General features: G+C 38.4%; 1 protein-coding gene across 1 annotated transcript; it reads right to left on the bottom strand.

Annotated features, from left to right (window-relative positions):
• Positions 1–2844: 2844 nt before the first annotated feature.
• On the bottom strand, positions 2845–52129 carry col2a1b (collagen, type II, alpha 1b). Its single transcript, XM_062415619.1, has 54 exons — positions 51744–52129; positions 48348–48557; positions 46850–46866; positions 46375–46407; positions 45640–45672; positions 45379–45432; positions 43703–43804; positions 42802–42879; positions 40533–40577; positions 39460–39513; positions 37851–37904; positions 36592–36645; positions 35802–35855; positions 35639–35692; positions 35437–35481; positions 35284–35337; positions 34918–34962; positions 34660–34713; positions 30009–30107; positions 29651–29695; positions 29367–29465; positions 29099–29152; positions 28615–28722; positions 28272–28325; positions 25783–25881; positions 25056–25109; positions 23810–23908; positions 23445–23498; positions 22890–22943; positions 22406–22459; positions 21993–22046; positions 21334–21378; positions 21145–21243; positions 19578–19685; positions 19428–19481; positions 19194–19247; positions 18901–18954; positions 18458–18511; positions 16642–16749; positions 16126–16179; positions 15908–15961; positions 14200–14361; positions 10594–10701; positions 9745–9852; positions 9426–9479; positions 9119–9226; positions 8044–8097; positions 7713–7820; positions 7473–7526; positions 7215–7322; positions 6123–6411; positions 5671–5858; positions 4689–4931; positions 2845–4427 (listed from the first exon to the last, which is right to left on the bottom strand). Exons 1-54 carry the CDS (start codon positions 51832–51834, stop codon positions 4281–4283), a joined length of 4473 nt encoding a protein of 1490 aa, XP_062271603.1. The 5' UTR covers positions 51835–52129; the 3' UTR covers positions 2845–4280.
• Between the last annotated feature and the right edge of the window lie 8819 nt (positions 52130–60948).

The raw sequence follows: 60948 nt of genomic DNA, 5'->3' as shown, positions 1-60948 counted from the left end.
GAAAAGCAAAGAGTAAATATTTTTTACCCATTCTATCATCTGGGACAAAAAAAAAAGAAAGGACACGTAAAAGCTAAAAAATGGCAGAAATATAAAGGGATGAAATAAGAAATGTGGAGACCTTTGTAGACCTCTCTGCTTTCATTTTCTCCTCCTACCGTGCCCCTTACTGTGGTCTTTTATCTTTCATTAAGCTCTAATTAGGAGTCTTTGACCAACTGACCCTTAATGAACAGTTGAAAGGCACTAATCAGGTGTAGTGTGTTTATCAAAAAGGAGTGTGTGCGAACTCAAAAGTGTGTCCTCACATAATTACTTGTATGTGTGTGTGTGAGTGTGTGTGTGTGTTTGAATGTGTTTGAAGCGTGTGTTCCTTTTTGTGCTTTGTTAAGGCACATTTTTGCTTTGATAACATTGCTTTTGCACGGATGATATCTGCTAACTAAGCCAGTTGTTTCGGGGCCAGTGGAGAACTGCTGATCTAAATTTACTCTCAGGAAGCCATTAGAGCTGGAGGTGAACAATTTTGTGTTCAAGCTGCATCAATCAGCTCTAAAATATCTGGACAGCTTTGTGTACAGCTGCCACGGGTACAGAGAAAATTCAAACTAGATTTAGAAATGGATCGACTATTAAGATGCTCATTGTTAAGGTTGTGGATGAGATTAGTGCAGCCATTTATCCTGAGAGAAGCTCTGTTAGTTTATCGTTAATTAATCTCTTGAGTCCTGCTTTTTTCAGTCCTCTCTGCACTGATTGTTGTGTACAAATTGTTCCGCCTCCCATTTTCCACATAGGCTGGATCATAATTGATTTTTTTTGCAAGCCACTGTGAACGTAAACTAAACACTTTTCTCATTTTCTCTGTTAGCACATTTTGACGTTTGGATTGCTATCATTTCTGACAAGCATCATGCACTGTAGGTGCACTGAATATCCAGCTCAGAGTACTACATAAACGCGATGAAACCTGACCGGATGAACAGTCGCCTATTTTTAATTTCATGGGTTCATCGTAATCATATTTACTGTGGCAATACCTGTGGAGCATTATTCCCTAAGGGGAGGTTGTAGTGTGTGGTTAATGTCATCCTTCACTGTTACAAATAGAAACTATAAAAGGCCTCACTCCGTTAGTAGTCAACTTCATTTAATGTGTGTTTAGGACAGTGGTTATCAACCTTGGGGTTGGGACCTCCACACAAGGGGTTGCAAATTCAATTTATGGCCCCCAGGTCACAAGATTATTGACAGGATATGAACTCTGAAAACATATTTCTGCTACACAAATTTATGATCATTTTTTAAAATTATGATTGTTTTTTTTCTTGTAAATTACAGGATAATATTAGCTGTCTGTAGCATTTTAAAGAATATTATTAAAACGAGATTTAAAAAATCCCTCTTTTTATGAGCAAAAATAGGCCATTAAGTTGATTTTGGGGGAGTCACAAGTAGCCTCACAGGTCAGAAAGGTTGGGAAACACTGTGTCTTGAATCCCTTAAGTGACTAATTAAAATGTACAGTTGTGATCCTCTAAGTGTTCATGGATGTATTGTACCCTAACAATTGGATCGATAATGTAAGATCTGAAGCTAAACTTTCTGTGTACTGTACCGTGCTATATGTGGCATGCATGCTTTGTTATAGTATACAGAGAAAGAATGGTTCAGTGTGTGTTGTTCAGGATGAAGACAATCTGTGAAGTAGAGCTAGAATCAGTGAAATTATGAGTAGAGCGATGTTCATATTGTTAGGATAACTGCTCCGTGTAAAACTTGGTTGGTAGACCACAGGTTAAAAGACTGGAATAAAAAAAGTTGGATATTGTCCTGTGACTTAGTATGAATGAACTTGTGACGCACTGTTGGTGTAACTTTACTTGCTCAGAATATTTCCTAAATGTTACCTTCGTGTCACAAATGTTGATGTGCCAGAATTTAATAACCCAAATGCATCATTCTCTAGCCTTATTGGCTTGTGAAGGTACCGTGGTGCTGACAACCCAAAACACAAGAACCAAGCATGTCCTCTGTGTTAGTCTTTTTCTGTAGGTATTTTTTTTATTGGTGATGTATTTCTGTCCCGGTGATTTGTTTTCTCTCCTGTTTGTATGCCAATAATTACTCAAACAAGGATAAAGTCATAGATTGGAAACCATTACATTAAATAATAAATGAACTATCAAAAAGTGATTTCAGGAAAAAAACAACAACAAAAAAAACATCAACAATGACAAATATAAAAAAAATAAAAGAAACATTGCTCTACTTTGTTCATAGAAATGCTTCTACCTTTTATTGCTACTGTAGGTTGAAAAAAGGCAAGAAGATGAATAGAAGTACAGGAAGACATTATCAGTTCACAGAATGAGCTGGTCATGGTTGGCAGTGTTTCCTATTTCTACTCTACCATGCGATTGAAAAACTATTTTACATATATATATTTTTTTAAAGTACATGATATGGACTTTCACCACCTCCTTCTTCAACTTGTTTCAGTTTTTTTCTTTCATTGTCAAGGCCCCCACATTCATCTGTCTCTCCACTGCCTTTTCTTAAAATCTGAGCTGTTTCTCCCCCCTAAAGAAAACACACAGTGGAAACAGGGCACAGCAAAATATTTGGGTGTGACTTTACTTTTTTTTTTTTTTTTTTAAAGGAATTTCCTCTGGGAAGAGTAAAAACCTTTGCCCCAGACATTTAATTTACATGTAATAAAACAGAATATAAATAAAAAGCAACTTCAGCCTGTTACTTGGTTTTGTCTTTTATTTCCAATTTACATTAATTAAAACGTAACAAAACAAGTCATGATCATAATAATAATATAATAATGCTATTATTATTAATAATAATACTATTATTAATAATAAAAAATATACACAACCTCACACAAATGAACCCTCTGCGCTGGCTGCAGAAACTGGAGCGACAAAATCAAACACACCTTAAATCTCTTCAACTGTTTGTGTGAGTGTGTGTACGCCAAGGCAGAGGGCACGCTCTGTGTGAGGGGACTGATGAGAGGAAGTAGAGAGGGATGGGGGGTTGGGGGGTGAGGGGTAAAGGTGCAAATGGGATGGGGGGGTTGCTGGGGGGGTAGGCAGCAGAGACTGGGCTTTCATGACCAAACTTCGCATCATATTGGTTGTATTTTTCTAAAATACTGGGTTTGTAAACAAAGATTCAGGGGTCGAAGGCCTTAGTTTGATTTGTAAAATTGTTTTTTTTGTGTGAGGTAGCTTTAAAATATCAAAACAAATATTGAGACAACTAAGAGGGAAATTAAACTCAGTATTTGCTCAAATTGGGCATGCCTTGTAAGCGTAAAAAAAATTAGTCATGGGCACGTTTGTTTCTGTGTGGGGGTTGAAGCAGGAGGGTGGGGAAAAGGCAGGGACATTTATCACCCTGAAATCCAAAATCCCGGGGTGAAATGCAATCTCTGAGAAACTGTATATATATGTATACACACATATACATATATATACATATATACAAGGCACTACATATGAGTATCTGGTTGTTAAAAAATACAGACTGTTTTACAACAATAGCACCATTGAGTTTATTATAATACACAGTAACTTTTGATACACACTGTGGTGGTAGAAATAGGAACACCTGCACTTTCTATGTAGCTAGATTTTTGGTTTCAAAGAGATACGTATGCTTTAGTGGAAATGGTACAGGTTTGAAAAGAGGAGGAAGTAAGAGGGAAAGTTGGTGGATAAGGTTTTTTTTATGTGTAAATGGGCTTTTTATTACTTAGCAACAAAGTCAGTTCTACCACACCTGGGACCCAAACCTAAACAATAAATAAATAACACCAACACATTATTCTCCCTCTAGTTCCCTGGTATGTTCCTGTCCTCTCCTCGTACTTCCTCCTTCTTGTTCATGAGGGGGTGAAAGGGGGGTCTGGAGGGGGCTGCTGTTCACCCAGGTGAAGTGGGGATTTTGGGGAACGCCAGGTGTCCTTAGGGGGTGGGATGGGGTCGGGGGGGGGGGGGGGGGGGGGGGGGGGGGGGGGCAAGTTGACTGGAGGCGATGCTGGATGAATCACAGATGACAGTTGCTGGTGCCATTCAGTGCAGATATCCTATGGAGTTCGACTTGGAAAAGCACTTTTTACTTAAAAAAGTCCCATTTTATAAAAGTGTCTTGATTTTTCTTTTTCTCTCTTTCTCTCCTCTTTTATCCGAAGTGTGCTCCTCTTTCATTTTTATTGATTTTTTTCAAATTTCCCACTTCTTTCTCTTGCTATCCCTCGTTCTTTACAAGAAGCAGACTGGCCCAACATCAACTCCGAACTCCTGGTCCGATCCACCGATATCCATGGGGGCAAGGTCCACAATGGGCAGACGAGAGGTCTTCTGTGATCTGTATTCAATCACTGTCTTGCCCCACTGTCCCGTGTGTTTCTGTGTGGGGAAAAAAAACACAGCGGCTGTTAAATGATCTGTGACTTCTCCAAAATAGCAGAGTATGAGATTGGTTTGGTGAGTCTGAGTGAGCACCAGAGAGTAAGAGAGCGAGAGAGTGCCTGATGTTTGCCAAGAAAATGTATATGAGCTTTAGTATTTTGTGAATAAAATCCTCCCTTTGTTTTAGTATATAATATACTGTATATTTACATGAAAAAGCATGTACTGTGCGTGTGTGTTGAATCTGTCTAGTCTTACTGTGCAACCATCCTCCATCACGCTGTATGTGAAGCGGCTGTTGCCCTCGGCTCTGATCTCCACATCGTTGGAGCCCTGCAGCAGCACGGCCTTCTTCAGGTTGCCCGTTGAGGCATCCATGTAGGCCACGCTGTTTTTACAGTGGTAGGTGAGGTTCTGAGACGCCTCGGTGGACAGCAGTCTCAGGAAAGTCATCTGGATGGCAGCAGTATTGGGTGCCAGGCTTTCATCACCGTAGCTGAACTGCAGGAGGCCACAGCAAAGGAGGAAGTGAGACACACAGTTATTAACTTATAGAACCAATGCTAACTGTTATTGTCTTTAACCACTTTGTACAGCGAAATGTTGAGATTTTTCTGCATGTAGAATTTGTATGTGATTATGTTATTGTTAAAATAATTTTTCAAATATCAATGAACCGTTCTCGTGGGGGGAATAGTGACTGTCATACACAGTGTCTTGATACAACCACTAGGAGTCATCAGCAAGGACCAGAACACTTAAAACTGATTTTAACCCAGATTTTATGTTCATGCGCATCCAAAAGTTATAGTATAGCTTACTGCAAGAAGAAAATGATGACCACAGTTTACAAAAAGTAAAGTCCTCTTGTAATAATAATAATTTTGCTTCTTGTATTAGAATAGTATACAAGCTGCTGATTGTCCCCACAATAACAGGAAAAAAAGCTACACTGTTCATGTTGACATTTTTTTTAAAATGAGATGTGCACCCATATTTCTGGATTTTCACATAAAAAAACCCCAAAACAGTAATTAAATCCATCCAACCATTATAATCTATATTCACTTATCATGTGCTGGGTTGCACATGGGTGAGACCCAAATGATCACAATTACAGTTAATGAAATCACTGATTAATTTTTGAGGAAAACAAAACTAACAAAAATCAAACTATGATTACAATAAAATGACTATATTAGCTTGTGTGATTGCACAGAAAATTGAAAGTAGGACTTACGTGGAATCCTCCATTCATTGTCTCTCCGAACCAGATGTGTTTGTGCTCCTTGCTCTTGCTGGACCACCAGTTCTTACGAGGGATGGTGGAAGGCTTGGAATGGACGCAGGACTCCCCTGTCTCCATGTTGCAGAAGACCTTGATTGCATCAACGGTGCAGCCCTGATTTGGATCAATCCAGTAGTCTCCTACATGCAGCAATAGAGAGAGAGAGAGAGGACAAAAAATCAGCTGCTATGATCCTTTTTCCTCACATTATACACCCTTCTTGTAAAAAAAAAAGTTGCATTAAAAGCTGATAAACTCATGATACACTGTGCAAGAGTCAGACTCAGAGTCAGACACACCTAATCCAAATCTTAACTTTAGCTGCCAATATGAAATGTCACATAGCTTCTGTCTTCTTCTTCATCTCATCCCTATTTTAACCAATTCCCCTTGGTGTCACTCACCGCTCTTCCAGTCAGGATGGCAGAGCTTCAGGTCTCTGCAGGTGCGAGCGGGGTTCTTCCTGGATCCCTCGGGGCTGCGGATGTTCTCAATCTGGTTGTTGAGGGATTTGAGCGTGGCGTCTACCTCAACATCATGCTGGCGGAGGTTTCCAGAGGCCTGGTCGGCTCTCATGTACCTGAGAGGATCAGGGGACTTCTCAGTCTGACCCAGGCCAGCGAAGGCAGACATGTCAATGCCAGGGCCAGGGGGACCAGGAGGACCAGGGGGTCCGGCGTTTCCAGGAGGACCCTGAGAGGCAAAGGAGAATAGGGAGAAAGAAGGGTTATATTTAGCTCTACACACCTTTGTCTTGTCATCAGTCCACATATAATCTCATCTCTTGCAGACAAATGTTTATGATTGTCTTCCTTCTCCAGTCAGACCAGACAATTCCCTGCTCATCTCCCGTAATGGGTTCAGAAAATGCGGCCATCTGTTCTGCAATCTGTTCTCTCGTCTCATTTCCGTTTTCCTGTCTAAGACTTCACTCTACTTTCAACAATTCACACTTCACAAACAAGCTCAGGTGATGCCAACAAGAGCTCTGGCTGCATCTTTTCTGGCTGCTTTTAAATTCAATTTTAAAAGAAGTTTTTCTTTCTTTCATGTTTTTTAGTTTCCATTTAAATGTCACTTAACTAATTGCTTTATTTGCTTTAGAACTTCATCATTTATTGGTGGAGAAAGTCTTTTAGAGATCCCTTTTAAATGTCCACTCTAGTATTGAATCATATGTTACAAAAGCTTTAGAATTAACGCTAAATTATCACCTCAGCACTGTTGTCAAAGTTTTATGTTATAGCATAACATGTCAATATACAGCAACCATGATATTATTACAACTCATGAGGTCTGAGAAACTGACTCTAAAGATTAGAGCAGTCTTGTAAGCCTGTAGCAATATGGCATCATGTAACATTAAAACAATTCAGAAATTATTATTATTTTGATGGCCTAACTGTGAAAGAGTTTCTAATATAACACATTTTCATGTTATATCTTTCAGAAGAAGATCAATTTGACAGACAAAGAAGGTTCTAGTAGGTACTCACAGCAGGACCAGTCTCTCCACCGCGACCACGAGGTCCAGGGGGTCCAATGGGTCCTGGCAGACCGTTTGAACCGTCCTTTCCAGCAGGGCCAACAGGTCCAGGTGGTCCCTATATACACAGATGGTGGGATGCGTTTGATGTTAAGCTCTAAAGACACTGCATGGGAATAAACTCATTTCATTCATTTTAGAGTTAATGATATTCCAGTTTTCTCATTTTGTAATTACAAATAAGTATCTTGGTAATGTTTGAACTCACTCTTTGTCCAGAAGGTCCAGCAGGTCCAGTAGCACCCTGGTCTCCAGATTGACCCTAAAACAGATCACTATATTTATGCATACTCTTAAACTAATTAAAGCAATGAAATAAAATACTATCAGTTATGAAAAGAATAAATAAAGGAATATGCTGTAACCGTAGCAGGGATCATATTAACTCATTAGACCACTGTACAAAGGTCTGGATGCAAATAGATTCACATTCAGTCTGGATGCTTACCGGAGGTCCGGGCAGACCCTGCAGACCAGTGAAGCCTCTGTGTCCCTTCTGTCCTCTCTCACCAGACTCTCCAGCTTCACCCTTGTCCCCGCGAGGTCCTTGGGGTCCCTGAGAACAAGTAGACAACATTCTAATTATAAAAAAACTCACAGTATTTTCACTTATCTTTTATGTTTTTATGTTGTATTTGTAGCCATAATGTAATTCAGAACTTCACACTTGTTTTGTGACTGCCAAGACATCATTTTACCTTTGCAATAGGTACACTATTTGTGTCTTCATTTTGTTAGTACATGGCATGTATATGTGTTCAGAAATAAACTGTACATACAGGCATTCCTCTGGCTCCAGCAGGTCCTGGGGGTCCAGAAGGTCCTTGTGCACCCTGAAAAAGGAGAACAAAAGAAGGAAGTGTTGTTACAATGAAAACACAGTGCCATTTGAACTGACAGATACTATTGATGGTTATGGTATCTTTTTATTATTTGTTAAAATGTAGAGTAAATGTTATATTTCAGTGTTGGTTGTTATCATCTTCCTACTTTTATCTTTGCTTTAGATATTGTTCAACAACAGATCTGTTCCCATATTGACCTGTATTTAGGTCATTAGTTCATCTGAAGACAAGAGTGCAATTTTCCAAACACTCTGGTATAAAATATGTCCTCTGGAATAAGATATTTTATAGTTTCACATTTTAGGAGCAGATAGAGTAAGAATGAAAAACTGAAAAATGAAACTCTACTGAAATGCAATGAATAAATAGCATGTAAATGAGAAAAGTGGGCACAGAGTTGATCTTTTTCACTTTAAGAACAGGTCATTCAGACAGGGATGATGAAACACTTGAAACATCATCCTCTGTACTCAAGAGCTATCAGACAATATGCTAATTTCCAGCAGGTGAAACATTAACCTTTTATAAACCTCTTTACTTAACAGTAGAGCCTGACTGATAGTGGACTGTAGTGATAGTGGGCCGGTGTCAATACTGATATAAAGGAGTAAAAAAATGATGATATCGTTATGTCAGCCAATAATCTTACATATACAGAATATAAACATAATCTCACATTTTTGCAATGATCCCTCAAATGTGATTATCAAATAAAATGGAGGCATGATATTTTACAGTTTAACTATATACTAACTAACTATAAACTTTATTGTACAAAATGACATCAGTGAACTGAAACAGTAAACTTCACTGGGAATTCATTTATAATTTACTATAAATAAAAAAAGACAGGAAGAAAAAAAAAATCTGTGATACTGATATACTTTAGGCCATCAGGCTTTACTTAACAGTACTCAACAAACATCACTACTTAGCTTTAGGTTTTCTAGAAACACCAAATTGTATAAGGAAAACATTATGTTTTTTTGACAGTTCCACTTGTACTCACAGACTCTCCTCTGTCTCCCTGTTTGCCGGTGGGGCCAACTGGACCAGAAGCACCATGGGCGCCTGGAGCACCAGGAGCACCAACAGGACCAGTGTTACCACGATCACCCTGCAGCACAGAGAGCACAAGCAGTCATGACAGGGAAGCTATGAACACAGGAACATTGACTGAACTAGTAAAATGTACACATATTGTGTAAAATGTAATTATCTGCTAGGTGCAAACATATATGACTGCACATATTTAATTAAAATGCAACATCATAAAAATCCCTGTTTTTGTTGTAGCATGATTATGTTGTTCTCACCTTGATTCCAGTAGCACCATCTCTACCAGGAGGTCCATCAGATCCGGGGTTGCCCTGCCAGACAGAAATATTTGAAGTGTTAATAGCATCCATCATCAAGACAGATGTCCTATTGAATACTAATCAGCTTTATAATAAAACAAAAACAAAATGCATTAATAATTATGTGTAAATACAATACAAATGTATAAATTATGAAAATAGCAGTGCCTGGCCTCCAGACCATAAATCTGTCATTTCAATAATTGGATATAAACAGGACTAAATAAAAGGTGGCAGATGTGCACAAAAATATGCTGTGTGTTGGGCATTTTCTGACCTCTCTGCCAGGCTCTCCTGCTGGTCCAGTGAGTCCAGGTGGTCCAACAGGTCCAGGGGGTCCGCGGTCTCCGGGGCCACCAGAAGCTCCTTGCTTTCCGGGCTCACCCTGAGAGGAAAGGACTCATTACTACAAAAGTGATATCATGAATTACCTTGACATACAACTCATCATGTGATTCACTCTCTTGTGCGATTAGTCACACCTCTATAATTATATATTACGGTTTTACTATTATATCACAGTGAATCGTTGTTTTTGGAAACATCCCAGTGAACACAAGAAGACTGTGAGTACAAACTATTGCTAGGCAGTCAGGCTGATAATAACCTCTAAATTTGTATACAGAAAAGTTGTCAAATGGAAATGAGGACTTTATCTGATTATCATTTATTGAACAAGCTTCTTTGGTAGCATTCTGTCAAATCAGCAGTGAAACGTTTTTAATCTTGCCCTCAAGACCTGCTAACAGAACTGTATTAACAACAGAACAACATAGAAATCTGATGATGGTGGACATCTATTTCAGAGGTTTTCCCCACGATGACAACCATGAATTTAATTCTAAAACTAAAATTTTAAAAGCTCAGCTGCAAAATTAAAGTCTAAAAACAAACACTTTGTAATTGAATTTGACCACATACTCTAGGTACTGGATCAATCAGAAAATGTCCAGATATATAGCAGCATTAAATGCAACCACCTTTGACTATTTTCTGACATTTCTTAAATTAAATAATTAATAAAAAAAACCACAACAACAAATTCATCAATGGTGAAAATAATTGTTAGTTGCAGCCCTAATTTGTACATAAAAGTATTTGATTTGGTCAAGATTTAGATACTTACAGAAGGTCCAGGCAGACCAGGGAAACCTCTCTCACCACGCTGTCCAGGTAGACCCACAATACCACGTGTGCCACCCAAACCCTGAGGACCTGAAGGACCTAGGGGACCCTGAGAGGAGAAAAAAAAGAGGCTGAAAACAAAAATAATGTGTGCTAAATATACCAATTATCAAGATTTGGTAGTACTTCATAATTGTGTTTTTAAATTGTTTTAATTAATGAAATAATCTATTGCTTGTAGACACAATATATGACAAAAGTAACTCACATAGCCTGCATTACCAGAACCAAAAATATGAAACCAAATAGTGAATTAAAGTTAAATAAATGAATAAATCTGAAGAATTAAAGTGTTTTTTGGAACCTGAAAAATGCAGATTTTTATCTTGTGATAATTTGGGAAACATGCCTGTCAAGTAACCAATAATACCACAACATGTTGTTTTGAGACTTTGGTTTTTGTACAATAAATTAGATACAGAATGTTAATTAATGAGCTTTAAAAGTGCTATTAGGTATTTGGACAGAGCGAGGCTGTTTTCCCTTGTTTCCAGTCTTTATGATAAGCTAAGCTAATCAGCTACTAGGTCCAATTTACTGTAGAGACTTGAGAGAAATATTATCTTCTCGTTTAACTTTTAGCAGGAAAGGAAATACATGTATTTAAACCATTCCTTTAAACAGTACTTATATAGTACATCAGCACAGTCAATAATACAAAAAGGAAACCACTTTTTTGGTCAGAAGTGTTATTGTTTGCTTAATACATGCTTAATACAACATAATATAGAGCTAGCCATCTTTATAGTTGTGTTTCAGTAGGTTTATTTTGTGTTTTGTTCTTTATTTTGTGCTATTCTGTTTCAGTCATTCTCTTTCTTTACTTTCACAAAGACTTCTGATTTATATCGTTTGTCATTTAGCTCCACCTGGGATTTTACAGCTCCAAATTGCAGCAACACAGATGAAAATCGATCTCTCCATCACCTCCCTCTGGTTTACTTCATCTACACCTCCACAGCCCACTCTGCCACAAGGTGAAAGCTCCCTTAACCCATGCTCACAATAAATGCCTGACTCTAAATGATACCTGAGACACACAGTTGAGCTGACACAGACTTTGATGTGTTGATGCATGGTTCAAGATTTCATATATGTAATCTATGGGTGAGAAAGGGTTCACCTCAACATTGCAGCTACTTTCATAATTGAGTATGCAATTGTCAGTGATATGTCATTATCTTGACAGGGCTTATCATGATCTGATAGTTGATTAACAGCCAATATACCAGTAATTATAAACTACAGGCCCTACAACCCTCCCTCCTACAGATCTGCCAATCACAAAGTTCTAACTCATATTCAATGTCAGTCCAACTTAGCACCTTTCTCTCCACCTCTGAGCATCAACTTCAGCTTCTTTAATGTACAGTCATTTGGAAACAAACTTTTACTTGCAATTACTTTACTACTTCCTATAATGTTGACTTTTTTATGGTTACTGAGTCGTGGTTGGCAATAGATGACACTGCCACTGGTTGAAACGTCACCTCCTGGCTACTTTTATTTAAACACGCCTAGAGCCTAACCCCAGATTCTTCCTCAACATTGGAAGTCATAAAGTCCTCACCCTGTTATTATATAACCATCCATTGACAAATGTGAACAGTTTCCATCTTTTTTTTTCTTACAAAATCAAAAACATCAGGAATAATATTTAATTTGTTGCCCTGTCACTGAACCCTCTCCAACTGTACTTTAACTTAATTTGATAAACTAACTATTTAAAATGTAACTGAGGCCACAGCCAAAATGAAGAACTCCACCTGCTGTCTTGATTTCTGTGTTGAAATTGGGAATCATCAATCAGCTTCAGTACAGCTAAAATACGGAGTTCCACAGGGATCCATTATTGGGCCCTAACTATTTTCCATTTACACGCTACCACTTGGTCATATTATTAAAAAACACAATATCAGTTACAATTTCTATGCCGATCATATACACTTATATCTCTCCATGTGACACTAATGAGACCTGTCAGTTAAACAACCGCCACATGTGCACTGCAAATATCAATATCTGGATGGTGTCAAACTGATATTATTATTGAGACTATTATCATAGGTCCACACTCATCGTAGGACTAGATTCCCTCCCATCTTGGTTCCCTCTCAAACATTATCCAACCCTTGTCGAAACCTCTCTGTTATCTTTGATAACAACTTTGACTAACATATTAATTATGTTGTCCAATCATGTTGTCCAACTACTAAACTAAGGACATTTTCAAAATTCCGGTTATTTTTTATCTGCAAAGAACTAAGAAACATTAATTCAGGCATTCATTTCATCCCCGTTAGATTACTGAAATGCACTCTTATCATATCTCACACAACAAAATCTCAATTAACTTCAGCTGATTCAAAATGCCTTAGCCAGGACCAGGTCCAACAGAAGAGAACACATCACATCGGTTATAAAATCCCTTCTTTGCAGTCCATATTACAGTGGATTTTTAAATGATGATGACTTGATAGCTCATAGATGGTTATATATAATAATATATAGCTGACCCCCTATGTGCATGAATGCAACCTGAGATCTTCTAGTAGGTCACACCTGGCCATTCCTCGGTCAAACCTTAAAACTAAAGGTGGGTCTTTAGCCTTTTCTGTTTTCCACTCAGCTGTGGAATGACCTGATGAAAGAGATCAAGGAAGCTAACACACTGTCTTCTTTTAAGTCTCTTTTTAAAACTCACTCTTTAAGACATATCTTTTAATTAGTTTTATTCATTTTTACTGTTTGTTTTATTATCTATCATTGAACATTTGTCTTTTTAAATTGTATGTAACATGTTTTGAAAAGCGCTATATAAAGGTATTTTTACTATTATCATTATTATTCTTTGTTTATGACGGGTGTGTGTATAGTGCTGAGTGCAGGCTAGATAAAAGCTTGGGGTCCTGTCATCAGTCTGTCACTGGGCTTGTGCTGCCCTGTGCTGTCATATGTCTGGGTCTGCTATTACGGTCAGTGATGGATACTGACAGCTCTGTGTATTAATGGAGTGTGTGCTGTCCATTACTGATGAAATTGGCTCTTTGGGCTGACAGAGCTACGTAAAAGTCGTCAGAAACGTAGAAAACTAACACATTTAATCATTTTCTTCTCTCTATAATGAACACCTGTGTTCACCTTGACGGTGTTCAAGGAGATATGTGCAGTCTGAAGAGAAAAAGATGAAGAAAGAAGAAGAAGGAGATGAAGAAGTACTTTATTGATCCTTGAGGGGAAATTGATCTTGTGCATTTGACCCATCCTATATACACACACTAGGAGCAGTGGGCAGCCGCAGGGGGGCCAAATCCAGCTCTTTTGACAATGGTTTGGTCAAGGGCAATGACTGGAGTATTAACCGTTATTTATATATATATATAGAAATAGAGAAGAAAGAAAGAGAGTGGCTGAGTATGTGTGTGTGTGGATGCTCGTGACTGGCCTGGTATTTCAGAACCACAAGGTTAAGAGGTCACAGATCTTGTAGAAACCCAGCAGTGTCTTGAGTATATGAAGGGATATGATAAAAGGATGACAAACTCACAGGGGGACCATCCTCTCCAGCATCTCCCTTCTCTCCTGAAGGCCCAGCGGGACCACGAAGCCCAGCGTCACCCTGTCTGCCTGGGGGTCCACCGTCTCCTCTCACACCCTTAGGTCCATCTTTACCAGGAGGGCCGGAAGGACCAGCAGGTCCAGGATTACCCTAGGACACACAAAGACGATTGCATTGCATACATTAAATGAAATCACATTCATAGAATAACATTACACCACATCTAATTTCTGCCATATACAAGAACCCATATTTAAATATATTCACACATCATGATAGCATTCACTGGGTTTACTGAAACAACATTTTTATTTTGTTGATTATTTTGAGAATGTGCATGTTATATAATAATTGTCAGCAACACATATCTCATACTTACACTCTTACAGTATCAGACTTTTTCTGACAATATGAATGTCCTCTTAGCAAGTCTGTAAAAATATTCTAAACAAACTACAAGAACTCCTACTGTGTCAGACATAGACTACTGCTTTGGGAGTGTGTAGGTGCTGCAACAGAAACAGCAAGTGTTTTACAGGTGCAAATTAAAAAGGCCTCAGGTTACATTTAGAAAAAACATTCTTGTATCCATTCTGCTGCACCTGCTACTTACTTGTAACATACTGTAAAAACCGATGTATAAGACGCACCTTTAACGCAATATTTTTTCATTGAAAAGTGGGGTGCGTCTTATACACTGGTGTGTCCTATACAGCAGTAAAATGCAGAGAGAGGTTGGATCTGAATGTGATTATAGGTATTTAAAAGGCCGTCCAAACTAAGAACGATAACTACAAGCACGTGCTGCGCGCTCCAGTTGTTTCGGCAGCTAATGAAAATAGATATTGATGAGGAATGAAGTTCATGCTGTATGTTGTACAGGAAAATGATTGTATGTTGATCAGAAGTATTTCGGGACACTGGTTGCTGTGACGTTTCAGTATTTACAGACCAAACTGATGTTGAAGCGCAATGTGCAAAAGTTCGACTTGGGTGCAGTAGTTGATTTGCACACAGGGACAGCTCTGATGAAGAGTGTTGGGACTCGAGTAAGCATGCGAACACTGTAATAAATATGTAAAGTTGCTGTGTTCTTATAAAAGGTTTAATTGAAACTCATAGCCTGACCTGAACCTGGTCTGACTTAATAAACCGGCCCAGTTCATTTAGCAAATCATTATCAGACCATTAACCATTAACCTGACACACTGTTTCAGGGGTAATATGTGTGTTTTGATTGTGTTTCAAATAAAAGTAAATTGAGAAAGTTTTGGAGTATAAACATATGTGTTTATAAATGAATAACTAGTGCATTCAAATAAAGTCTTTAATAGAAAAGTGTTTTTCCAAGCATGACACCCCCCAAAATAGGCTGCGACTTATACACCGGTGCGACTTATACACTGTTTTTTACAGTAAATGAATTTTCGTCCTCCATCCATCTACCCAATCACATAATCAGTGACTTAGACAATAAATCTAACTGGAGCTTCATGTTTCATCTTTCTAATATTACCTGAAATTATTTAGCAGTTAATGTAACCATAGAGTAGATTCCAAGCATACCTGAACATGAAAATAACTATATCAATATTATACATCTGTTTTTTGTTAATAACACTACATGTTTGTTTTACATATGCATAAGAACTCAGTGTGATGAATGAAGGTTGAGATATAAGGGGAATTAACTTACATTGGGACCAGGGGGTCCGACGCGGCCAGCAGCTCCAGGGAAACCAGTGGCACCCTGAGAGAGAGTGGGTAGATTAAGTTAGACAATGCAAAAAATGGTCAACAAAATGTGGTTTTCTACATGTGCTACTGTACTGTAAAGAGTAAAATAACAAAATATTTTAAATGAATTGAGAGACACTTTGCAAAGGAAAAATATGTTTTCAAAAGGTCACTTACAGGAGGTCCCTGAGCACCACGAGCACCTTTAGGTCCAGAAACACCTGTAGGACCCTGCAACAGAAAACATAATGTACCTCACTGTCTGATAGCTGTGATATATTATACGGAAAATAATATAACCTTATTTAAAACACTGAGTTGCTTTGAAAAGATGATCAAATCTGTTAGCTTCAGTGAGGGGTTATCTGCCTCAGTCAGTGTTAATTCTGCCTGGTTGGGCAATCAGTGATAAGGAGCGCTTTCACTTGACTGACCTGATGTTAATCCTACAACAAACATTTAACAAGGCAGAATTTAGTGCTGATTTGTGCATTTAGACATTTTGTGTCTCATAAGAACTGCTGAGTGTCAGTGTCAGTGTCTGTCATACTGTTATGTAATGTTCAGAACTTTAATAGGCTGCAAACATCCACGGTTTTGGCATAAACCGTCATTTTTTAGGTTTTACACAAAGCTAGAGAAAATAACAGTTTGATTCAGCAGCAGACTAAAAGAGTCTAGAGAGACACTCACGGCAGGTCCAGGGGCACCAGATGGTCCTTGGGGTCCAGGGGCACCAGCGTCACCCTTCTGTCCAGATTCTCCCTGCTCTCCCTTGGCTCCAGGCTGACCATCAGAACCCTGGTGGGAAAAAAAACAGAAAAAATTATGAAATATGTCGGCCATAAACAACAAACAAATTAAGTTTAGCGAAAGTGAAATAAGGGAGATATTTTCTCAGTTTTGATTTATCCTTCTATAAGTGAAATTCTGCAATTTCTTCACTTTTTTAATCCTCTTTGTCATTTCTACTTTCCCATTCTGTCAAAGTTCCCACATTCACAACTCTTAAGTCATTTTGTCTCGTTAATCTGCCCTCAAACAGACTCAGCCTTTACTTGGTCTGGTTTGACCATTAACTTATGGGGGCTAATGTGAGCAAAATCAAATGAAGATAAATGACATTGCTGAGTCAGTGCACTAACTTTGTGACTCTTCTTTATAAGTGATACTGTTGTGCTATATGTTAGCATTTAGCATTATCATGTCACTTCTTGCCAGAGTGGCTGCTGTTCACCAAAAGTGTGACTGAAGATTTGCTTAATAGTAGTAGCAAGTGGTATTTGCTCTAGATGGAATTTACATAAACACTTTCCTCTTTCCTTTCCCCTCTCTTCCTTAACTGGGATTGTTATTGCTTCAGTAACAATTAAACGTTTGGAGGTTTGAACTTGGATTTCAATATATCAAATAAGAGCTCCTAATGTTTTATGTAGCCTCTATTCTTAGTATCTGTGGTGATAAGCTGTGATGTTACAGTCTGTGAACTGTGAAGCAAAACATATTTCGACACCCTGTAGTGTTATTCATTCTGATATAAATTCAATAATTAATCACAGTGCAACCTTGAAAAAAACTCATTAAACTGTAGTCACAAAAAAAACTGATGAAAATCAATTTGGAAGGATGGCGCTTATTGAACACATTTATTTATTTGTTGTCCGCCTGGAGCCTCTGGGAGGAAATAGATGAATAAGTAATAAGAAGACTTCCTTCTGTCTGCACACTAATCTCTCCCCACAGAAACATAGGTCAAGATAAAAAAAGTCTCACTCAGGCCTAAAATAGAGGTATAGGCAATTAGATATCCAAGTGTTTGCAGATAGTAGTTACAGAAAAGGGGTCTGACATGGGAAAAGTTGTATCAGGTTGACGTCTGTCATCTCATAGCTTGTCTTTTTTTGATAAAGAGGAATATGTCTGTTAAAGCTGAAGTCTCATTTTCTGGGTAGCTAAACACGCGGTGAGGTTTTTTTCTATTTCATCTTGAAAATAAAGAAGGCACAAAGCTGTTTAACTGGCAATTCTATTATCAAAGTGTTGCAGTTGGTTATACTGGTATATTGTATACCTATCTGTGCTATAATCCAATAAACAAATTTTTCTTACATTGTCAGAATTAGAGGAGTAACTAATTGCTGTGTTTATCATTTCACTAATCAGCTTTGTATTGCTACTATAAAGTTTAGATTTAGTGTTTCAATGTACAATGAACATTATATTCCATTTGAATTTGATTAACATTAAACATACATATCTCCTTTAAATAATCCATTAAAACTTCACTTACAGTAGAAAACCCACAAAGAGAACTAAAGTATAACTTGATATTTAAATAAATATTTCAATATATACAGTATGTATCAGTCACTATATCAATATATAAATGTCAGGACATTCTATTGTCCTGTTCAATATTCTATGTTCAATATTCTATTGCCTTGGAGTCATGTTATTCAGACTTCTGCAGAGATAAGAACTGGTCAATGTTGTTTTTTTTTTTACTTACAGGTGGTCCAGCAAATCCAGCAGGTCCAGGTGGTCCAGTCTCACCCCTGTCACCCTGAAAGAGGAAGGAACAGAGGCAAGAATGAATTCTGGTGATAGTTTTAGGTTTGTTTACTGATTAAAAGTAAAAGCAGTGGGTAATCTGTTGAAAAACGAAGAGCTCCTGAATTCTAGCAACAGCATAGCATAACTTCTATTTTAAAACTATCATCTCCAAATCTTACAAAACAACAGTCTCTTAAGCAAAGACTGCTACTGAATAGAGTTGAATTATTGGATATCTTAAGGAATCCTCTCTCAAATTAACACGTTGCAGTACAAGTATTAAATCACTTTTTGCACTACAAGGTGTTGTATGTGCATTAAATAATCTGAACTTTTTTACACAGATAATGGCATCACATTTTCAGGGTGAATCAATCTTGGTTAAACAGTGACACTTACAGGAGCACCACGGGTACCAGGAGCACCAGAAGGACCAGCAGGTCCAGATTCACCCTATAAGAAAAGACAGCAGCTGCAATTAGCAACGCACACCAAGCTATCACTTCAGATTCACAGAGTTAATGACATTATTAACAGGTTCCAAACATGAAATGCAAGGCCAAAGCAAGACATTCAAACACAGGATCATGATAACTTCTACTTAAGATGTTAAATAAAAATACCAACAAAAAACATTTCTGTGACAATGTGCCAATAGTTAAAAGATTTGTAAAAAATGATATAATGCTCACCTTCTCACCATTGGGACCACCAGGGCCAGGAGGACCGATGGGACCAGTGAGACCCTGTAACACAAAATGACTTTTAAGACTAAAAACGATGAACACTCACTTTAATAAGAACAAAATGATCTGATTTGTTTGAGGTTTAAAGGTTTGAACATTTGTGATGCACTGAATTTGCATGACACTGACAGCACTGACAATCAACTGTCATGAAAAATAAAATGGAAGACAATCACTCACTCTGGCACCATCTTTGCCGGAAGCACCTTCAGGTCCTTTCTCTCCAATGTCACCCTATGGGGATTGACAAGAGTTTAAGCATACAACTTGATATGTAGTACATAAAATTCTACATATTAAATGTATTCAGTCATTAACACTGTGGCTTACTCTGTCTCCTTTGGGTCCAGGAATGCCAGCACCTCCTCTCTCTCCAGGCATACCCTGCAGGCCGGGGGGTCCCTGAGCTCCTGCAGAACCAGAAGGTCCAATGGCTCCCTGTTATGGAGCAGAAGTAAATGTAGAGAGGTTAGCGCAATGACAGCAGTGGATTGAGATACAGACAGAAAACCTACTTCAGGTAACTGCATATTGAATAAAAGTATGTAATCACCTGTTACAGATGTGAGAGGGTGCCATATGTTTACTGGTGCAGTTGAGGTTTTAGGCCACAGCAAAGTAGTTCTTTTGTTGCCACATTTGAGATTGCTTTTGCTAAGACTTTGGGTTTATTTAGATATAAATCAGAAACACAAAATGGTGCTGCATCTACTGATTCAACAACAGAGACTTAAACACATCTTGTCTGTGCATGCCCTGTTCAAGGTTATCACATGATTGAAAAAACTGGAAGAACAGTGTGAAAAAAGGCTCAGTTACAACATTGTGGATCACCTGAACAGGTTATTCACTTTCTGGATTAAAATACTTTTACCAACTTTCCTGAAAAAAATTTAATTTACAAAAGTGTAAAAACTAAAAATGAGAAAACAGTCAACTAATTAGTCTATCAGTGTTAGACAGAAAAATTATCTCAAATTACACATGTTCCTTTTTGATGGTTGGTCTACCTTAGATTCTTTAAAGTTTTATCATAACACAATCTCAGTTCCAAATATCAAAGCAGAGAAAATGGAAGCAAATTCAGATTAAGATTTTCTCAAAGTGACTCCACCAGGCCCACTCCTAGTTAAAAGATGACAGGCTTATCAGCAGTGCTTTCTGCTACAGCCTCAGACTGGAGGCCAGACACACAAACACCAACTCTCCAGTCATTAAGCTGCAACCACAGGGCTCAGACAGCCTTGTAGCTGCTTGTGAATATATTAAAATTGTATTTTTACTTAAGGGGGCAAAGGTACAATTTGTTTCTTGCAGCAAAACATTCTGCATCTTTCTCAGAATCATGCTTCACCCTCCACAACTGTCTCCTCATCCATCCTCCATCCCCATCACACTCAGTCAGGTCTATAATCCTCATCCTCTCTATCCGCTCCTGTCTGACCTCAGGGGAGGAAAACCTATGAACTGGGATTAAAATCCGTCCAGATAACAAACCAAGAGTGGGAAATGCAGCCGCTTTGAGCTCTTCCTCAACTCACAATACAGTTGTAAAAGGGAGCAAAGGTGATATTTCTTATAGCAAATGTCAGATATTTAGCAAGTGTAGGTATTATTTAGGCTGTCATTTACTAATTTAATTGATAAGATTAGATGTGTCAAGATCTCAGAAACCCTGAATCTACACAGTCTCTCTCACTCACAAACACTTAAGATAATCATTGCCCAGTTAAATGCTCAAGAATTGCTGTGTTGGTGCTGCTGTATGCCATAAGAATATATTAAGAAACTGGTGGTATAGCCAGAGAAGCATAACTGCCAGTGGCATAAATATACCTCCAGGAGTAATGTTTAAAATGTGAGTCTTTATGGTTTTAAGATCAAAAACTGGACTCACCTTGGGTCCATCTGTTCCAGGAGTTCCAGGCAGACCTCGTGGTCCCTGAAGACCCTGAGGACCTGCAGCTCCTCTCTCTCCTGGGAAACCACGCTCTCCCTGCACAGTGACACAGCAACAATCAGCTTCATGTCTGACAATCAGTCATTTAAAGATGTAGTGATGTTTAAAAATAGGCTATCAGCTTACCCTGGGTCCAGTAGCACCAGCACCTCCAGCCTCCCCAGGAACACCCTGGAAGTAGAAAAAGAAGGAGGAGTTAGGAGAAAAGATATGCAGAATCTGCATTTGATTAATCAAGTCTGCTTTTTTGTAAAAGAAGAACTCTGTAATCATACTACCACTATAAATAGATTAGTTACACTTAATTGGGTTACAGTAGTGACCCAGCTAACTAATACAAAAAATAGGGAGAGCCAGATATTTATAGGATGGCTGTTTCAATATATTTGGAGAACATGGATTCTGCATTTTTCCATCCACATGATCTGGATGGCAGGATGAATGAGAAAATAAGTAGCAGCAATGCAATAGTAAGGTGGTTATGAAGGAACAACCTGGGTAGTGTCAGAGTTCCTTATTTCATTTATTTTAGGATGCAGGTCTGAATTTAAATGTACTGTATCAGTGAAATAGTGGAGCAGAACATGAACACTGTCAGGGTAGGGAATAAAGTAGCTGGAGGGTCAGTTGCTGTAATCTGAATAATAATAATGTTCTTCTAATAACATAGGCCAACAACCTTTTGGACTAAACATTTCCTCCTCAAGCATATATCAGCACAATACTAGAATTTCCTCCAAGTGAGTTAAACTTTATAAGCCTTGTTTCGTCAAACGTGCACCCACCTGGTCTCCGGGCTTGCCTCCCTCACCAGGTGGGCCAGGTGGTCCAGGCAGACCCTGTGTGTAGGAAATACAGAAAACATAATTGAATCAGAAATGAATGAAAACAACACAAATTCATGTACAACAATAAATCAACACAAGCTACTTATTTATGTGGTAATAAAGAGGGTAAGGGTAATCCTTAAAAACATGTAGCTGTAACATTCAGCTGAATTTTAAATCAGGTCAGTATGTCAGGGATTTATTTGCAAAACTGAGTGCAATACCAGGGAGACACTGAGTGGTTTTTGTGTGAGGTGACATTGAAAAAATCTGCTATACAATTACTGCTACACAGAAAGCATTAGAGTTACAGTTTTATATTCATGAATAAACTTTAACATGTAAATGAAGGTTGAAGCAGACAGACTCACCTGGAAGCCTGAGGGACCAGGCTGTCCTTGCTCTCCTCTCTCTCCAGCAGGGCCCTAAACAAATAATCCATAATAACAATTAACTTCTGTCATAAACTAAATGTCAGGAATTTCAAATATGACTTTGATGTTGATGATGGAGGGAAAATATTACCATAATATGCCATTCATGAATATCTCATATCTGTAAACATTTCATGTAATTGATCTTTTACATTTAATAGTGTTAATATGGGTTACACAGGTTAAATAAATACGCTGAAACACAATCTTCAAAACAAGCTGAAAGTCTTTGAGTCAGTGATGCCATCTCACAATGTCTAGACATTTGTGTCAAGGACTATTTTTTTCAGTCAGAGCTATCGTCAAGGAAGTCTGTGAAATGGAGATACTGAAGTCTTCTTAGTGCAGACTGAGAAAAGGGAAAGATAATATCAGTGTTAAAGCTATATGGAGTGGGATGGGGGTAGATAGATATACGTACAGCAGGGCCGGGGGGTCCAGCAGAGCCAGTTTCTCCATCTTTGCCAGGCAAACCCTGAGGAGAGGAAGGAAAAGAAGGAAGTAGGGGGGGACAAATAGATGAATATCAAGAGTTAAGCCAAAGGTGATGCTATTAACTAGATAGACATCTAATACTGTAGCTACAATTGAGCTTATCAACATGCTTCTCATGTGGAAGCTGAACTACAGAAATAACAGTAGATCGGTGGTGAGTCACAGTAGACATACTCTATACCCTGCATAACCGAAAAAGTCCATTTAATCTTAATTTAATCTGTTTAATAAATAAAACACTTCATTAATAATCATGAATATCCAGAGTCTGAAAACAGTCTGCTCTACTTTAACATGTCTGCAATTATCTGGTTTCTAAAGAGAATTTTCTTTTTATTGTATATTCCAGAGCAGCTGTTTCATTTATGCTACTGATTAATTCATGCTATAGACATGTTTGTGTTTTGGAATTACAGGAGCTGTAAAATACATTTGGATGTTATCAGTGGGCTACTGGAAGCAGAAGAGGTGAATAACTTACTCTCAGACCAGGAGCTCCAGACAGACCTTTCTCACCAGACTTGCCAGGCTCACCCTAATCACAACAGAAACAAAAAGCAGCAGTTAGTCACAGGACCTCTGCTGATTTGCTTAGCACCTATTTAGAGAACAGAGAGGGTACACGTGATGGTGAAAATCAAATGGCATAAACTTGTTTAGCAGTATTCCAGGTTTGGCTGAATAGGTAATCCAAGGACGTTAGATTAGAAACGACAAACAAGACAGGAAAACAATTTCTATTGGCCCAAAAACAGGTTAACAAGTTTTTACTATAATGGTAATACCTTTAGCTTTCTTACTCATTCATATTTTTGTATTCATTATTTGTTTGGCATAATTTCTTACAGTTGCTCCCTTGGGTCCAGGGAATCCCATGACACCAGGCTGTCCACGGGCTCCCTGTGGGCCAGGGGGTCCTGGGCGACCATCCTCGCCAGAGGATCCCTAATTGAGGAGAGTCTATTTTGTTAAAGAGCACTCAAAATACACAATCTTAGCAAATAAATAACAGAATATATTCAATCATTCATAACATCTTTAAGGAGTCAAAAGTAGTTGTCAAAAGATGGATCTGAAGGAGACGGATAAACTGTTACTAAGACTGGAGATGACAACGGAAAATGCTTAATGATACTTTGCATCTGACTGGAGATGTGGAATACAGAGTAATTGCCTTGATTTTTATAAGGTTAGGAGGTAGAGTAGGAACTAGCAGGTATAGCCTGAAGGTATACAACTGCTACTTAATTAGGTGAAAATTTTACTTCCTCCCTTGCTCCAAAATAAATGAAAAAATAAATAAACAAACCCCAGAGGGAAAAACAGGAAAGAACTTAGATTGATTTGGGTTGACTTGCGGACTTGGATTGAATAGCTTAATTGCTCAATCATAGTCAGTCTGTCCATATGCCAGTCCTTCAGTCAGTCAAAAAAAAAGAAACAACTGCTTAATCACTGTCAGTAAACCACAGTGATTTAATGAAATACAGCCCCACAGCAGCACACTTGTTGTATGTTAGAAAATGCAAAACATAATGTTGTTTTAAAGTTCTCTTTTTCATATGAAAGTGTTTAAAATACACATGTTGCTGTTCTTTTTGATAGTGTATTACAGATTAGTTAAATGGCCAACTTGGAGACCATGTGAAAGAGATGCCAAGAAATTACTTGAATTTTTCAGTAAAGAGTTTTGGTGTTTGGTATGTATATATATATATATATATATATATATATATATATATATATATATATATATATATCATGTTTTTCACAGAGTTCAAGTGTTGAAGCAAGCAATGTCAGACTTTATCAACCTGCAGTTGAGCTCATTTGAGACACTAACACCACTGGGGATAGGGCTGGTACAGCGGATACAGCCAGATAAATCAATATAATTTGCAATTCAGTTTGATGAACCACTTACGAATTATTATGTGTTGATAGCACTATTGCTAAAATTACAAGTCTCTCGCTGGTTCTGTAAAACGAAATATCCCTAATGTTGCATGAGGATACATGATGTGTGATTATGTCTAATAGTTTACAATCCCACAACAACCACATTATAACTGTTACAAACGAATGCACTCACAGAAGGTCCAACTTTGCCTTGAGGACCAGCATCACCAGGACGTCCGGTAAGACCCTGTCAGAGAACAGAAACACAGCCGAAATCCAGATAAGTCAGACATCAGACATCTCCATACAGTCACATTCTGAACAAAGGTGAGAACATATGGCATTGTAGTACTGAATTTACACCTCTGATTGGGCCTGTGTGGAGCAAGCAACAGCTCCAACACCTACTGATAGAAATGACTAAGAAATGAAATATGAACGAGAGAGATTATTTAAGGTGACGGATGTTACTGGGATTGGTTTACGTCCCCCCATAGTGTCTATTCAGTAATATCAAGAATCACTTGTGTTGCTCTTGGGAAATTAAATCTCTCCAGGAGCAAGCTAAACACATATGAGGAAAAAAAAACCCAATTATTGTAACAAAACAGTTATATGTTGTCAGTTGAGAAATGTACCATAAAAACAAATTAGCGCCCAAATGGCTAGATAATAATTGATGAACTTCACCATAAAGTTTCTATCTTAAAGTATAGTGTGAATTATTGATGACATCTGACATCGTTTCTTACCTGTTTAGCAAGTTAGGATAACCGGTAACGAAACTAAATTGCTTATTTTAAATGTAATAATACACAGGTATCAATCTGACAATCAATTCATTTTTCCTTATTTGTACATGTCTTCCGGCACATTTCTGTGGTAAAACAGATGAAACATGTCCCTAGTAAAGATCTTACTCTGGCACCAGGCAGACCAGGTTCTCCAGGACGGCCAGGGTCACCGTTAGCACCCTTAGGACCACTGGCACCAGAGGGTCCACGCTCACCAGGGGCTCCCTGTGTTAGGAGAGAGAGATTAAAAAAGAGGGGGTTGGTCACTCAGTCAAATTAGTAAGGAGGCGACACTTCAATTTCAAACCCCAGAGGAAATGAGTTTTCCTTTTAATAGTCTGAAGAAGTTTCATTGACCCGCTGGAGATGAAAAGATTAAATTCTGGAAGATTCATTTTTGGTATAAATGAAATTGTGTGGGGGAAGATAATATAAAATGAGAATTTGGCGATATGGGACATGTAGGTCACTGGTGCATCATGGGCTTCAGGGCTATGCTGCCATCTTATGGTGACATGGTGGAGTTACATGTATCACTGCTGCCTGCACAGTGAGCTTTCTGTTAAGTGAACAAACAGGAGCGCAGAAGAATTTTAGTCTTTGCTTTACACTGAAAAAAAGGATCTATTATAGACTTCATTATTCATCAGTAAAGCTGCTAATATGGTTTATTTGTGAACCTAGAAGTGGTACTTCCCTTATTACACATCTCATCGAGCACATAATTTAAAAACTGCATATCATTTTGTGCAATTTAGCTCGATTTGAGAATTATTACGAGTTAATGAGGTGAGAAGTTATCTTCCAGAGATGTCATCTGGGACCAGAGAGGCAATAAAATGCTCGGTGAAATCTTTTACTAAAATTATGTTATGTAATGTTTAATCCATGTATTTTGTATTTATCTCAACCACAGCAATGTTAATGCAATAAGGTTAATGCACCAACCAAGAGCAGCACTCCTAATTTTGTCGTTGTTACAATACAATTATACAATTACCTTCTATTCTATTCTATAAATAAGACGAATGACAAAAGTTATTTCAAAATCCTCAGTTCTTGATAGTTCATTCCCAAGTATTACATATATATCCAAATTAGTTATGTGCTTTTAAGAAATATCTGTGTAAGAGAAGTTATAGCTATAAAGAAAAATCTGCAACGTCTATTTTTGTCTTCATTTCTTGCAGAGAAACCTCAACAATACATCAGTGACACATACTGGTAAAAGCAATGTTATGAGGATTTTTTTTTCTTTTAATTGTTCATGAAAATTTACAGTTTTGTAGAGCTCATTCTTTTTAAATCATAGAATACATTAAATTATATAGCAATATCTGGCAAAAATAAAAAGTTATACATTTATCTGTCTTTGAGAAATGTCTTGATATCTTGTATACACAGTTTTATGAGGTTTTCTCAAATTGCCATGACATCAGGAACTCCATCTCTGTATTCACACATGTTTAATCCAAACACACTATTAAATATGTCTGCTTCTCTTCTACAAAGTATGATATTGTCTATTTTTTTTTTATATACTACTACTATACTATTTTTATATATATACTTTTATACTATCTCACTGCCAGATTACAGTTAAACTGAAAGCTTCAAGGATGGCAGTACAATACAAGTCATTTTTGTCCAAAGCAAGACTGAAAGACCTGAACAAAATTATAATACATCAGCTTATGACCAGTATAATCAGGGTGCAATCTTTATTAGATAAAACAGAATTTGCATTAAAATTAATAATCCATCTGAAAAAAGAGCACCCTGCTCCAGTTTGTAATAATCCAGAAGAGATGACGGACAAAATGTTGTCTCTAAATTATATAAAATCAACAACCTAAATGTTCAGAGTTGGTCAGACAATGACGAAACTAGATGAATCAAAGTTTCAACATGAGCTTGGAGTAGTGGACTTAAAAATGGAAATCTCTTTTGGGGCATTTTTTCTCATTCTGTATTAAACTGGTGGGTTGGTGGTGACATGCATCCCTTGAGCCTTTAAGTTGTGTGAAGGCTGATTAATTTTCTGGAAGAATCTATAAAAGCCTGTGTGAAATCTCAGGAGGGCTGACTCTCAAAACCCCCCAAAAAGTCATTTCATTTCTGAAATTCTGCAAAAACCTACAATCTACAAAGACAGAGTTGTAAGTTCTGACTGTATAGCACCAGAAATGTAACAGCATTATTTTATTTAAGGTTGGATTTGAAGGTTATGGTGTCACATTGAATGAAATTTAATTGCAATCCATGGCAATATGATTTTTACCCAATATGAGTCCTTCAATATGTGACGACATTATGATAAGGTGATTCAGAAATGTAATTTTGTCACTGCAACAGTCAAAGACAAATAGTAAGCCAACAAGAATATTGGACCGAATGCAATATGCAGCAGATGGAATACATTAATTGCCAGTTTTGCAGGTTTACACCCGTGACTACAGACACTTCTGCTGCATGTGTTTCCTTATCTCTTCCTGCCTCTGCCATACTGTATCTGTATGTTATTAATGCAGCCCTGTTCATTTTCTCTTTCAGAGCAGATTTTCTATTTCCACAAACCTCTTCTAAGAAATGAGTGTAACTGTGACAACACTCACCTTGGGACCAGCAAGACCATCTTGTCCAGGGAAACCACGGTTACCTGGGGATCCCTACACAGAAAACACCAAACCAGAGTCAGAGTCATGGTTACAACAATGATATTTTAGTCACTGAATCTCATAGTGCACCTTGAAGAGGTAACATGCAAAACAAGGAATAATTTTGTTCCATTAAAACTCAATTTACTTATACTTATTTGCACTACAAATTGTATTACTAAACCACATGTTTTATTTTCACCAATATAATCTTAGGCAGCAGTGCTATAATAGACTGTCACCAAACATAATATATTAAGCTCTAAAATAACCTGATTTAGACAAATTTGATGGCACTTACTCTCTCTCCGGGAGGTCCAAGTGGTCCAGCAGCACCGGGCTCACCCCTGGGTCCTCTCTTGCCTTCTTCTCCTTGTGGGCCTGTTGCTCCCTGAAGACCAGCTGGTCCCTGGAAAACACATCCACATCAGACTATGTTCCATATAGGACAATAGAAAGACTTCAAGGACTTTTAAGAAATGAAAAATTCTTTATTGGAGATGAAAAAGTGAATATGAGAAAACTTATATCAGCAAGAGTAAAATATGCTAATTATTTTTAGCTGATATGTTCTGCAGTTCTCAGACTACACGAGAAACCTCCAAAAGCATGAGGTCATTTGTTATTTAAAGTATTTAAAATCTGCTGATTTCAAATGCACTTGATCTTAATGTGATTGTTATTGATATTCATTGTATGGCTAAATAGTATGTCTAGATTTAATGGAATATTGTGAAAAATCAGGAAATACAAGGAAAAGTAAAACAAGACAAAACAAAACTCACAATTTCTCCTTTGGGTCCAGCCTCTCCCTTGAACCCTGGAATACCTGGGTCTCCCTAAACAGCAACGGATAAATAGACAGACAGACAGACAGACAAAGAGAGAGAGAAAGCAGCAGGTTGTGATTATTATTTTTTTAGTGCCATGTTATTATTTGGAGCATGAAATGAGCAGCTGATATCAATTGTGAACTGGGAATAAACCTAGACCCAACACAACTCCAATGAAAGGAGCTATCTCTGTATCATGAATTATTCAGTGAGTACATACAGATGTTCCTTTTGGCCCGAGAGGTCCAGTTGCTCCCTGAGGCCCAGGAGGCCCACGAGGTCCGGGGAAACCAGGCGCACCAGCGATACCAGGAGCACCCTGGAGAGAGAGACAGACAGACACAATGTTTTGTTCTGTTCAGTCAGAGTGTAGTTTGTACATTAATGCTCTGTAGATGTGTGAGGAAAACATTTTGTACCCTTCTACTTAAAATAGCTAAAGACAAAAATACACATCAAGGGGGTGGCAGTTCAAAAACAGACAAATTAGGATGTTATACTTACAGCTGATCCTTTAGATCCAGGGATACCATCAGTACCGGGGTTTCCCTGTAGAGAAAAGAAATAAATAAAGACATTGAACACACTGTAATAATCATTACAGGTCCTTATTAAGTTACTATTCTGGGACTGATCTAATCTACAATGTTAAAATATGTTGTAGTTTACAGATTTTCTACAACTTGGTTCCCACAGTGCTTTAAATAAGTATCAATATAATGAAAACATCAACCATTAAGTGGGATATATTAAAACAAAATTGTTACTAACAAAAAAATATTTAATTTTAAAGGTATTTCTTTTACTATTAAAAGTATTTCCTATTAATTGAAGTCTTTTTTCCTAATACATGTACACTTACAGAAGCGCCAGAAGGTCCGGGTGATCCAGGTGTGCCAGACTCTCCACGGGGTCCCTGAGCACCCTCAGGTCCACGAGCACCAGTAGGACCGGCCTCTCCCTGAACAGCAACACAAGGGAAAGAAGAGCGATGAAATTAAATCAATGTCGAAAGAATTTGAAGAGAAAATGTATGTATAGTAATTAACAATTAGCTTAAATAAAATAATGACAGAAAAAAGCAACAAAAAGACTCATAATATCTGTTATACTTTGCTCATCAACTGAGATAAGGCATGACAATAAACCATTTTTTTTATAAAATAGAAAAGAAGGGGAGTTGAGATTCAGCTGAACTTGAACTGAATTGTGATAGAGCTGTATATGTGTCTATTAAGCCTAACAACAGGCGCACTCTACAGCATGTCATTACCAATGCTTCTGTATTTACAGCAATAAATATATACATTTACTTTAAAACAAAACCACCTAATAATACTTTGAAAAAGAACCACTATGGAAAAAATGTGTAGAATATAACAGGAGAAAAAATTTAACATGACAGAATAGAGCTGAGCGATATGATTTGGTTGAAATCAATATCACACAATATTAATAAGAATGTTTTATATAATATGTAATCATACTATGACAAATGTATGCAAAATCAAAAATAAATAAAAAATACTATAATTTGAACGTTTATGTTAAGGATAAAATGCTGTCATCATATAATCCTGATACAATTTAACTGACAGTTGAAAAACAGTTGTATCAAAGTATTGCCAAGATATATGACAGAAGAAAAAATGAGTGAAAGTGAATGTAACATGAGAGCTTGGTCAAAATTTAAGATTAATATTTAATCATATTCTTTTACTCAACAAAGTGAGACTTTATTAACAAAGTGAGAATTTAAGGTGAAAATGTTTAAACTGTTACTAGACATAAAAAGAGCAGGTCAGACAACCTTAACTTCCAGCAGACAGATGTGTAGGCATACTTGGTTTTGACTACAAACTCCATCTGAGTTAAAAAATTACAGCATTAGACCCATCCTGTAACTCAGTACATGGCCATCATGAGAAATGTTTTCAGTATTGGGAGATGAATCATACACATCATTTAATTAGAAAACAATGGTGAGAGTCAAGCCTGTGAGTCAGTTCAGATGTTAATCTCACATCAGCTGTCCATATCAATTTCCACTTCAGGTAGGCGTTACCTGAGTTTTCCTGTTTGTGTTGGCAGTGTGAAGCTGTTGCCTGCCGGTTATATTTTAGGCTAATATAATCTATTTACAGTGGTGGGAAATAACTACGTACATTTACTCAAGTGCTGTGCTTAAGTGCAATTTTGACGTACTTGTATTTAACCTCCATTACATTACATTTAAGAGGCGAATATTGTACTTTCTACTCCACTACATTTATTTGACAGCTTTAGTTAGTTTTCTGATGAAGATTTGACACAATGAATAATATAACAGGTATTTAAAATACAATATAATGTTAAAGATGAAATCAGTGGTTTTCAGTCTTTGATGTCTTACAAAAAGTAGTTGGGGTCACATATCAGATGTCTGAGTTGTTAACAGCTTCACCAAATAGTGATCTTTCCCTTTTAAACTTCTCACATGGTTTCAATTCAATAAATGTTTAAATGATACAATGTTTCACCAAGATTTTCAAGATTAGAGAAAAAGTCCAAAAACTGAAAACAGTTTTGTGTATCAGAACTTAGTTTTTTCTTTTTTCCTTTCCCATTAATCATCTCACGACCCCTCAAATTTATCTGGTGACCCTTTAAAGGGGCCTGACCCCAAGGTCGGAAACCACTGGACTGAACTAGCTAACTGTATAAGAAGGTGCAGCTAGCTCCACCTTAAGTACTTTGACTTTAATACTGTTGTCTCTCTGTAAACCAGGTCTCTGTGAGTGTGTAAAATTCAATATTGGTGCAGCCTGTTCATTCATCAATGTTTTTTTTGTAATATTGGCTTCATGGACAACTCAACAAGATTCTTGTCAAGCACAAGTACAGTAGGTAGTCATGTTCACATTGTCATGCTCACACTTCCAATTCAGCTACTTATTAGTAAATTATTTAAACTCCCATTAATGTGACAGCTTGCTTTACACCTTGACTATTGGGATCTGTTGTGCATGCATGCCCCTGCCCCATGCTTGCAATGGCTGGATACAGTGTATCACAGCGCTCTGAGGTTTGTCACGGGCTGCAAAGCTCTCATTCACCATTGCACTCTATATGACAGAGTTCACTGGCCTCCACTGGTCTTGTGCAGACTCACTGACTGGTGCATATTTATTTATAAGTCCATCCTTGGTCTGTTCCCCTCTTACCTTTGAGGGTATATCTGACTTAAAACTATAATCATTGTTTGTACTCAAATGTCACCCTCTTACTGTCCATCTCTAAGGTTTGCACTGAATTTGGCAGACAGGCTTTTATATTCTCTGCCCCTGCAGCCTGGAGCAGCTTGCAGACAGATTTGCAGCTAGATGAGCTGATCCCAACTAGGGCATTTAAAAATGGCGTGAAGGGTTTAGAGGCAAATTCAATTGGAATTTGTAATTGCTTCATTAGCTAGATCAGTTTCCTCCTGTCTGTCTTTTAAAGCATATAATCCTGTGAGCTCCTACTGTATATTTATATTTATATATTTTTAATGTTTGCTTGTATGTTGTTTGAAACACTATTGCTGCCATTTTGGCCAGGGCTCCCATTTCAATGGAACTCGCCTGGTTAAATAAAGGTTTAATTAAAAAAAAACCTTCTTCACAGCATAATTTCATGTGTACTTTTACTATGGTTTACACTGTTGCACTTATTACCAACCATAGGTTTATACTATGTATTGTCGTGTGCTGCTAATCAACACTACACAACATTTCATAATGAGATTGCCTGCCTAAATAATTCTGGTTAAGTAAGTGATTCATTATCTGTTGCCACATATCAACTCCATAAATTGAGTTAACAATATTATCGTACACTGTTTGGCTTAATGTGATAAAAGAAACAAACAACTGTTCAGAAAAACATCTTTGTGAAGGAAAAACTTTTAGAGTTGGCTGCTTATAAAGTAGTAGCATCAGAATGAACAAAATAATCACTATGCTGTCTTTTCAGTGTTTCTCATAAGTGTGCTATCCAAAGCCAAGTGCTTAATGTTTTGAAGACCTTCTGGTTCAGTATAAAAATAAGACATGGGCTCCTATTTAAAGAAACTTAGGTCAATATTGTGGGCCCCCCACCCCCCACCCCCTTCCACCTGGACACCAGCCAGAGATTTTACTGCACTGGTAGTTTTGCAGTTTTTTAGCATGCTGGTGAATGGAATTCCTTTACGATTGCTGCAGCATTTTAAGAGTCAATAGTATGACATAACAGAGTTTAAAAAGTATTTGCAAAAATGGTGATGTTGGCTTGAATTTTTTCTGCTCCCAAAGCTCACTAGCAAGGCCAGCATTTTAGTGGCTCGGTAACAACATTGAATACTGGGACAAAAGCAAGATCGTGTGCCAGTATTTTTTTTTTTAAATATGGAAAAAAAATGTCAGCACTTTAGAGGCAGTAGCTTGGCTGCTGCTAAATAATACAATTGAACGATTTATTTGGAGCTTGGTAAAAACTGTGAGTTTTCAGTCCTGGAGAATGGTTTAGTCAGTTGGGGTTCAAATGGTTTTGTTTCTGTTTTGCTAGATTTTTACTGTGTTAGTTTTGGATGCTTTTAACTGCAAAGCCTTGCTCATAAGGTACAGAAAGGAAAAAAAAATAAAAATAAGGCTGCATTTCACAAGCTCCCAGGGAGTTAACAGGCAGGCCTGATTTGAATAGACAGTAAATGGGCTCCTTAAGGTACAGCTTTACTAAGGTAATATGAGATTTTTAACGTTCCTCACCATGGGACACTTCATAGAAAGTCACACAAAAGCACGTATTCACACAGAGGAGTGCAGACTCTGCTGCAGACAAATGTAAAACTACATATAAGAAAAGAATGTTTATGGATGTAAGTTGATACAATGCATAAGCACACACAGGCACACGTTTTCATATCTTCAGCCCAGTTTTCCTTGATTACTTCAAGGGAAACTGAAAAACCTCCTAACTATCAAGGGGCTTGAAAAAGAAAGCAAACCACCGGGTACTGAGTTGAGCCTGCCTGCCATACAGGAGGAATAAATAAAGCAAAGAGGGAGAAAAGAAGAAAAAGACAGTGTGAGGGAGGGAGAATAACACTTAAAAAACCCTCCTGCCTAATTTTCCATACAGATGGAGATTTAAAGTACTTTTTAATACAGTGCCGCCTTCTCTGATTTCACTAAAGCATTTCAACTTGTCCCCACAGAGTCCTCCCTCAGCTGTGTGTTTTCATTTTCTGACAAAGTAACTTTTTTCATTTGATTTAAGAAAGTCTTATTCTAAATATATATAGCCTACTTCTCAAAACTTAGGTTTCTGTCCCTGTTATTCTATTTTGTAAAGAAGTAGTTAGAAGTTTAGTTGTAGGCTGACAAGTTTTCTCATATACCAGAAAGGGACAGACAGAGACACAGTTACTTTCTCATTTACTGCATAAACTCAACAAAGGTGATGATGAAAAGGAAAGTCGGGGTACTATAATACTGAGGTAACTAGTGACTTACCTTTGTACCAGGAGAGCCAGGGAAGCCTGGAGCTCCAACAGGACCAACAGGGCCCTACAGACAGGAAAAGACAGGCTGTGAGCTCAACTATTAATAACAGGGACATCCAGGTGTAAAGGTATGGAGACGATCATATTGCAGAGGGGTGTGTGGAGAAGTGAGCGTTGGAAAAAACTGGGATGGATGTTCTTGTATTTCTTACTAAATCTGAAAGGAAATTATGAAAATGAATTACATGAGACTCAAAATGATACTTACTGGGGGACCAGCAGGACCGGGCAAGCCATCATTTCCACGTGCTCCCTGAAAATTGTAAACAATTATCAGCACATGGCAGAAAAGCAACCTATCCCAGTATTTCTTAATAATGAAACATAAGTAGTTTTACACAAATTAGTAAAATCAGAAAACTGGTACAGAGGAACAAAAAGTTAACTCCTGACACAATAAAGTTAACTTCTGTGTTTGGTGCTTTAAAGAGAAAATCTCTGAGTTAGACTTTAAGCGTATCCTCCTCAATTCAGACACTAAGAAAGCAAAGTGAAGCATCTAACCCATCTGTTATGAATCAGAAGTTAAGTTTTGTGTCCAGCAACAGTTTTTAAATAGTAAAGCGACACTCACAGCAGCTCCACTGGGTCCGGGACGACCTCTCTCACCGGGCAAACCACGGGGTCCCTAATGTAGGCAAAGGGAGAGGTAAGGAAAACTTTTCAGTATATTATTAAATTTGGCATTGGATATCTTTTCTGTTGTGATGTCCAGAAATATACACACCATTGGTCCAGGAGCGCCATTCTCTCCAGAAGCACCAGACTCACCCTGTGGAGAGGAATGAAGACAGTCTGATGTTTTTGTTGCATTATCCTGCACTTAGTTCCTTTTGTGTCACCATCAGCACAGAAAGATACTGACACAGTAAAGGAAGTGATGCATTAATGAATCAGGAAACAGTGGCTACACACAGAGTAAACCCTACCTTAGAACCAACAGCTCCGGTCTCTCCCTTTGCACCATCAAGACCTGGGTAACCCTGAAAGAGAGAAAAGGGAGAATATGCACTGTTAGGCAACCAAGAATAAGAATTTTAAAAAGCAGTTAATTGTTTTGGAAATTATTAATAGACCAAAAAAAGCACTTACTCTGTGTCCCTTGATGCCAGGCAGGCCAGGAGTTCCTGGGAAACCACGAGCTCCCTGTGATACAAGATGAGAGTAGATGAAGCAGGTCCATATAAGGGATAAATAGATAAAGTATGGAACAATGTTGCTATTAATATGTGGATTTCCTTCACTGGAGAAGAGCCAGTGAGAAAGAATTATGTCGCAGCAGATTTTTACAACACATATGAAGATTCCTCTTTGAAAAAAAGGAAACATATTTAAACAGAATTATTTTCATCAAAGTGGAATTATCTAATGAAATGTACTTTGTCCAGTTTTGGCTACTACTGATTCTGACCACTAAACCTCAGACCAATAAAGGCTCTGAGATGATAATACATAATAAAGGCTCTGAGATGACAATAAACAATAAATTAGAAAATGTACTTGAACTCTCAATTCAAAGTCTAGAAAATGTGCCCTTTCATTCCTGTCAATTATAGAGTTAAGCAGCCAGCTGCTTTATTGTAAATCTGTATGAAGTGATCTGAGACAGTACAATTTTCACTGTTAACAATGCTATAAAGTATACATTTTGCTAGAAAAGTAAAGAAAAGCATATATTGTTCCCAAAGATCAGTCAAATATTTTAATTAAAATAATTTGTGTGTTGGCATTTGAAGCTCATTTCTTGAGAGCTTTTTACTCAGCTGGTTCTGCTCACCAGAAATAATCACACAACCTAACAGTATAGCAAGGAGGTTCCTTTACTAAACTGCTCAATATTTATGCAGTCAGAATTAATCAGAATCAGCCTGAGAAAACACACCTGAGGTCCAGTAGGTCCACGCTCCCCTGATTTTCCAGGTTTGCCAGCTTCACCCTAGAACACAAACAGAGAGGGACAATGATGTAACAAAAAATCCTGAAAATGCGTGAATTTTGTGTGAGTGTTCTTTTTAAAATGTGTAAACACTGTCAATAGTCTTTGATAGTTTCTGAGAGTGAGCACTCCTTGTGGACACAATGTGACATAACATGTCTGCTGCCATCCAGTGGCTAAAGGTAGGAGTGGCATTTTGACATCTTTGACGCCTGCATGAATAAGCTATAACAATGTAAATTTGTTTGATTAAAGAACATGAAAAGCAACATGTGATATTTGAACATGTTCAATTCCATATAATTCAAAAGACTGGATGAATAATGAGAAGCCCTAACAAGTAAAATAGCAAAAATAGTAAAAAGTAAAATAAAAAATTGTATGTGAGCTTCAAGAAAGAAATTAAAGATGCCATGTTGTGAATATCCATTTACAAGCACATAATGAGTGCATTTGGTCACAACAACAAAAGACTGCCCTACCAGTTTAGTACAAAGCTTCTGTGTCCAACTGATGCAAAATGCAACATGTTGTGGAGCAACTGTAGACTGGTAAACAGTATATTATTTAATGAATACATTAAAGATGTTTGACAGTAATGGCACACATATTATGTCTCAGGTGCAGATGCTGTCATAGTTACTGTGTTGCAGTCTAATCCAGAATAGCAAAGTTCATGGACTGTTAATTTCTCACTAAAACAGTATAAACTATACAATCTAAAATACAAATGTAAAACTTTACTTCAAATAAGGTATTTCTGTGGTTGTATAGGAGTAACAATAAAAACCTGATATGAACAGACACATTACGTCTTTAACAGATCAGAATATTTTCAAATACTACTGGAGAGATATTGTGATACTTACTTAACAACATTATACAAATAAAAAATCAATAAAAAATGAAATCAACAGACTGTGCATAATATTTGATGTAAAGAACACATGTAGCATTTCTGTGTTTTTATGTAAACATGTGTCAAAACACAATTAACGTATGATAATCATGATGGTGACAGTATTTCTGCCAGAAACACCCACATAAGAAATTTGTTTCTGTCACTGCTGTTTCTGATCATATTTGGGGAAATGTGGGTCATTCTGTGATGACAGTACTTATCTTTACCAATTGTCTGAATTATCAGAGTTTCTACTAGCTGGATTAATTTTTCAGTTTAATAAAGTTGTGACAGACACACTTACATCATCTCCAGGTTTTCCAGAAGATCCAGAGGGACCACGGGGACCCATGGGACCCTGTTAGTAAAGAGAAAACAAGGTAAAGTGAGATGCCAATAACCAACAGATGGCAACACAGTTACACAGTTTAAACTTTGGATAATAATTTATGACGTGGTGACAACTCTTTACAATCAGCACACAGAAAACACTCTAAGAGGAGATGCCAAATGCAATAAAAAGAGACTGTACTACATATGAGATCAATTGTTATTTGACGGTTACACTTGCTGCCATTTAGCAGCAGGATTTAGAGGCTAGATTACTTCAAAAAGATGGAACAAATACTTCAATATCCTCATCCAAAATCCTTCAAGTTAATACGTTTCCGTCTCTCTCATTCTGTCTGCATGTTTATTTCATAGCTTTTTCTCCTAGTGTGTGTTGATATGTCGAAAATTTTCCACTGTAAGCACTTTTCTCTCTCTGCCACTCTGTCTGGGCTCAGCAGGTTGAACCAAAGGAAAAACACAAAACACAGACCAGTAACAATATTATCGAAGAGATTTTTTAACAGCAACAATATATTTCCCAATAATTAACTGATGACATTAAGGGCATGTTGTTGGTCATTTTCCGGAAAAAAACAGCATGTCTGGCCTTCCACAACTGACAAGTTATTTTCTGGTAGGAAGCTTGATTTTAATCACACATAATGATGTACTGGCACGCTTTTAAAAGAAAAGTTTTCTGTCTGCTTATCTGAACTCCACAGGAGCAGCTTAGCACAGCAGTGGGGAGACCCTTCATAGTCTACCTGCTGAGGGAACGGGAAGGACAGGGGAGGGTAGTCTAGTTTCTGGACACTTAAGGAGGGGTAGGTTTTAAGGTCGAGAGGGTGTGAAAGCTGGGGCAGCAAGGAGAGGAAGGAAACTAAGAGGAACTATAAGGACAGAAAATCTAAAGGGTAATATCTACTGTTTAGTTAGTTAAGCAGTAGGGACTTATCTGGGGAGGCATACAAATGAACAGGAGAGGTAAAACAAACATAGGAAGTTGTCAGTGAGACATAAAATGAGAAAATGTAGGATAAACTCTCCTCTCTTTAAAGATATTGGCATACTCTGGTGCCAGCCAATAGCAGATCGTCAGTTTTTCACAGTTTTTCATTTTGTTGTCAGGCTTCACACAGATGTGGGTTTAAGACATGAGCACTCAAACTACTGACTGAAGACGGTTGTAAATGTTGAAATTTAAGGAGCTGGCAGGTCAAATAGAAGAGGTTATAAAAGTTAGTGGTGAGCAATGAAAGGTTAGAATATGTTAATAGTAATGTAGTTTATCTGCAGTCAGGTAGAGTGTCCATATGAAGACATGAAAAGGAATAGGTCAGTTTGATTTAGCTTTACTGATGTTCATGATTTTTTCACAATATTTATTTCCCTTTTAAGGTAACCCATTGCAGTCATTTAAGACTGAATTATCCACGTACAAAGGTAAACAGATAAAACAAGGTATAAGAAGAAGAAGACGAAGAGAGGTTTATAGAAGGCTGGAGGGGAGGTTTTGAGAAAGGCTATAGAGGAGGTATTCATAATAAACCATGTAATGTAAGCCAGGGAAGGATACTTACAGATTGTCCGGGCTCTCCAGCTTCTCCTGGGTTACCTTGGAAACCTTGTGGGCCCTGGGATGTAGAAAGAAGAGAGATAGAGATGGTGAAGTGATATTGTAACTGGTGTAAAGGTAGATTAAAGTAAGAGGATGCTACATTTCTAAATTTGACTGTGGATTTCTAAGTTGATCTTACTCGACTATTGATTATGAAGTGGCTCTATTACAGACAGGTTATGCAGTAAATCAGTGTAGGTTGTGGCAGATAATTCACTAATAATCTAGTTGCAAATCTTAGTTTATGGCATTTTTAAATTACAAAAAACTTTTTTTTGCAATATTATCATATACATGTTGTCATTAAAAACAACAAAGTGCTTATTTCCCTGTAAATACTTCAGCTACGATATCACACCACTTTAACACACAAGTCATTATCTTTTCCTGGGAAGTTTTCCCTGTATGAATTTTCAAAGCAGTCAAAGGTGGCCAAGGAGGAAAAAGTGCCTCTCTAAATGTGGACTGAGTGATTAAAACATCAAGTTGAGGCAAGTCAGCTGGCATTGCCTACAACTTAATAGCTTTACTCTGGAGGCTGTGAGGTCCCAAAGGGTTGAAAGTAACATTTGGTTGTGGGCAAAAAGCAGAAAAAAGTGGAGGAGTGTGTGTGTGTGTTTGGGGGGCGGGGTTCTGTGTGGGTGGGGGGGGGACTCTTTGGATGGTAAATTGTCAGGTGTTCTACAGTATGTCTGGGTTGAGGCATTGGAAAAAGCCCCGGAGCCTGCAGCTGGGAGAAGAAAGTATTCTCCATCTGCCACCCTCCTCCGGAAAGCAGCACTTAAAACAGGGCTGTGTGTAAACATTTATCTGTCAGTATGCAAAGTGATTCCAAGTCACTGGTCATTTTGGGGTCATTATTGTTATTAAAACACTCAGGGGAAGAAGACAATGCAGCAAACACACACCGTATCAAGCACGTTACAATTAGCTGAGGTTTAGCTGAGAGTATCCTGTCTGTAACCGGATACTGGATCTTGTCTACAGGTGCGCCCGGCTTGTGTGTTGTTTTAAGGGGGTAAAGGAGGTACTTACAGGTGATCCGCTGGGGCCAGGTGGTCCTCTGGGACCCATAGGGCCCTGAGGGGAAGAAGAGAGACAAGAGACAACACATCAGGATAATGACGAGACATTAAATTCTTTACCAATACACATTTTTCTACAACTACACAAACAACACTAACACATATAACACACTAGTAAATTTGGCAATTCTGTCTATGTCTGTTGCCTAGTTTCTGTCAACTGGTTTTTGTCTCCGGCATATCACCTGCTTTGCCTCGAAGCTACAGAAAAAACCAACAGCTCCACTTGTCAAATCTATAAATGGTTTTAAATTCCACAGTGGCATACAGACTTTTCCTTGCTCGCTATTCCTCTCTTTTCACTGACAAACCCCCCCTCCTTCCACTTCTCTTTTTCCCACCTACTGTGTGTTTCTATAGTTCAAAGGTCACCAGCAGTAGTGCTGTACTCTTAAGAGGAGTGTTTGAACTTTACATGACTTCTTACACATGGAATGCAAAACAACATAATGCTGACTTTATATAGATTCTATAGGTTAGAAATTCTTCACTCTAGAAATGTGAGATTTGAGGCATAAAACAGCGGGTGAGATTTCTTCAATTAAATTGTCTCTGACTGAATCGTAATCTGCTTTGTGGGAGCTTCTGGCTGGAATCACACGCCAAAGTAATTTCAACTTCAACTTCATGCATCATTGCTCAACAAGAGAAAATCACATTCTGTGAAGGTGATGAGCCAAATCCCCCTGTTGCTTTCTTTCTCTCTCTGTCTGCCTTTTCTTTCTCGTACACATACACAAAACATACACACTTAAAGAAAAACAGCTGTACTAGCACAAATCGGGCCGTCAGAGTTGGTGTCAATTAAGTTTCAAGGACTTCAGTTAAAAAATGCCTTACTAAAATGATTACTTGTTACAACTTTCCTATTGGACACAAACATATTCCTTTCAGTAGAGTTACTTTTATAAACCCTCATTTCAGCATCATGGAGAAGCATTATGCTTTAAAAAAAAAAAAAAAAGGGATTGAAGCCAAAGAAAATGTCACAGCATGGCACAGTGGTCCACAGAAGCGAATGAAAGTCACCTTTCAGTGGGTGTGGGAAGCCCTCACCACAGGGGGTAGAAACATATCAATGGACCTCTATAACTGTGTTTGAGGACATGCATATGTGTGCATACATTTCAGTAAAAGCGTTGTTTGAGTGTCTGGTACACACACAGGACCCCAATATGAGTTGGGGTCCTGTGTGTGTGCGCGTGTGTGTGTGTGAGGGCTATGAGTTTAACTTATGATTTAACACCAGTTCAGTCTGTGCTTTCACTTCTCGCTCCCCCGGCACGCTGGCAATCGCCAAAGTAAATGTGTGCTGGCTTCAAAAAAGGGCCAGATATTGTGGTGAGCTCTCAGACAGACATGTGGAAGGACAGTCAGAAGGAGTGAAGCCACACAGGCTGCTGCAAAACTGTCGGGATCTGATCAACTCCAGCCCCCTCCTGGCGTCTCAAACCTCTGCTGGGCCCGACACACTGCCAAGCTGCTCTGTGGCTCTCTAAACCAAAACTGCTCCCAGGCTGCTCTTCACTCCATTGCAGGCAAGCTGCCATGCCAGCTAACCAACATTAGCAGTGGTTTAAAATATAATGACGATCAATGGCTGTTTCCTTAGTTTATAAAATTACCCCACCATACTCCATGTGAGGTGTTTATTTTCCATCGGGACATTGTAGAGTCGACACTGGGGGAGAGTGCTCATTTTTATCTTTGAGGTTTCTCCAGAAAAATCTTAACAAAGGAGGGGCTAAAACAAAGGTGATGCTACAAACTGCTGTAACTTGTCTTAAATCTGTAGTCTGAGTTGTTTCCTCTCATCCTTGGTGTTTTTAAATCCTACTTGGGTATCTCCTCTCCTGTTGAAGAATGATGATGATGATGATGATGATGATGATGTGTCCATCTGCTAGTTTCCATATACAACAACCATGTGATGTATGTCTGATCCATTTAAGGAAGTTGTCTGTGCCCTTCCAGAAAGGCCAAAAAAAAAACCCCACTGGAATTGGTAAAGATTCTGCATTTTGCTCAAAGACATTTCAAAAGGGCAGATGCTTGCTGATGCAGATCTTTAACCCAGGTCTTCAGGTGGAAAGATGGTCTGTCTAAACTCCTGACCCCTCCAAAACTGTAGCATCCTAACAGATTCATAAGCATCCAACTGTTTAAAAAAAAAAAAAGGAACATGGGAGTGCCAGCAGCTCTCATCATCGCTCGCTCACCATTGGTCCTTGCATCACACCCATCTGTGCGCCGCCAGCCTTCTCGTCAAAACCACCAGCCATCTGAGCAGCGAAGTTCTGAAAGAGGCAAAAGAAAAGACATCATTAAGATTTTTATCAAGAGTTACAAAGGTTGTTTAGGTGACAATCTTGCCCTATTAGTGAAATTAAGCATTTAAGGTAATCTGCTGAATAATACAAAAAAAATCTCATATTGACAGCAGGGTAAAAGCATCTGGTTGGAATAGACTTGACTAAAATAATGAATAAGAAGAAATATTTGTTGCAGTTTCTTTGTCCATGAGACAACAAAACTAATAAGGAAATTATTGCTAGGGCCAAATGTGTTGTTACTAATTGTCAGAGTTTGGAGGATGCCTTGCCATTTTGGCGGAAGAGGGAATCAGCATTAAATAAATTGTCAACAGCAGAGATTATAATGTGAATCCTGATGCAGACAGAAGGGACAGAGGGCATGAGAAAAGTTTTAATTTCACTCCTCTTCACAAAGAGTCTCCTTGTTTCCCCCCACCAAAAGCTCCTTCCCTTCCCCTCCCCAATTCTATCATACTACCTCCTGCCCCTCCACCTCCCCCCTCGTCGATCCACCTCCTCCCTCCTTTTCTCCTGCAAAGAATGAGAGGCATTTTGTCTATTCTTTCTCTCTGCATCAACTCGCGGTTGTCTCTTTGCCTCCTCCTGACGCCAGCTATTCCCCACATCTTTTGTGCTCTTGTATTCTTTCAAACAGTCTTGTTTTACTCCATTTTACCCTTCCCTCTGCTCATTCCACCCAGTCAACATAAAACCCAGTCTTGGCTTGCATCAGTATTCGACCTGTCAGCTCCCATGTCCGCAATAAATACTAGCCCACCACCCCAGCTTGTCGTGGGACACTTACTCCACCAAGGCCAGGGGGTCCATTAGGTCCTGGAGGTCCAGGGGGGCCAGGGTTTCCAGGGGTGCCAGGCTCACCATCTCTGCCACGGGGACCAGGGGATCCCTGGAATAGATAATAATAACCAAAATAAGTTTAAAAAATCTTACTATGGTTAGATAATAATGGCCACTTGTAATTTGTAATTACTATAACCAAAAGATCAATAACATTACTATGTATAAGTTAAAATAACCAAATGATGCCAACTCTTAAGAATAATTATATGATATAGGGATGAAACATTACAGATTATGTTTATTTTAGGGTGATTGACTGTTCTGTCCAAAATGTGAGAAAACTGAACATAGTTTCCCAAAGCCTAAGTTGGCACATTCAAATGTCTTGGTTTGTCAGACCAACAGTAAAAAACCCAAAAGTATATTCAGTTTAATACAATTGAAGATTAAGAAAACCAGCAGAATACTCTGGAGAAAAAAACTGGAACCAGACAATTTCTACTTAAAAAACAACTAAGGGTGATGATTAATCGAAATAGTTGCAGATTATTTTCTATAGAGCCCATAACTAATTAATCATCTTTTCATTTCTGCTCTTTTCAAATATGCAACATATATTTAGATATTTGTATCTGGAGCGTGCTGTTTAAATGTTTTTGACAACTACAAACACTAATGTGATAAGAAATTACATATCCTCCCATTCTGTTGTGAACTCAGCATTAATTAACTTTAAGCCTGTGTACCAATATTTTAACTCTGCAGTACTTTACCACTGGACACTACATTGCTGGACTACATTTGTCAGACACTGTTGACAGAAGGCTACCGCTCAGTTGAACATACTCCAAACTGTACTGACATTATACATGAGGGAACTGGACTACACCTGACCTGCTGGTGGCAAACACCAGCAGAATCAATCAGAACATTTAAAGGTAAAAAAATATTTTGAAAATGTTTCACACAAACACACACCATAGTAAAATATACAAATAAAAATTAAAACAGCTCAAATACAGATGTTGTTCAAGACGTTGTAGAGCACGCTGATGATTTATAAGAGCAAATCGGACTACCTAGCATACCTCTGTGCATGTAGTGACAAATTACCTTGTGGGGAGGATCCTGAACAAAGAATGTGCTGAACACCTAAAAGGCTGCTTAACTTGAGCTAACTAAAACTAAATTTACTTTGTGCTTAAATCTGAATAAACAAGATGACTTCTATACATAAACTACTTGCCTGCAGCCGGTATCACATCCAAGTGCAGTTAATTAACACAATGATCAAAGCCTGGCAAATACAGCAACCCTTTTTTCCCACACTGAGCAACTGAGGCCTCTGAGAGAACCAGAGGTTTACACATAAGCCTCCGACAGCCCCACATCTGTTCAACAACCCAGACCTGGGTAGACCAAACAGCCTAATGGAAACGACACATGACTAGTTAGAGTGAGCTTCTCAATGAAAGGCTACCATTCTGTAAACCTGCAAGCTAAAGCAGATACCCCACCCACCCCCTAATTCACCCCTGAAGACCTAAAGCTATCAGGTTCAATAGGACATACTGTATTTCTTAAGGGAGCAGAGTGGGGGTATAGTTTTTTCAGGGTCACGGCTGTGAAAATGACATGAAGGGGGAGAGCTTTTTTCTTTTCTGAATGTGTCAAACTGACCTTGTCTCCTTTATCTCCTCTTGATCCGCGGAGTCCTTGCTCTCCTGGTGGGCCCTAGGTGAACAGGAGACAGGGGAGTGGTCAGTACAGTAACTTCAGGTGATATCTTGGCACATATGAGCTGAAGAAACAGCTGTAGCTTGTGAACTCTGCTACTGTTATGTCAGAGCTGTCTCTGTTTCCTGTCTCTTCCAACTTCTGAGAATGCTTTCTAAGAAAAGTAATTAATGAAAATGTGTAAATAAGGAAATCTGTGCATACCATTGGGCCAGCTGGTCCTCTTGGTCCTACAACCTGAGTAAGTGAAGGAAAGAAAACAGAAAAACAATAAAGCCATTAGTACTATTATGTGAATTAACATTAGCTTTGTAGTTATTTTAATGTAGCATACAGGCATGTTAGAATGCACAAACTCAAAGCTCTATAAACTCAGGCCCACAATGGGCTTTTGCAGAGCTTCTAAAGCTTACATTTACCAGATGTGTTTGCACAAGTGAGGTTTAGATTTCTTTGAACAAAGGGGGACCGGGAAACGTTATCTTTCCCCCACCGGAGCAGACTTGTTAATTGCTAATCTCTTCGGGCAAAGCATTATAAGAAACATACAATAAACAATGCCTTCTTATTTCCTGCCATGAACTTGTATTCCCTCAGAGGGGTAAAGCATTTCCAGGTGCAGGAGATCACTGAGCTATGAGGATCTTTATGGAGGATTGTATGGAGGCTGTATTGTGCTTGGCTGTCTTTCTGATGAGTGGGCTAAAAGGCCTGTTTTCCTCCTCTTTCTGTCACCTCCTCTTTCTTTCATAGAGAGGCAGTATCAGTTATCAGTCTGTATTCCTCAGTTATATCTTTGATTACCAAAAATTATTCTGACACACTTTTATGGCTGAGGATAGTGTGCTAATGTTAAGACAGTTTAGACATTAATATTCTCAAATTTAGAGAATAGTGAATTGAATTTTCAGGACAAGATACTGTGTGGTATAAACTTACATCGGTAATGTCTCCAGGTTCGCCTTTCTGACCCTATTTTTGGAAAGAAAAGGCATACAAATAGCAATTAGGATTAGGACTAGAACATGATTTTCCAAACATTTTTGTTCACCTTTTATCATGCATTATTTAAAACCCTGTCTATGAAAGACCAACTGATAAACATAAAATGCTTGCAATTTGCATTTTAGAAATGTTGAAAATAAGTATCCACTACAGAATCATAAATATGGTGCACAGTGTGGGGCAGGAAACAACTGTTATCCATCTGGCAAAGCTGTTTCACATCAAAGTGTCATCTAAATCCATAAACTACAGGGCCCTCCTGCAGCACTAATATGAGTCTGGGACTCTTAACAGTTTTAATTGCAGGTGCCGTGGTGCTTCATTTCAAATACACACACACATACACACACATTATCCAGTCACATATGCAAACTAATCCACACGCGGAGGGTTTAACACAGTGTCTCACCTTAGCTCCAGGTACTCCTGTTATGTGGTTGAGCAGCGTAGAGGGGAAGAACAGTTCACAGTTAGCAAATGGATTATGCAATAACAGTCCATGAAGGTTACACAGTATTTCACACAAGCCCAGAAAATCTATACTGTATATGGTGATAACCAACTTAAATTTACTAAATTAAACTGACCACCACCAAATTATATTTATGGTGCCCAAAGAGCCCATCAGGATTGACAAAGTGTTGTTGAACCACCATCTTACTGTAAGAGCTGAAACCGGAAGCAAAGCGGCTGCAGGTAGCAGGGAATGGTGGAAAGCAAAGGAATTCAAGTAAAGCAAAAAAAAGAAAGAAAAAAGGTACAATTTCAGAACATTAAGTCTGATGTACTGTGGCTTATTTTTCTGGTTTATTTTTCAAATATTCTAAATGCATTGTTGTTCTATTGTAAGTCAAAGAAGTTAGTTGAAAACTAAAATGAATAAATCAATTGTTAGATGGCAATATTGATCAATTAGAAGTTTGCAAATGTTATGGGTAGGGCTGGATATCATTTAAAAAAATGTTGTTACTATTAAAAACTGATATCATTTGATACATTTCAGCACTTAAATACTTTATTGATGCTTTTTCTTTGAGAAATAACAATATGTTATTCTACAAAACCCTATTCTCATTTAACAAAGGAAGCCACATTTCTGACCAAACATTCAATTTATCTGTGATACTGGTCAGTTTTCAATACTGGTACAATGTGGTGCTGACATGTTACTGCCTGTCCATTAGTATTGAGGTTTGGTAGCCAGTCTCATTTTTTGAGTGGTTTATATCTTAAAATGCTGCTGTTTATTTTTCCTTGAATTGAAGCTAAGTATTTTTTAAAGCATTTTAATCCACATGCATGCATTGCAGACAGTGACACCTCTGATTTCACTCATGCTCCTCAATTGACTTTGCTCATATATCCACAGCTGACCACCAGAGTGTTTTGGGGTCATTGTTTATCAGGAAGAGATGATTGTTTGAAATATTCAAAAAGCCTCAACCCTTAAAAGGCCGTCACATTTTTTTCTTCACATCAGATCTGCAGAAATCCGCAGAGAGGATATAGAGTAGAAATGTGAAGCCATGTCTGCTTGAGTGAGGTATTTCCTTAATGGCTCCCACATGTTTTCATGATACTCAGGGTAGGAGAGAGTATTCAAACAAGATGGGGCCAAGGTGAGCCAGCTATGGAAAAATGACGTTGAGGTAGCATTTCACTGAAATCTGGTCAGATGTGTCATTGTTGTTGCATATTATCATTTGTTTGCTTTGGGGACAGAAAACAGTATTCAAAACAAAGGCATGGTTGATACATAAAGCTAAAAAAGTGGTAGAGGTTAAAAAGATCCTAGCCAGCCTTTGATTAATACCAAAGAGTCCAAGTGTCATTTTCTCCCCAAAGTAAACAACATGATATTGTACAGTAATTTATTTATGATAGGTGCGAGATAAATAAATTACAACCAATGGATGGAGATGTGTCAGCTGCGCAGATGGGGCAACACTCTCCGAATGGGATTTCAGGTTTGGGGCAGTCTTTAAGCTCCTCGCAGACAATTTCATCGCACAGGACGGTTCCAGTGTCACACACACAGATGCGACAAGGCTCTGGTTTCCATACATCCTTGTCGCTATAGCGCTGTCCATCTTGTATACAGGTAAAAGCATCCTCCTCTGTGTGTGTTGTCATAACAAAGAATACACAGAGGTTCAGGTTGGGAGGAAAAAGGAGATTATGGATCAGATATGAACAGCAGTCATAAAAATCAATAGCATTTACCCTAAGTCATAACATGTCTTGGCATGAAGCAAACCAAACAATGTTTTGTTTCAGTGCAATAACAGGTGCTTCAAAGTGTTAAATATGTAGGACTAAAACAGTTATAATCCACAAACATTTGAACTCTGATCATCTGTTGTCTTTACAGCTTAAAATCTCCTAATCAATACAACTTCTACAAACATAAACCCTTGTGTCAAGATGTGTCCCATAAACCCAGCCGGAATATGGTTTAGGACCTTTGCTGCATGTCATGTTGCTCTCTTTCTTCATATTTGCTGTCTCCCTCTCAATTGTACACTGTCACATTAAGGCTAAAATGTAGTGCCATCATTACATTTATCAATGACAAACACAGTCCAACTATTGGATCGATACAACAGCATGCAACCTCTTCATGAGCCACAGGGTGGCGGTGTAACATCACAGAAGCTGAGAAAGACCTGCAGGAAACTTCCAATAACTTCTCAGGAGCTGGAGACCATGTGCCTAAATTCCTCGACAAGTTAAATATAGGGCTAGTTTACATTGCGGGAGACACCCTAATTTACTGCAAAGGAGACAGACTTTGCATTCAGTAAATGAAAATGTTTAGGTTTTTTTTAAGACCACAGGTTGGCAAACAGTGCATAATGGAATGTGATGGAGGTGGAGTGAGTTTCAATGCAGGTACTGTACATGATCTGAATTACACCATTCAAGAAAGTTTAACAATGGACTTGTTGGTAATCACCCAGTTAATTTTCCATATGGGCAGCTCACTTAACAGTCAACCAGGCCAAACACTTGCTCAAAGAAAGGCTGTGATCAGACCCACTGAACCTGCACCAAAGGGGGGAAAGTGCTTGACACACCAACAGAAAGACTTCAGGGTACAGACTACCATGAGGATGAGAGGAGAAGGGGCAAGTACAGTAGCTATATTTACCTTTGAGCACTGCTTAAGTCTATGTAACCTAAGGGACCTCAGATGCAATGAATGAGGTCTTTCTGGAAAGGGACAGAGTGGGCAATTCACAAACTATTGCCTTGTATAAACATGGGGCACATTTTAAACTCCATCTGGAAGCCATAGCGGTGTCAGATGCCAGTTCAAACACGTCAGAAAAAAGAAAATGGTCAGCTTTCATGCACATACCTTTGCGGCTTTGACATTTCGTTTAACAGGCCTGGATACACTGTCAAAGGCCTGCACCTGTCCTTTCAGTGGCTCAAATATGAAAGATTCTCCTGATATGCCATATTCTGGGACAAGGGATTCTCTATAAACTGCAGAGCTGATAGAGAGCTGGCTTTTCGTCACTGAGGATAATTTGTAAGTCTCCTCTCACATGTGTTGGCAACCATACTGTTTTCCAGGGGAGTAAAATGAACAATGAAAATTGTAAAGTGAACCCAGGTGTACCTTGAAGACAGCAGAGTCAAGTCTGTTTTCCATCTTAGTCTGCCACTATCATACTAACTGTGAGGTATTGGTGCTGATTCTACCACTGTCTGATTGGCTTTCTGGCCTTCTCATCTACATGAATGGTCTTAAAATGGAGAGGTAAAGATCTGAGCCCTGTCACCTCTTAATGATTCAGGACCACTGAACCTGCTGTGCTGAGGTCACAATCATACATATTTAATACTTCAGCATCTCTCAGAATGATTTCTGTCTCCTGTTCACGCTGAGAAAAGAAGGACTTGCATTATATCCAGGGGCCTTCATCTCTGAAAGGGTAACCTGAGACTTGCAATTGCATGAATGCTTTTTTCTTTGGCGTGAGTATTTCTTCCCTTTTTTCCACATTCTACTCAAAATGCACCTTTCATTTGTTTTAAAAGCTTGATAAGCTCAACTTATTGTCTACTGAGAAGACTTGCACTTGCACTACTCAGAAATACAATAACAAAGCCCCTGTCTCATATTTTTCCAATCACCTCTCCCCTGCACCCTGGCTCTGTGTCTCTCTGGGCTGACTGTCACAGCTTATGGGTAATCTTTTAAGCAGATGGAAACCCTGAAATCATATGGAACATTATTTCTGGCCCCAATCTGTTGGCATACCTTCACTCTCAAATATCCCTTGTGGATACTAAAATCAATAATGATGATGAAGAATCTCATTCCAATTTTATCCCCCCCCCAAAAAAAACAAAAAAATACAGCAGAAAGTATGCAGGTACAAAAATAATAAGTGGGCCCTGCTAATTCTTAATGGAGTGAATATGAAAATAAACACATTAAAAGCTTTTTTGAATTAAATTTTGGTTATTAGTACGCCTTTCTGCCTCAACAAGCCAGAATTCGCCTGGATGCCCTCTGACAGCAATGGAATGTGAGAACTTTTCACAAAAGGCCCTTGAGCCTGACCACCTTTCACTTTTTGCCCATCCCCTCCCCCTCTCACCCCCTATACTAAGTGAATCTGCAGTTAAAAGGAGAGCTTGTCAATGCTCCTAAAGCACCCACAGCTGTCCAGCACCTCAGCTTCAGAAAGAAGGAGGCAGGTTGAGAACTGTCCACTGTATGGGATCAAAATCGGAATGATAAGTAGCTGAGAATGTATACAGAATGAATACATACTGCTGACAGTGAATTCATCTGAATTAAATTCAATTAAATTCACATAAGTGTGAAAAACAGCTCAAGCTTTTTACGCATTATTTTGCGTAAACGTCTCAGATCCTTCCATCCCTTCCATCACCTTTACGCGCGACCGAAAAAACTGATATGATGATATCGAGTTTTCTCACATCAACATAGTTGCAGATACATGAATACCAGGACTCTTATCACACAGAAGGTGCACAAAAACCACAAGTTAGACACCTTCTCCTGCAACAGAGTATCCAAACAGCGACAGACGTTCCGTGCGTAAAAGGTGTGAGTGAACTACTCTACCAACTCACTTCAAGCACCAAGAAACTAGAGCAAAACTTTGCAGGTTGCAGGTGCTGTGCTCACAGGATGCCAACTATGAACCTATTTCAGAGTAATCTGACTAGGAGAATAATTTTTGCCCCCCAGTATGCGTCATATGAAAAACTTCTTCATCAACCACTAGATCTTTGAGAGAAACAAAACTGTCACTTACGGTCGTCCTCCTGACATCTCACAACGGCTAATAGACAGACTTGGGTTGCTACAAGTAGCAGTAGAGTCCTTGAATCCATAATGCTGAACATGTCTAAATATTAGACATACAGGACCCTTGAGGGAGAAATAAGGGTGCGATGGGAGCGGAGGCTTCTCTCAGTATTTAGTGTGTGTCCCCAGTTACAAAAGCCGAACCATACGACATTCACACTTCCCAAAAAACACCGATGGGGGGAATCCAACGGCGGGACCCAGACCTGCAGCAGAAACTCAGCACCGACCGCTTCAGGCCAGAAGCTGTAGTTTTATGTCCCCGTTGCCTTCAATGAATCTTCGTATATTCCTAAATATCAGTCCGGCCCCTTACCCCCCGTCAGGCTGAAATCTGAGCCCCGTTTCCCTCCCATTCTGTCTCCCGGGTTCCATTATTGCAGTCCCAGACCACTCCTTTCTCCACGTGCTGCTACTGAACCCAAAAAAGTGAAACTTTTCCCCCTAACTTTGGTGCCCTCCCACTTTCCTCCTCAGCCTTAAGTTCATGGAAAGCAGTGATGTCAAAATCATTTCGTTTCACTCACTGAAGGTGTTTCTTCTTAATTTTGTCACGTGGGTCTCTGTCATCCATGTGATAATTAGCCAGTTAAAAGGTAAGTAATTGGTTCTTCTGTGGTGCTACGAAAAGCGCCAGACACTAATATTTTTGCATGGGTAGTTTCAAAGCGAGACAACATTATTCTCAGGAAATAAAAATGCTATAAATGACACCACAAAAACATCCAGACTGACTAGCTACTGTGAAATAAATAAGAGGCTAAAACACTCCAAACAGAAATCACTAGCCTATAAACCCATCCAATATCACAGACACTTGAAGTCCCTATATTAAAATATGCATGTGATTCAAACGATAAAAGACAGATGGGCTAATACTGTGGCAACACTTCATGATAAGGAAAAAAAATCATTTTAAATACTGTAATACATAAGTAATGCTTGATCCATAATTCTTTGTTGTACAACATTAATGCAACATGTATTTTAAGCCTATAGTAATACACTTTTAGAGCATTATCAGTTAATGTCATTACTACACACAGGTAATGGTCCATCAGTCCATCAAGGCTTTTTCTGCAATTTATTGCTCGATTAATGTAACCATTGTAAATCTGTAATAAATTAAATCAATGGACAAACTCAGAGTTAATGTAAACTATAGATTAATTAACCCACAAAGGAGTTAAGGGGATCTACACCTGTCAGTCTCTCAATAAGCAATCAAAGTCCATTTGTTGTCAAACTTCATACTTAATTTATTCACTATCAATCCACAATAGTTAATGACATCTGGCATTCATTCTGCATTTATTATTCCAGTCATAATGTTATGGAGTTTAGAGCTGAAATGATCAATCAGCAGGTGTTTTGATAATGTCAAACATTTGCTGGTTCCTAGTTCTGGAAGTAGTTCTAATGTAACAATTTGCTGCTTTTTGTCCTGTATGAGTCAATAAAATATTTTGGACTATTTGGGCTGTTGGTTGGACAGAAACAATGTGAAGATGTCACTCTGGGAATATGTGATGGTTATTTTTCACTATTCTTTGACATTTTATAGACTTAATGATTGATCAATTAGTCAAGAAAATAATCGATATATAAATGGATGATGAAAATTGTTAGTTGCAGCCCTAGTCAAGTTGCTGTAAATATGCATAAATTAATCATGACTTGTGTTTCTATGTTCATTTTGTATTTGCAACACTAGTTCATAGATGATTGTTTCCTCACTTCTCAGCTGCATAACACCTGTGTTATTCCAGATTAGAGGAAAAAATGAATTTCTTCAGTGATTTTTACACTGAAGAAGCATCAAGAGATTTATGCCAAAGTGGGCAGGGCCAGGTGTCTCACCTGGTTTATTCTGTGGGTTCTCAATCTCCTGTCTGTAATAAACTGCACCGGCTCATGTGTATAAAGCTCAGACTATAGCAGAAGTGTAGCCTAATTTGATCTGACTGTGGGGATGGGTGGGGGGTGGTAATCACATAGTAGCTCACACTTGCGTGTGGGTTTGCATATTCAAAACGTGACATGTGTAGAGAATGATTGATGCACACTTGTGGGAATTCTCATAGTTTTAGTGGATTGATGTCCTCATAAACTCAGACTTGGACCCAGAATCTTCCCATGCAGCTTCAACCAAAAACCTTCAACTTTATAATTTAGGGTTGTAATTTTAGGTACTTCACAGACTGTCCAATGTTATTACTCCAGTTATAACCACAGTAGTGCTACCCCTTGTCAAGCTTACCTCAAACTTAGCTGATACTATCTCAGGATGGTTTATATGAAATGAAGCCAAATTTTAAAAGTAGATGTTTAAAACCCAGCATTCGATCGAAAAGTTGACTGGGATTATGGCTAAGGGATGATCTCTATAAAATTAAGATATGATGGCTTCAGCAGCACCACCCTTTTCTACATCCTCTTGAATATGATCATCTCCAAGGCCGCTTCTGTTCAGTAAGAGAACATGGGCACACATGAGCAAGACAGAGTTTTTGCGTGAATGCTGTGCTTGTCCCCGGTCTAACCCTGTCATATGTAGCTGAGGTGATAAATCACAGCAGCTAAGTGAGTGCTCATGGAGATGCCATGAAAAGTCACTTGTTCTCTTGTAGCTACATCTCTAGCTATATATATATATATGGTAGGGGACAGTTTGGTTGCATCATTTATGTAGGGTATTCACCCCTCTGCAGGTTGTGACCTGTGAGCTTTGCCCTTTGACCCTCACATACTTTATTGGAAACAGGAGCAGCTGGTGCATCCTGAGTGTGCAGCATTGCTTCTATTCTCTGCCGTTTGGCCGTCTAAGGAGAATCCTGGTTGTCCGGTAGGTCTAAAAAAATGTGGACTGCAAGTTAGTTTGTTTGTGAGGGTCATTTATTGAGTCCAGGTTCAAGTGGAGTAGGAACTTATTGCTGAATATTGGAATATCCTGTTATAAAGACCTGCAAACATATTCAGCAGAAACCTGCAAGTTTCAGTTATTGTGATAGAGATGGTGAAATAGACTTTTATGCCAAAAATGTGAAACCTAATGTTGTATTTGATTCTGGTGTTTTACTTTTCGTTCCCTCATAAGTTACATAATATGTTTGATTTGGCTTTTAAAGTTTTTTTTAAATGTAATCCCTACACCACAAGCTTACATGAAAATTGAGCAACTTTTTCTGTTGTTGGCATTGCACACAAAATGTATGTCTGACTATATATAGCAAGGTTCCAAGCAAATTATATTTGTTTTCCTTTTCTGATCTTGTGGCTGGCCTGTAACCCTGTGCAACACAGGGATCAAAGACTCTGGATCACTAAAACTACCAATTATCTATTCATAGGCTGGAGACCTAAAATCAGCTGTAGTGTCCTAGTTAGTTATTGCTGGTTGTAACTGGGAGTCTGGCTATGTCGGCCATTGCTTTTGTGGACAGAAAATTTGTTGTGAAACACAATGTTGCTTGACAGCAGTGCATGTGCTACTTACAGTAGATACTAAGATATTGTGAGCTGATGTGACGAGCAGAGGTGTTGCTATGGTCTTGCAGCTGTCTTTGAAGGGAGCTTTTTGAAGATGATGACTCCCTTAGAAATTACACGCTGTGTCCTCTGATATGTTCTTTTTCTCTGAGTGTGCATGCACTATTAAAGTTTGTCGTCGGTGAGTTGAGACAAGACATTGCTTTGTTTCAGAGAGCCTGCAAACCTCAATTATGTCTGGATGAGTTGCAGCGTCCTGTTTCAGGATTTTGATTACTTCTTCAAAGCTTCTCTGTGCTGGACAGACAGACGTGTTCCCCTCCAACAGGGTGAGGGGTTAAGGGTGACAGAGTCCTCGATGCTTCAGAGAGGATGAGAAAATAAACATTGACACTTGAGGCATCAAATGTGTATCATGGAAACACTCCAGAAATAATTCTTGCTAACATGATCACAGAAATGATCATTGTTTTAAATGCTCAACAACTTCCTTTTGTTTTAAAGTTAATGATTTTTCTTAAGCAAACACTGCCTAAATTGAAGAGTTATTCCTTTTTTAAACATTTGTTTTCCAACCATTCCTAATCGGTTGTTTGATTGGTTGTTGTCAATGGAGTTGTCTCTTGCAATTCAGAAGACCTGCACTTTATAGAGACAGAAAATTATGGGAAGAGTCGGTGAATATAGGTCTGTAGTTGTTTAGGAATGAAGTCTGTCTGGAAGGATAATCAGGGAGTATGGGAAAAAAAGAAGAAGGGGGGAGAGGGGTTCGGACAGAGGAGGAGGTAGCAGAAAAATATAAAATGAGGGAGAGAGTGAGGGGTAAGGTGGGTGGGTGGGAAAGATGGAATGCATTAGTGAGGGGGGGGGGGCTGAAAGTGGAGGAGAGGGTGGGACACCAGGAGAGGGATGGAGAATGATGAGAGAGAGAGAGAGAGAGAGAGAGAGAGAGAGAGAGAGAGAGAGAGAGAGAGAGAGAGAAAGAGAGAGAGAGAGAGAGAGAGAGTTGCACATTGCAGGGAGAGCTTTAACTATGGCCATGTGAGATTGCCACTGAACTAACAAAAGCCATGACATCACCAGCTGGGTTAGATGTGAAAGAGTGCACTGTCAGATCCCTGCCAGACTACCTATAGCCATAATAACATTACTTCCAATAGCCTGGTTTCAACTATGGGGCCAAATGGGGATAGCCAGAATTTACTCACTGCCCACATTGTTTAGTTGTCCCATAAATTTCAGTCAAATTCCATTATTACAATTATAACTCTAATGTTACCTTTTTTATTATACTATTAATCGTCATTAACTACAGTGCATTGTTATGTTGTTGTGGTGAGGCTCACAGATGTGTTTTTATAGTTTCTGACAACAATAGAGATATATGGTACATAGGAATATTCAGTCTTTGGATACACAGATAATCCTTTTTAGGAAGATACATTAATTGGTGGTTTTGGTCTTTTTATGAGATTTGGTAAAAATACATAGACTATTGCCAGAAACACTCATCCTTTAACTAATTTCAGAATTGAAATGACTTTTGATAATCTTTTGATTTTTGCACCACAAGTTACATCAATACCACATCAGCCTGCAACTCTTAACTGCAATAAATCTGCAGTCTTGTCTTATGAGCTGAAATGTTTGTTGAAATGTTTGTTGAAATGTTTGTTGATGAAGCATGAAAAAAAGGGCTGGGAACTAGCAGTCGTATGTGTTTCCAGCTTGTCTAAATAAACTGTATCCACCAAACAAACTGGCTTATTGATTTCGAACATTGCCATGAGAGTTGTGGACATAAGAAATTAACTGTATTTGTAAGCAGTGATGTTTTTGGTATGTGTGTTTAGTGTTTTCTTGTTTTATACAGGATGTTAAAATCCTACTTTTGCTTCATATGAATTTCAGCATGTAGCTGTAAATGCAAGATTACAGTATTTTTGGCAGAATCTATCAAAATGTTCAGCTTCAGCATAGGAAGAGTTCCAACAAGGAGTACCTGCACACTAAATCAAAACTTTCTTTAATTTTATTAGTCTTCCTCAGGCAAATGTAGGAGATGAGTCGCATATACTGTATAACAAAATTATGATATCTTTATCGCACAGCAAATCAAAATGTTAAATGACCTATAGTTATGTTTGAGAGACAGACACCATGTAGTGGTAGTAATTATGACCCTTGGAAGTGAAGCAGTTCAGATGTCATCTATATTAGGTAACAAGGTGGCGGGTTGAATGGATGGCTTCAAAGACAAAAGGCAAAAAGTGGACTTAGCTGCAGGCGAATGCTATTTACTTCCCTACTTCCAACCGCCAGTGTCATGTTTCCAACTGCGAGTTCGGACAGTTTTTTAAAAACTGTAATGATTGTTGGGGTGTTTTTGTTGCTATGATGATGAAGGTTGCCTAACTTTAAGGAAGTAGTCATTTTAACCCACACCATGAGTGATTATTTTAAATCAAACCATGATCTTTCCTTAACCATGTCACACCATGAGACTTAATCATTTTTTAGCAGTGATTTGTAGCAGTTTTGGAAAGGTACTGATAGAGGTGGCACAGAAAACACTCCTAAGGGTCGCTCTGGAGTGCATGGTACAATTGACCTATTTGGATGTTAAATTATGAGGATGTGTTGGTGTACCTGATGATTCAGACGCAGAGACGTCCCTCTGTCTGGCTTGTAGCACATCAGTCAACAGCACAGCCCAATTGTATTTGCATAAGTCAATGACCGTCTCGCACAAAGCCCTCACTATTTGAATTAGCGGCAGTTGACACCAAAGTGTGAGCCCCGGTTAAAAAAATGAACATTCAAGAGTTGTGCTCACAAAGAAAACCATGAAAAGAGAAAATCTTTCACTCCAGTTATATGCTTTGATAAAATACAAACAGTGAGGAAATTCTTTGTTTTTAAAAGAATAAAAATGTATCAAATATTGATCACATGATCAGTGCAGATGAGTTAGAACGACAGAGTCAGAAAATAAGAGGAAAATAGAGGAAAGCAGTAGAATGTGGCAGCATCTGTGGAAATCTCTTCAAGGAGTCGGGGGTGGGGAGGGTCTGAAATAGTCCAAATCTCTGGAAGAGCTTGGTTTCAGTGGTCCGGGCATGTGTTTCTTTGACTGAGAGAGAGAGAGAGAGAGAGAGAGAGAGAGAGAGAGAGAGAGAGAGAGAGAGAGAGAGAGAGAGAGAGAGAGAGAGAGAGAGAGAGAGAGAGAGAGAGTGAAAAAGAGTGAAAGAGAGAGACAGGAGCAATGATGAGGGAAAAGGGTGGAGGGAAGAAGTGGAAACTTCATGAGCATTTGTGAATGCTGACGTACACATTATTGAACTGCTTCACATATTTTTAAAAGAAAGTATTTTTGAAATATTTAAGAGTTGGATATCATGTCAAATAATGACCTCAAAAGTATTAATGAGAGACCTCATATAAACAAAAGCCCTGGCAGTGTTACTTATGCTTGCATTTGTCTTACTAGTCGGTAGAAAAGGCTGACAGACTTTAAAAAAATAGCTCAGGTATGAGAAAAAAACTTTTCCAACAACAAGAGAAACAAGAAACTTTGATTAATCTTTTTTCATTGAGTGTATTTCTCTTCAACTCCTCTCCATTTTCCTCTTCCTGGTTCTCTTTCTCTCTTTCTCTGAATGTGTCTGGTTTGTCTATCAGTGTGATCAGTGTTCCCACCTCTCAAACAGGCCCAGCTGTGGGATTTGGGAAGGTTTGTCTTTCGGCAGGGCTGTCAGGTATCCTGCTAGCTATTTTCAATATATCAAACACGTCCAAAAGGTCCACTGTTTCTCATCAGCAAGTGTTCTGAACATTGTACCCTGTCGCAGCACCAATATCACAGGCCAACAATAACTGACATGCTTATGAGAATACAAGTCTTATACAATTATTTTACAGAATTTGTCATTTAAATAAACTAATTTCAACGGTTAATTTAAGGTATTGCATTAGAAATGATGAAAGACCCAGCAAAGGTATGGATTTATGGTGGTCTGATAACTCACTGGATTTTTATATTAAATGTTTACTAAAGCTTTTGTGCGATGTTGTGTTTAGGAACCATTAAATTAATACTTGGCAAGAGAATACTTGACAGTGAAAGTGTCCGTGACAGCCCATAGTTTCACGCCTGTACCAGCCTTTCACATCTGCTCTCCATGGCCTCTTAATGTTTCCAACAGCATCCATCTAAAGAGATGGCGTTTAGCTGAACTGTAAACTGTCCTTTGACCTTCCTTTCTCTTTCTGATTGTTCTTCTTTCTTTGAACTTGTCCTTAATCTGGAAAAGTTAACTTTTTACTTTAAGGGTGTACTAAACCATATTTTTATCTGGGGTAAAATAAATATTTAATGTCAAAGACATCGCTCATACAGATAAACACACAAATATCTCACCTCTACGAAGTGTGGTAATGCCTTTTAACTGATTGTTTTGGTTTTATGACCCGCAACTAAACTGTTTTGGTTTGGTCTCACCACTCTCATAAACCCAATTTCCAGTCACAGCAGGCAGCTGCGAAACATCCCTGATATATTAACTTCAAACTACCTGCCCATCACCAAATGGCAGACTGACAAATATAGTGACTAGCTGGAGAGCATATTGGAGCATTTAGCAAATAAAGAGTCAGATATTTTCCTCAAGAGTGGATAGAGGCCAAAAAGAGGAGAAGGAGAATGAATATTGGACTAAAATGTGTTCAGAGACATAATTTAAAATCAATGCCAACGTTGTTCTGTGTCTGCCAGGTTTAAAAATAGATGTTTTTCAGTTTTACCATAACGACTTAATAAAGTAATAATACAGTAATAATTTAGTTTTCAGACACATTCCTCTTTTTATTTTCTATTTATACACATCAGTAATCACCTTTGATCAGGTGCAATGAGATTGATCAATACAATTTTGAGAATATATATACACTTTATCTATCAAGAATAAATCACATTTTCACAATCATTTCATGGAAAGAAGTAAAAAATATTTTATTCCAACTTTATGGGCGACCGTGTACATTTTGTGTTTACAGCTTGTTGAGTTCTGTCAAGTGGCCAGTAAATCAGTTAATGCACATTTAAATACAACTGAACACACCATCAGTGGAATGAAGACTTTAAAAGGTGATTAATACATCAAGGGAACAATTTTGCAATACTGCGGCATGCAGCCCAGAGTAATAAGATCCGACTGCATAGCGTTACTTTACAAGTTGGTTTTCTTCTTGTAATGATAATTTGATTCACCCCTCTTCCCCCACAAAACCTGGAACTTTCAGCATTTCAAAAATGAAATATTGAGAAATTGTGGCTTTTTAACCATATAAACAAAGCAAATTACCTTAAGTTCTTGGGCCCATTTTACCAATGCTCACTGGCAGTGCCATGGAGATATGTTTAGAAGCTAATCAGTGACGGCTGTGCCAAGATGTTTAATTCTCATCATAATAGGCCAAATAAACAATAACAACAAAGACAGCGAGGAGGAGCGCTGTGACAGACTGCCTCATTGTGAGCTATGTAGATCCATCTGGGAGTCATTCACTTGCTCGGATTTAAAGAGATGCTGGCAGTGTATTTATTGCCCTCGTGGATGTTTTTGATTTGGAGGAACAAATACGTTTCACCCTTCACTCAGAAA

The sequence above is a fragment of the Scomber scombrus genome, chromosome 3 (genome assembly GCF_963691925.1).
Source record: "Scomber scombrus chromosome 3, fScoSco1.1, whole genome shotgun sequence".
In the NCBI taxonomy this organism is placed as follows: domain Eukaryota; kingdom Metazoa; phylum Chordata; class Actinopteri; order Scombriformes; family Scombridae; genus Scomber; species Scomber scombrus.
This window is presented reverse-complemented; position numbering and strand designations above follow the sequence as displayed.

Coding starts and splice junctions, on each gene's coding strand:
- col2a1b (XM_062415619.1), bottom strand. CDS start 51,834: ATGTTCAGCATTATGGATTCAAGGACTCTACTGCTACTTGTAGCAACC. Junction 45,433..45,639: donor GAGGACCAGCTGGCCCAATG/GTATGCACAGAT, acceptor CTGTTCACCTAG/GGCCCACCAGGAGAGCAAGG. Junction 36,646..37,850: donor CTGGAAAACCTGGAGATGAT/GTAAGTGTGTCT, acceptor TTTGTGTTCTAG/GGTGAAGCTGGCAAACCTGG.